Source organism: Hyla sarda, chromosome 7 (genome assembly GCF_029499605.1).
Source record: "Hyla sarda isolate aHylSar1 chromosome 7, aHylSar1.hap1, whole genome shotgun sequence".
In the NCBI taxonomy this organism is placed as follows: Eukaryota; Metazoa; Chordata; class Amphibia; order Anura; family Hylidae; genus Hyla; species Hyla sarda.
In genome coordinates this window covers 24,979,110-25,051,009 of record NC_079195.1, presented here as the reverse complement: position 1 = coordinate 25,051,009, position 71,900 = coordinate 24,979,110, and the positions used below count along the sequence as shown (strand labels likewise).

General features: G+C 45.2%; 4 protein-coding genes and 1 pseudogene across 4 annotated transcripts; all 5 read left to right on the top strand.

Moving 5' to 3' along the window:
- Positions 1 to 217: 217 nt before the first annotated feature.
- Positions 218 to 5,543, top strand: LOC130283104 (trypsin-like). The gene is made up of 5 exons (XM_056532290.1): positions 218 to 329; positions 1,098 to 1,293; positions 2,985 to 3,238; positions 4,451 to 4,587; positions 5,306 to 5,543. Exons 1-5 carry the CDS (start codon positions 218 to 220, stop codon positions 5,453 to 5,455), a joined length of 849 nt encoding a protein of 282 aa, XP_056388265.1. The 3' UTR covers positions 5,456 to 5,543.
- Positions 5,544 to 11,711: 6,168 nt separating this feature from the next.
- Positions 11,712 to 14,785, top strand: LOC130282414 (protein spinster homolog 1-like). The gene is made up of 2 exons (XM_056530635.1): positions 11,712 to 11,807; positions 13,210 to 14,785. The coding sequence occupies exon 2, from the start codon at positions 13,235 to 13,237 to the stop codon at positions 14,747 to 14,749; it is 1,515 nt and encodes a 504-aa protein (XP_056386610.1). The 5' UTR covers positions 11,712 to 11,807; positions 13,210 to 13,234; the 3' UTR covers positions 14,750 to 14,785.
- Positions 14,786 to 21,381: 6,596 nt separating this feature from the next.
- Positions 21,382 to 29,962, top strand: LOC130283103 (trypsin-like). Its single transcript, XM_056532289.1, has 5 exons — positions 21,382 to 21,608; positions 22,471 to 22,480; positions 27,402 to 27,699; positions 28,906 to 29,042; positions 29,767 to 29,962. Exons 1-5 carry the CDS (start codon positions 21,382 to 21,384, stop codon positions 29,914 to 29,916), a joined length of 822 nt encoding a protein of 273 aa, XP_056388264.1. The 3' UTR covers positions 29,917 to 29,962.
- An 11,844-nt stretch (positions 29,963 to 41,806) lies between these two features.
- LOC130282413 (protein spinster homolog 1-like) lies at positions 41,807 to 45,045 on the top strand. The gene is made up of 2 exons (XM_056530634.1): positions 41,807 to 41,902; positions 43,481 to 45,045. The coding sequence occupies exon 2, from the start codon at positions 43,506 to 43,508 to the stop codon at positions 45,018 to 45,020; it is 1,515 nt and encodes a 504-aa protein (XP_056386609.1). The 5' UTR covers positions 41,807 to 41,902; positions 43,481 to 43,505; the 3' UTR covers positions 45,021 to 45,045.
- An 11,177-nt stretch (positions 45,046 to 56,222) lies between these two features.
- On the top strand, positions 56,223 to 70,797 carry LOC130283102 (trypsin-like; annotated as a pseudogene).
- Positions 70,798 to 71,900: the final 1,103 nt, after the last annotated feature.

Genomic DNA, 71,900 nt, shown 5'->3' with positions numbered 1-71,900 from the left:
ATTGGGGGGGGGGGGGGGGAACATCCAGCTGTTGCAAAACTACAACTCCCAGCATGTACGGTCTACCTGTGGGTGGTTTTTCACTATGGAACGACTTCTTATGTGTTATCTTAAACTGGCCATGTCAGATTCTCGGGATTTGCCAAATTCTATAGTAAATGTATACCCATTTTTTCCCTGACTGCTCCGATATCTGCCTTGACCAAAAAAGTGGTGGATGACAAGAACTAAACCCGAGGCTGACTTTGCCTTCTTACAATTTGCTGCTCCTGTTCTACATCCCCCTGATACATCTAAGAGGTTCTTCATTGAAGTCGATGCCTCCTCTGGTGAAGCTGGAGAGGTTCTGTTACAGAACTCCAGGGGAAAATTTGTCACTAGTGTTTTTTTCTTCCATCTCTTCTCTTGTGCGAAGAGGAACTAAAACATAAATCATTGGTGGTGGGGAGTTGGCTCTTGTGGAATCAAGATACCTGCAGGAAGGCACTCTGCTTCCTGTGGTCATCTACATGGACCATTAAAGGAGTACTCCACTGAAAAAAATTTTTTTTTAATTAACTAGTGCCAGAATGTTAAACAGATTTAACCCTTCCAGTACTTATTAGCTGCTGTATGATCCACAGAAAGTTCTTTTCTTTTTGAATTTCATTTCTGTCTGACCACAGTGCTCTCATCTGACACCACTGTTCAATTCAGGAACTGTCCAGAGCAGGATAGGTTATGGGTTTTGCTCCTACTCTGGACAGTTCCTAAAATGGACAGAGGTGTCAGCAGAGAGCAGTGTGGTCAGGCAGAAAGGAAATTCAAAAAGAAAATAACTTTCTGTGGATCATAAAGCAGCTGATGAGTACTGGAAGGGTTAAGATTTTTAAATAGAAGTAATTTACAAATCTGTTTAACTGTCTGGCACCTGTTGATTTAAAAAAAAAATGTTTTCCAGTGGAGTACCCCTTTAACACTGGACCTTCCTACAACTTGCTCAGAAGTTGAATCTTCAACAAGCCAGGTGGGAGCTCTTCATCATAAAGTTCAGCTTCATTTTCGTCTTGCAATAAAGAACGATAAGATCAATGTTCTCTCTCGTTCTTCTGACACAGCTGACCAGACTGAAGAACCTCAGGAAATCATTGACAAAAACATTGACCCAAATTGTCTGATTTCTGTTGCTCTTGTTCTGATGAAAGATATTCTCCCAGGGAAGACCCGTGTCCCCTCAGCGAAGATAAGGAAAATGCCCACATGTGGACATAGTCCTAAGTGTGCTGAGATCCGTAAAAATTCAAACAACGAGGGGTATTGGTGGAAGGGTACTGTTGGCATTCACCTGTGTGATGAGGGTAGCGGCACTCACTGCTGCCAGGCTGCCATCACTGCATTACCTGCACTTTGGCTGGTCATGGCTTCCTCCTCTGGCCTATCTCCTGCCTCCACCTTCATGGCTGCAGTTCCTAGTCTGCCCCACAGGAATCATACTCATGCACTAGCTGAAATTTAAAGGGCCAGTGTGCACTTCTCCAATTTGTCCTAGACTTTGCCCTACATGAAATTGTCTATTTAAAGGGATACTCCGCCCCTAGACATCTTATCCCCTATCCAAAAGATAGGGGATAAGATGTCTGATCATGGGGGTCCAGCTGCTGGGGACCCACGTGATCTCCCGGCTGCACCCTGGCATTTGATTAGAGCAATGGGTGCAGTGCCAGAGGCTTGTGACGTCACGATCATGCCCTGCTCATGATGTCATGCCAGGAAGGTAGGGAAGCCGTAAGATGGTGAAGAAAACATGTAATCTCACCCTGTGTGTCTGAGGTGTCTCGAAGGCCCTTTGTGGTATTAGAACTGCATTAAATGGATCATTGTAGGTTAGGGTCTCGTCACAGAATTCATCTGTCTATAAAATGCTTTACTACCCCGAAGGGTAAAAGTGTCAGTGTAGCAAACTAAAAAGTTAAAGGGGTACTCCGGTGAAAAACTATTATTTTTTTAATCAACTGGTGCCAGAAAGTTAAACAGATTTGTAAATTACTTCTACTTACAAATCTTAATCCTTCCAGTACTTATCAGCTGCTGTATACTACAGAGGAAGTTCTTTTCTTTTTTAATTTATTTTCTGTCTGACCACAGTGCTCTCTGCTGAACCCTCTGTCCATGTCAGGCACTGTCCAGAGCAGGAGAAAATCCCAATAGCAAACCTCTCCTGCTCTTGACAGTTCCTGAGACAGACAGAGGTGTCAGTAGAGAGCACTGTGGACAGAAAGGAAAGGAATTTAAAAAGAAACAAACTTCCTGTAGAGCATACAGCAGCTGATAAGTACTGGAAGGGTGAATATTTTTCAATAGAAGTCATTTACATCTGTTAAATGTTCTGGCACCAGTTGATTTTACAAAAATAGTTTTTCACTGGAGTACACTTTAATACTGAACTTTATGGTCCATCGTTACTCAAAAATGACCTGAGGTAATTCGACTGCTGTTTCTAGTATAGGCGCCAACCAAGGGAACAGTAGTAGTAACTTTAAAGTGCAGTAGCTGAGGTGGTCTTCAGTGTTGAAGGAACCACATAGAATAGAATTGAAAGATTTGAAGAGGCAATGACTATTGATTATAAAAACCCAAACAAAAGGACAATTTTGCTAAATATAGTCATGGAAAAATGACAAGTTTTCTTAAGGAGTTCTTTGGTTGTTTGTTACCCGAAAGATACCAGCTCTGTATTTAGTGCAGACAGATGAGAAGACAAGCTAATATATTTTTTGTGACATTATATATTATATTAGAAATTATTGTGTCCAAATGTGAGTCTTCCCCCTTGTGACGCCACGCCCCCTCCCATAGACTTACATTGAGGGGGCATGGCCACGATTTCACGACCCCGCAATCCGCACCCAGATTTCGGAACTAAATGTTCAGAACGCTGGGGCAGTGGAGTATCTCTTTAAGAGCTATAGTCTTCAGTCTTCTTACTGTTCTCTATTTTCATTTAGGAGCTTTCAGGTCAGACTGGGAGAACACAACATCGCTACCAGTGAAGGCACCGAGCAGTTCATTAACTCCGCCAAGGTCATCAGACATGGAAGCTACAACTCCAGAACCCTGGACAAAGACATCCTGTTCATCAAGCTGGCCTCTGCCGCCACCCTCAACTCCTACGTCAAGGCTGTTGGTCTGCCCACTGGCTGCGCTTCTGCCGGAACCAGTTGTCTGATCTCCGGATGGGGCAACACCCTCAGCAGTGGAAGTAAGTCATCCGCCAAAAGATTCTCAATAAAAACAAGTGGCATTATTTTGGAACAGGGTTATGCTTCTTGTTTCTTTAATTCTCTCACTAATAAAAACCTTGTCAGAAACTTTAACCATCACCAAATGTTACATTGATGAGACCCCATGTAGAACACCAACAATGATCAGGATGGGAAGGTGCTACATTTTACCACATTCCAATAAGGCATCATGTAAACTAAAATGTTGTCATGTTTTTCCATCTTATGAAAAGCTTAGATGGAGAATTATCTGCATTTGTGCAAGAATTAGCATTGTCTGGAAAAGTCTAGGTGTCCACATAGTGTTTTTTCTGTTTTTTTTTTGTTTGTTTTTTTGTAAAACTGCCCCTGCAGTTTGTGAGCCAAAGTCAGAAAAGTGGATTTAGTAGGAAGGAGAAGAATAAGTCCTTCCTTTATATTTCCTATTCCTTTTGTATCAGATAATGGCTTTGGCTCAAAAACGACAGTGACAGGTTTCCAACAATGGCAGAAAAAAACCCGTGTGAAAATTTAACCAATAAGTTTTGTCATGGAGTTATAGTATAGTGTAGTGATTAGTGGCAGGGGCCATATTCAAATTTGCGATATTTAGCGAATATATGGATGAATATTCGTCCTATGGTCGCAAAATTCATATATTCGCTATGTTCGTTCTCTTTTTTTTTTCATGTGAAAATCGTAATGAAATTTTTGTGCGCATGTGCGATTGTATCTTTCAACTAACACTTAACCCTAGAACCTATATGTTAAACTAACCTACCCTATCTAAAGGTCAAAGAAAAGAGGGATCAGTGTCCTCTTGAAGAGCCAATATTCGCAAATATTTGCATATACGAAATATTCGCGCTCCACACCGACTCACACAGTAAATATAATTGTAGCCTTCTTAGGACCCCAAGCTGGAAGCAGGGAGGGATGATCACTATTTTTTATACACATCATTGTAGTGAAGAAGAAAACAAATATTCGTCATTACGAATATATAGCGCTATATTATAAATATTCACGAAATCGCAAATTGCCAATATACGCGGTAAAAATTCACATTTTGAATATTCGCGCTCAACGCTATTATAGTGTAGTGTATGAGAGTGATCATGTACAAGAACTTGGTATCTGTTTAAAAAGCAAAGATCCCAGTGATCAGGAAACATATAATACACTAATATTTTATATTCTTTTACTTGCAGCAAGCATGCCCAACCTCCTGCAGTGCCTGAACGCCCCCATCCTGACCGCCTCCCAGTGTAGCAACGCCTACCCCGGAGAGATCACCGGCAACATGATCTGTGTTGGATATCTGGAAGGAGGCAAGGATTCCTGCCAGGTAATGTTTCTTCTTAGTCGTATTCATTTCATTTCAATTTTAAGATATAAACGTATTACCAGGAAAGATTCATTCAAAACTTATTTTATTTTATTTTTTTAAATTAAGTAACTCTTAATGTGTTGTTAATTTATTCATTTTTCAATGAATTTACATTAGTAATGATTAAAGATGCACAAAACTGCGAATACCTCAGAAAAATATGTACAGGAGCAGGGACTTCTGTCAAAGACTGGAGTCCCTACTCATGTACAGATTATTAGGTGACCGAGCCAGGTGCAAGAACCCCAATTTAGCAAAAATATTTAGCAGAAGCTGAGATGCATACAGCATCACTGAACTAACAAAACAAATCTGAAAAAGTTTGGTTTCTGACAAGTTAACATTTTTATTGTAAAATTGAGACTGAAACGAAATTTTGCTGAATTGATTCGGTCATCTACAATAATGACCATTGAAAGGATATGGTAAATAAATAAATAAATAAACATACATAGTTTATAAAGACCAGATGATATACTGTATGGTATATCCATAAATAAAATAAAAATATGAGGCACTCACCTATCAGGAGAACAGGGGACACCTCTCCCATAGGTGAGGCGATTACTGCTGCATCTACAGTAGGTGGTTTAGAAGTAGACATTCAGTCTCACAGTTGGATATAGAATAGTTGTTTTATCAATATCTAATGCAAAATCTCTCTGTATCTCCTCAGGGTGACTCCGGTGGACCCGTGGTCTGCAATGGACAGCTCCAGGGTGTTGTCTCCTGGGGATATGGCTGTGCCCTCAGGAACTATCCTGGTGTCTACACCAAGGTCTGCAACTACAACTCCTGGATCTCCAGCACCGTTGCCGCCAACTAAACATCTACGTTATTATAGTTGTTTGTGTCTTTCTTTTGCTACTTTATTGTCATTCACCTCGTTGTAGTAAATACAATTTTTATTAAAATGTGAACCAAATTTGAATTTAATTATACAAAATATCACCTGTCAACTAAGCAAGAAGTGCAGAATTAGACAAAGCACCAGGTCCAAGTAGCATTCACCCTATGTTCTAAGGGAGTTAAAGGGGTACTCCGCCCCTAGACATCTTATCCTCTATCCAAAGGATAAGGGATAAGATATCTTATTGCCGGGGTCCCGCAGCTGGAGACCGCCCCAATCTTCCCGCTGCACCCGCCGTTCGTTTAAAGTGTCGAAGGATTGTGACGTCACGGCCAAGCCCCCTCAATGCAAGCATATGGGAAGGGGTGAGACGGCCCTCATGCCCCCTCCCATAGACTTGATTGAGGGGTTTGACAGCGACATCACGAGCCTCCGCCCCACATTGCCAGTCATCTGCCACGGAGTGAAGTTCGCTCCCTGCACCGGATGAGTGGGTGCCGCAGGCAAGATCGCAGGGGTCCCCAGTGGCGGGACCCCTGCGATCAGACATCTTATACCCTATCCTTTGTATATGGGATAAAACGTCTAGGGGCGAGTACCCCTTTAAGGCTACGTTCACATCAGCTTTCGAAGCTCCGTGAATGGGACCTGTCAGATTTTGTTAGTTTTTGGTGTCCCAACCTCCGTCCCAGCCCTGTTATCAGCCATTGAGGTTGATACCAATGAAAATACTTGGGCTGATAGAAAATGTGTTTAAATGGTGTGTTCAGGTAAAGTGATTGAGTCACTGTTAGTAGTAGGGTATCACAGAAGCAATATTTGAGGGGTCTCTCTTATTAGTGAGGTACCACAGTTTTTGGCCCTGTTCTCTTTAGTACATACAACAATGACCTAATAGGGGGAATGCAAAGTAAAATATACTTTCTTTGCAGATGATACCAAACTGTGTAAAAGCAATAGAGGACAGTGTACTGTGTATAGTAGATAAAACAATAGAGAACAATGCATTGTATATAGCAGATAATACAATAGAGGACAGTGCACTGTGTATATTAGATAACACATAAGAGGTTATTGAACAGTGTATAGTAGATGACACAATAGAGGACAGCTCACTGTGTATAGTAGATAACACAATAGAGGACAATGCATTGTATATAGCAGATAAGACAATAGAGGACAGTGTGTTTTGTATATTAGATAACACAATAGAGGACAGTGCACTGTGTATAGTAGATATCACAAAAGAGGAGAATACATTGTATATAGCAGATAATACAATAGTGGATAGTGCACTCCGTATAGTAGATAACAAAATAGAGGACAATGTACTGTGTATAGTAGATAACACAATAGAGGACAGTTCCCTGTGTATATTAGATAACACAATAGGGGAAAGTGCAGTATGTATAGTTGATAACACAATAGAGGGCAGTTAACTAGATAGGTTGGAGGCTTTGGCTATAAAGAGGCAGATGAGGTTTAACACTGGATATTCAAACAGGGAAATCAAGGGCAAGAATACTTACTAAATGGAAAATATTAGGGTAAAACTGGCAATGAAAAGGACTTAAATGCATAGATGCACACAATAAGGAATATATTCTACCACTGTACAAATCACTAGTGAGACCTCACATAGAATACTGTGTACAGTACTGGGCACAGTACTGGGCACCAGTGTACAAGAAAGACAGGAAACTAAAGCAATTATGGGAATGGGTGAACTTCTGTTATCACAAAACATTATGAAAATTAGCTTTTTAAATTCAGAAATAAGACGGCTGTGGGAGAGAAAGAATAAAAACAGCAAAATCCAGAAAAATGCATTTCAATTAATAAATTGAATACATTGATTTTGCTTAAAAAAACAAACAATCTTTTTAACCAAATTAGTATGTTTAAAATCCTTCTATTTTGACTACCTATAACTTTTTCATTTTTCCGTATAAGCGGCGGTATGAGGACTCATTGTTTGCACCACTATCTTTACTTTTTATTGATACCACATTTGTGGTTATCAAACTTTTATTATTTTTTTATTTTTATTAAAATTTGACAAAAAAGTAGCAAATGTGCGTTTATTTTTTTATTTTTACGTTCACGCCATTCACAATACGGGATCAATAACATTACATTTTAATAGTTCTGACATTTACGCACGCGACGATGCCAAATATGTTTATTAATTTTTATTTTTTTACACTTTATGGGGGTAAAATGGGAAAAAAGGACATTTTACATTTTTATTAGGGGGGGGGGGAATTTTTCAAATTTTTCAAACTTTTTTTAAAACTTTTTTTTACTTTCATATTTACACGTTAATAGTCCCCATAGGGGACTATCTATAGCAATTATTTGATTACTAATACTGTTGAGTGCTATGCATAGGGCATAGCACTGATCAGTATTATTTGTGATCTTCTGCTCTGGTCTGCTCGATCTCAGACCAGAGCAGAAGACCCCGGGAGACGGCCGGAGTAATGTGAGGGGACCTCCGGCCGCCATGCTGGATGACCGTATCGTCGTGGTAGCACTGCTGGCGATCCGATCATCCATTGAAAGTACCGCATTGCCATGATCTGTATTGATCACAGCATCTGAGGGGTTAATGGTGGACATCCGCGCGATCACGGATGTCCGCCATTACCGGCGGGTCCCTGGCTGCTGATAGCTGCTGGGACCTGCCGCGCATGATACGTGCACCGGTCTGGTGCTCGCAGTCATAGTGGCGCATAAATGTACGTCATGGTGCGTTAAGTACAAGGGCACCATGACGTACATTTATGTCCATTGTCGTTAAGGGGTTAAAAGACTAAAATTCCTGATGTGAAAGACTATGTTGAGAGATGCGAAACCCTTAGAAGTCATTTTGCACTATTTACAGCGTCTTCATATGACAACACCAGTGGCCTCTCCTTTATTCAATGCCCTTTCCATCCAGTATATTATCAGTCCACTAAGACCATATTGTTCTCCATCTAGTAATAAAGTTAATATGGTTAACTACAGTTGGTTCCTTTAGTACAGTGCAGTGGTTCCCAACCTTTTTCCTCTTAGCAGGTCATTTCCAAGAATTGTACCCCCAATATTAGCGACATGTTTATAGAGAAACCCCACTTCCCCGCAGCTTGCCTTGTGGTGACTTATTCCCTGCTGTCACTTCTGAGCCAGAGCCTCCGAGTGACCACCGGAACGGAAGTCCGTGACGTCACGACTCCGCCCCCGTGTGACTTCATGCCCCGTCCCCTCAATGCAAGTCTATGGGAGGGGGCGTGACGGACGCCATGCCTCCCATAGACTTGCATTGAGGGGACGGGGCGTGAAGTCACACGGGGGCGGAGTCGTGATGTCACAGACTTCCGTTACGGTGGTGGGGACCCAGACCCTCCGGCGTTTCCGGAGCAGAAACAGGTGGGTGCCGCATGCTATATTGCGGGGGTCCCTTTGGATAGGGGATAAAATGTTTAGGGGTGGAGTACCCCTTTAAGTGCTCTGCTACATCACATTACTTACCTTTTAGACTCTGTGCCGTAGTTTTGGAGTACTCTACATGGCTTTTATGAAAATGCTGGTTTATATGCGTTCATGTGCGTTTGTGTGCGTTGTGAACATATCATGATACTTACTCATTACGTTATCACTTACAATTGTTTTCCATGATTGGTTGAAGCATTGTGCTTCTCAATATCCATTTCTATTTATATTGTAATATTTACCTGTACGACTCTCTTGATATAGCTTCACCGTAATATTTACTTTTTTCCATGTTTTTTTAGATTTTTTTGGACCACTTTATATGGTTTATTTGGAGCATCTCTTAACTGTATGTGAATTGGTACTGTGCGTTTTAAATACATTGTGCACATGCGCATGGGGTACATTCTTGAAATTTAGTTTGGGCGCATGCGCGATGCATGGCAGTCACGTGATGTGTGTTGCGGTCATGTGACTCCGCTCGTGTCACAAGGATTGAGCAAAACATAGATGTCTATGCGATGCACGGTGGTTACGTAGTGCGTAATGTAGGTCACGTGACTCTGCGCGTGACGTACCAGGCTGTCATGCGCACAAAGCCTCTCCATATATGGAGTGGTTGTTCCGGCACAATACAGGCGCCGGATATGATGCAATTACTTACAGACTGGAAGATAAAATAGCGCATTAGATTCAAGAGGTCGCCGAACATGGCGCGGTGCCCATCTGCAAGGTATTAGTCAATTAACTAATTAAAATATGTACAGTGGTCCCTCAACATACGATGGTAATTCGTTCCAAACGAGCCATCGTTTGTCGAATCCATCTTATGTTGAGAGATTCGTGCAATGTAAAGTATAGGAAGCTGTACTCACCTGTCCCCGCCGCTCCGGACCGTGTCCCGCTGCTCCCGATGGTGTCCCCGCCGCTCCCGATGGTGTCTCTGCCGCTCCCGATGGTGACCCCTGGCCTCCGTTGGGCTCTCCTGGTCTTTTCTGGCCCTCTGCTGTCTTCCGCAAGGCCTTACTGGGCCTGCGTAGCGACGTCATTACGCCGCTGCGTACGCCGTTCCTATTGGATGACGTGATGGCGTGCGCAACAGCGTATTGACGTCACCAGAGAGGGCCGAGAAGACACCGCAGGACCAGCGCTGGACCTGAAAGGCACCCCAGAGCATCATGGAGGGGTAAGTAATACTCACTGCACCACACGGGGAACATTAAGCTGCTATCCGGCAGCAGCTTAAGCATTTTGACCAATATCTAGGTGAGGGGGTTCATGGCCCCTCCTCAGAGTTGTGCTTGGGCTTTATTTTGTAAGCCAAATTTTTTAATTGGTTTTATCTTTTTGTCCTTTTCATCACTTATGTGTTGTTTACTGGGATATATATATATACCGTATTTTTCACCGTATAAGACGCACTTTTTGTTCCCCAAAACTGGGGGGAAAAGTTGGTGCGTCTTATACGGCAAATACACATTAAAATCGGTGGTCCCTGCGGCCATCAACGGCCGGAGCCCGGGGCTAGTACAGGACATCACCGATCGCAGTGATGCCCTGTTTTAACCCTTCAGACGTGGCGATCAAAGCTGACCGCCGTGTCTGAAGCGAAAGTGACACTAACCTTGCTGCTCAGTCGGGCTGTTCGGGACCGACGCTAAGAAATCGTAGCGTCCCAAACAGCTTACAGGACACCGGGAGGGACCTTACCTGCCTCCTCGGTGTCTGCTCCGTGTCGGGATCCCCTGCATGACCGGCGCTCTCCTTCGTCGTCAACACGTTATCGCGCACGCCGTCCCGTCATCCACGGCGTGCACGATGACGTGACCCACGGCTAGTACAGGACATCAATGATCGCGGTGATGCCCTGTATTAACCCTTCAGACGTGGCGATCAAAGTTGACCACCGCGTCTGAAGCGAAAGTGACACTAACCCGGTTGCTCAATAGGGCTGTTCGTGGACCTCTGCAGTGAAATTGCGGCGTCCCGAACAGCTTACAGGACACCGAGAGGGACCTTACCTGCCTCCTCGGTGTCTTCTCCGTGCTGGGATCTCCTGCATGGCCGGCGCTCTCCTTCGTCCTCATCACGTTGTCACGCACGCCGTCCCGTCATCCAATAGGAGCAGTGTGCAAAGCGACATGATGATGGTGACGGAGAGCGAGGATACCGGGCAGCAGAAACGTTCCGGAGCGACGGGGACACCCTGGGAATGCAGCAACAGCGATGGAAGGCGACATCCTGGGCAGCGGTGACGAGCGGTGACGGGTCCGGAGCGGCAGAGACACGTGAGTATTACCTCCTATACCAGTGGTCTTCAACCTGCGGACCTCCAGATGTTGCAAAACTACAACTCCCAGCATGCTTGAGAAAGACCAGGATAGCTGGTTGAAACGTTGCTGTAACTTTCAACTGGATATGGAATAAATTAAATTTTTTTGCACCTTTATTGATCTGTGTGCTGCGGATTTCTTCAAATTTTTATCTACATATGGACCATTGACCGGGGTCCGGTTCTGCATGCACCATAACATTGATTTCTCTTGGGGTGCTGCTTCCCTTGGATTGCTATATATATATATATATATATATATATATATATATATATATATATAAATAAATATGAAAGAATTTATATATGGATACCTGAAGATGGTTTAGAACCCTGTGATGTCACACATACTTGTGATGATGTCACCGTAAGCTGAACAAAGAACTGCGCGCCGGCCGCAGTCTCTTCAGTGTGTTTTGCATTCACAACCTGTGGTGTAAAGTGTTTCTTAGAGAGTTTCTATTTGCGATAGAGAATTCAAGATTTTGACCGTTTCTTGTCTGAAGAGAGAACCACAAGGTAAGTCTCAGCCTCTTCTATTCATACATACACAGGGCATTTTGTTTGTTTGTCAGGTTTTTATTTTTTTTTTTTTTTTTTGAATTGCAATGAATTTCCAAAAGAAGAAACAAAAGTTATATTCCTCATAGCATTGTGATAATACTTGGCTTAGGCATTAAACATAATAAAACGCACAGATAGTATCATGACCAGAGCTTTTTTTTTGCAAAACTGCTAAAATGGAATTATGCCCAAAAAAGCCCCCAAGAAAATTAGTCCTTATTCATGATGTTCTAAAAGATATAAGTCTATGAGAAAGATTTGGTGGTGTAGTAAAAGAATGACAGAAAGATTAGGGCAGAAATATAATAGTATATAATAGTATTCTGTGTACTAACAATAGAAATACTCCGGGTACTCCGAAAGGGAAAATGTTCAAATCAACTAGTGGCAGAAAGTCATATAGGGGACGGATAGATCCCAAAGAGGTGGGGTAGGTTCATTAATAGTAAATGTATATAGCGGGATAGCCCAATTGTATCTACAGTATGAACTTCCTATTGGCCAGTGACCTTACAGCCAAGCCCTTATAATCCGCCATTACTAGGACCGGACAGGTTCAGCGTTATCAGATATTACTAGGACCGGACAGGTTCAGGGTTATCAGATATTACTAGAACCGGACAGGTTCATGGTTATCAGATATTACTAGGACCGGAGAGGTTCAGGGTTATCAGATATTACTAGGACCGGACAGGTTCAGGGTTATCAGATATTACAAGGACCGGACAGGTTCAGGGTTATCAGATATTACAAGGACCGGACAGGTTCAGGGTTATCAGATATTACTAAGACCGGACAGGTTCAGCGTTATCAGATATCACTAGGACCGGACAGGTTCAGGGTTATCAGATATTACTAGGACCGGACAGGTTCATGGTTATCAGATATTACTAGGACCGGACAGGTACAGGGTTATCAGATATTACTAGGACCGGACAGGTTCATGGTTATTAGATATTACGAGGACCGGACAGGTGCAGGGTTATCAGATTTTATTAGGACCGGACAGGTTCAAGGTTATCAGATATTATTAGGACCGGACAGGTTCAGGGTTATCAGATATTACTAGGACCGGACAGGTTCAGGTTATCAGATATTACTAGGACTGGACAGGTTCAGGGTTATCAGATATTACTAGGACCGGACAGGTTCAGGGTTATCAGACATTGGAAACCTCAGGGAAGACGTCTCCATATAAAACACTTATAGAGAAGCGTCTTCTTCTGAGGCTGCGATGGTCTTCGTGTTATCTTGTGGTTCTGTGCTGGACATTTCTGCTCTGTATGAAGGATCTATTGTATAATGACAGGAATGATGACATGTTGTCTAATGTCTTCACTTATCTCTCTCTCTCTAGTGTTTTCAGGCTCTGACCTGTGACCATGGCCTCTCCACAAGACCCATTGCTGAAGGAGGAGGAAGAAGCAATGGAGGACCATAGTGATATGGATGTAGAAAAGGGCGATATCCCTGAGAGGCAGAACCTGCCATCTCTAAGCGTGATGTCCACCGCACGTTCCATCATCACCGTAGTGATCCTCGCCTTTGTTAATTTGCTCATCTATGCAAATCGCTCCAGCGTGGCGGGGGTGCTGCCTTATATACAGAAAGCATATGACACCAATGCTAGTCTGTCCGGCTTATTGAATACATTGTTCATTGGAAGCTACGTGCTGGTCGCACCAATTGCCGGATATTTGGGCGACCACTGCAATAAGAAATATACTGTCTGCGCAGGAGTCATCGTTTGGCTGAGCATGACACTTACCCTGTCATTCATCCCTGACGGGTATTTCCTGCTCTTCCTGCTGACGAGTGGGCTGGTTGGAGCCGGAGAGGCAACTTTCTGCACCATCGCCCCCTCCATCATTGCAGACCTTTTTACAAGTGACCAGCGGACCCGCATGCTGAACGTGTTTTACTCCGTCATACCTGTAGGCTGCGGACTAGGATACATCATCGGGCCCAAAGTGACTGATGCAGCAAGGGGCGATTGGCACTGGGCGTTTCGGGTCACCCCTGGCCTGGGCCTCATAGCTGTGGCTTTGATGCTTTTGGTCACAAAGGAGCTTCCAAGAACGACTACAAACGGGAAGAAGAACAACAAATCCCAGAAGTTTGCCAAATGGACGACAGATCTGAAAAAACTATTTAAAAATCGAAGCTTCATGTTAACCACCATGGGATCGTTGGCTGTATCCTTCATAGTGGGAGCCATAGGTGTATGGGGTCCATCATACCTGACCCACGCACGAACACTCCTACAAGAGAAGGACCCTTGCCACGCTGAACCGTGTGACTATCACGACATCCTAATATTTGGTGTGGTTACAGTAGTTTCCGGCATTCTGGGAGTTGTAGCAGGGTCGGAGATAAGTAAAAGATATCGCAAATCCAACCCACGGGCGGACCCGCTTGTGTGTGGCTGCGCGATGATGCTCTCCTCCCCGTTTCTTCTGTTGGCATTGACTTTTGGCAACATCAGCCTTGTTGCCACCAACATCTTTATCTTCATCGGAGAGACGCTTCTGTCAGTAAATTTCACCCTCATATCTGACATTATACTAAAAGTAGTAACTCCGTGGAGGAGATCTTCAGCTCTGGCCGTGCAGATGACAATCTATCACCTCCTAGGTGACGCCGGCAGCCCGTACCTCATCGGCCTGATATCTGACACCTACGAACGAGGATATGCCAAATCCCCTCTTCTGAAATACCGCAGCCTGGAGTATGCCCTCATGACCTCCACCATAATGGCAGTCATCGGAGGGGCCTTCTTCATGGCCACGGCCCTATTTATAGAGAGGGACGAAAAAGAAGCAGAGATGGAATCTGAACCTCCGTCATCCTCCTCCTCCTCACTGCTTCCTGCCGATGAGGACCGCGCTTCAGACTGAGGAAAAGTCATTGCTTATCTTTATCTCGTTTACTTCATTAAAAAAAAAAAAAATTGCTGCAATTGTTCTCTGTTCCACTTTACCCGTTAAAACATTATTCTCTACCTACCCAACTGTGTCCAAACCCCAAATAGAACAATGTAAATCTCCTCCAAAGACATAAAAAAGACTATGAAGAAGAAGAGGGATATATATGAGTGTGTATGTGTTTGTGTGTATATGTGTGTATATGAGTGTGTGCATGTGTTTGTGTGTATATGAGTGTGTGTATGTGTTTGTGTGTATATGTGTGTGTGTATGTGTTTGTATATGTGTGTTTTTGTGTGTGTATTAGGGCTGCATGATATGGGGAAATTGTGCGATTGCGTTAATGGAGGTAAATATTGTGATTTCGATTTAACGCCTTAACGACATCGGAAGTAAATGTACATCATGGTGTGGTGGTACTTAACACACCACGACATACATCTATTTCATGAACCTGAGCGCAAGCACCAGACGATTTCCACCATTAACCCCTCAGATGCCGTGATCAATAGAGATCACAGCATCTGCGGCAGAAGAGCACTTAATATGGATGAACGGATCGCCCGTAGCGCTGCCGCGGGGATCTGATCATCCTTAATGGCGGCAGGAGGTTCCCTCACTTGCCTCCGGCCGTCTTCTCTGGTCAGAGATTGAGCAGACCAGAGCTGAAGATGACCGATAATACTGGTTAGTGCTATGCCCTATGCCAACCTTTATCGGCTCGGGGCACCAGGGGCGAAAAAATCGCGGGGAACCCCTACCGAAGTTGACGAGCAAAAAAAAAAAAAAGGCAGCAATGTACAATATCCAATGTCTGTTTATCAGTGGGTATGTAGTTTAACCCCTTAAGGACTCAGCCCATTTTGGCCTTAAGGACTCAGACAATTTAATTTTTACGTTTTCATTTTTTCCTCCTCGCCTTCTAAAAATCATAACTCTTTCATATTTTCATCCACAGACTAGCATGAGGGCTTATTTTTTGCGTGACCAGTTGTCCTTTGTAATGACATAACTCATTATATCATAAAATGTATGGCGCAACCAAAAAACACTATGTTTGTGGGGAAATTAAAACGAAAAACGCAATTTTGCTAATTTTGTAAGGTTTTGTTTTCACGCCGTACAATTTATGGTAAAATTGACGTGTGTTCTTTATTCTGAGGGTCAATACGATTAAAATGATACCCATTATTATATACTTTTATATTATTGTTGCGCTTAAAAAAAATCACAAACTTTTTAACCAAATTAGTACGTTTATAATCCCTTTATTTTGATGACCTCTAACTTTTTTATTTTTCCGTATAAGTGGCGGTATGGGGTATCATTTTTTGCGCCATGATCTGTACTTTTTTTTGATACCACATTTGCATATAAAAAACTTTTAATACACTTTTTATAATTTTTTTTTAATAAAATGTATTAAAAAAGTAGGAATTTTGGACTTTTTAAAATTTTTTTCGTTCACGCCGTTCACCGTACGGGATCATTAACATTTTTTTTTAATAGTTTGGACATTTACGCACGCGGCAATACCAAATTTGTCTATAAAAAATGTTTTTTACGCTTTTTGGGGGTAAAATAGGAAAACGGACGTTTTACTTTTTTATTGGGGGAGGGGATTTTTCACTTTTTTTTTACTTTTACTTATACATTTTTTTACAATTTTTTTCACACTTGAATAGTCCCCATAGGGCACTATTCATAGCAATACCATGATTGCTAATACTGATCTGTTCTATGTATAGGACATAGAACAGATCAGTATTATCGGTCATCTCCTGCTCTGGTCTGCTCGATCACAGACCAGAGCAGGAGACGCCGGGAGCCGCACGGAGGAAGGAGAGGCACGGAGGCAGCAGCGCTGCGGGCGATCCGATCGTTCATTTAAATCGCGAACTGCCGCAGATGCCGGGATCTGTATTGATCCCGGCACCTGAGGGGTTAATGGCGGACGCCCGCGAGATCGCGGGCGTCGGCCATTGCCGGCGGGTCCCTGGCTGCGATCAGCAGCCGGGATCAGCCGCGCATGACACGGGCATCGCTCCGATGCCCGCGGTTATGCTAAGAACGTAAATGTACGTCCTGGTGCGTTAAGTACCACCTCACCAGGACGTACATTTACGTCCTGCGTCCTTAAGGGGTTAAGGACACAGCCCATTTTCACCTCTAGGGCGCAGCCCTTTTTTGCACATCTCACCACTGTCACTTTAAACATTAATAACTCTGGAATGCTTTTACTTATCATTCTGATTCCGAGATTGTTTTTTCGTGACATATTCTACTTTAACATAGTGGTAAATTTTTGTGGTAACTTGCATCCTTTCTTGGTGAAAAATCCCCAAATTTGATTAAAAAAATTGAAAATTTTGCATTTTTCTAACTTTGAAGCTCTCTGCTTGTAAGGAAAATGGATATTCCAAATATTTTTTTTTGGATTCACATATACAATATGTCTACTTTATGTTTGCATCATAACATTTATGAGTTTTTACTATTGGAAGACACCAGAGGGCTTCAAAGTTCAGCAGCAATTTTACATATTTTCACAAAATTTTCAAACTCACTATTTTTCATGGACCAGTTCAGGTTTGAAGTGGATTTGAAGGGTCTTCATATTAGAAATACCCCATAAATGACCCCATTACAAAAAATGCACCCCCCAAAGTATTCAAAATGACATTTAGTAAGTGTTTTAACCCTTTAGGTGTTTCACAGGAAAAGCAGCAAAGTGAAGGAGAAAATTCAAAATCTTCATTTTTTACACTTGCATGTTCTTGTAGACCCAATTTTTGAATTTTTACAAGCGGTAAAATGATAACATTTATATTTGTATTTGTAGCCCAATTTCTCTCGAGTAAGCACATACCTCCTATGTCTATGTAAATTGTTTGGCGGGCGCAGTAGAGGGCTCAGAAGCGAAGGAGCAACAAGGGGATTTTGGAGAGTACGTTTTTCTGAAATGGTTTTTGGGGGGCATGTTGCATTTAGGAAGCCCCTATGGTGCCAGGACAGAAAAAAAAAAAAACACATGGAATACCATTTTGGAAACTAGACCCCTTGGGGAACGTAACAATGGGTAAAGTGAACCTTAATACCCCACAAGTGTTTCACGACTTTTGCATATGTAAAAAAAAAATTTTTTTTTTACACTAAAATGCTTGTTTTCCCCCAAATTTTACATTTTTACAAGGGATAATAGCAGAAAATACCCCCCCAAAATTTGTAACCCCATCTCTTCTGAGTATGGAAATACCCCATAAGTGGACGTGAAGTGCACTGGGGACGAACTACAATGCTCAGAAGAGAAGGAGCATCATTGAGCTTTTGGAGAGAGAATTTGGCCATGTGCATTTCCAAAGCCCCCCCCCCCCCCCCGTGGTGCCAGAACAGTGGACCCCCCCACATGTGACCCCATTTTTAAAACTAAACCCCTCACGGAAGGTAATAAGGGGTGCAGGGAGAATTTACACCCCACTGGCATTTGACGGATCTTTGGAACAGTGGGCTGTGCAAATTAAAAATTTTATTTTTCATTTTCACAGACCCCTTTTTCAAAGATTTGTCAGGCACCTGTGGGGTGTAAATGCTCACTGTACCCCTTATTACATTCCGTGAGGGGTTTAGTTTCCAAAATGGGGTCACATGTGGGTATTTATTGTTTTGCACTTATGTCAGAACCGCTGTAAAATCAGCCACCCCTGTGCAAATCACCAATTTAGACCTCAAATTTACATGGTGCACTCTCCCTTCTGAGCCTTTTTTGTGCATCCCCAGAACACTTTGCGCCCACATATGGGGTATCTCCGTACTCAGGAGAAATTGCGTTACAAATTTTGGAGGCTTTTTTTCTTTTACCACTTGTGAAATTTTAAAGTATGGGGCAACACCAGTATGTTAGTGTACAAAAATGTTTTTTTTTACAATAACATGCTGGTATAGACCCCAACTTTACCTTTTCATAAGGGGTAAAAGGAGAAAAAGCCCCCCAAAATTTGTTAGGCAATTTCTCCCGAGTACGGCGATACCCCACATGTGGCCCTATTCTGTTGCCTTGAAATACGACAGGGCTCCAAAGTGAGAGCGCCATGGGCATTTGAGGCCTAAATTAGGGATTTGCATAGGGGTGGACATAGGGGTATTCTATATCAGTGATTCCCAAACAGGGTGCATCCAGCTGTTTCTAAACTCCCAGCATGCTTGGACAGTCAATGGCTGTCCGGAAATGCTGGGAGTTTTTGTTTTGCAACAGCTGGAGGCTCCGTTTTGGAAACACTGCTGTAGGATACGTTTTTCATTTTTATTGGGGGGGAAGGGGGGGTCATAGGGGGGGGCAGTGTACGTGTGTATATGTAGTGTTTTATTCTTTATTTTATGTTAGTTTAGTGTAGTGTTTTTAGGTTACAATCACACTGACGGCGACCTCCTGCGCTGCCCGCGGCAGAGCAGGAGATCGCTTGGACGTATGCATACGTCCTTTTGCGCGAACGTGTAGTTCGCCTGGACGTATGCATACGTCCAATAGCGGAAAGGGGTTAAAATTGTCCTCTTCTGACCCCTTTGTTTTGATCGGACTTTTTAATCGCTTTTTTTTTTTATGGTATAAAAAGTAACCAAATAATACGTTATTTTGGACTTTGGAATTTTTTTTGCGCGAGTGCCATTGACCATGTGGTTTAACTCACAATATATTTTTATAGTTCAGACATTTACGCACGCGGCAATACCACATATGCTTATTTTTATTATGTTTATATATTTTTTATATGGAATTTGGGAAAAGAGGGGGTGTGAATGTGTGTGTTTTTAAACTTTTTTTTTACTTTTTTTTTTGCCACCCATGTACACTCCCCTACACCCCTCTGCCACCCATGTACACTCTTCTACACCTCTCTGCATGATGGGGCATTATATATGAGGGGCGCATGATGGGGGCATTATATGTTGGGGGCACATGATGGGGGCATTATATGTGAGGGGCGCATGATGGGGGCATTATATGTGAGGGGCGCATAATGGGGGCATTATATGTGAGGGGCACACGATGGGGACATTATATATGAGGGGCACATGATGGGGGCATTATATGTGAGGGGCGCATGATAGGGGCATTATATGTGAGGGGCAAAGAACGGGGGCATTATATGTGAAGGGCACAGCACTGGGGGCATTATATGTGAGGGGCACAGCACAAGGGGAATTATATGTGAGGGACGCATGATGGGGGCATTATATATGAGGGGCGCATGATGGGGGCATTATATGTGAGGGGTAAAGAGCAGGGGCATTATATGTGAAGGGCACAGCACAGAGGGCATTATATGTGAAGTGCACAGCACAAGGGGAATTATATGTGAGGGATGCATGATGTGGCATAATATATAAGGGGCGCATGATGGAGGCATTTTATGTTAGGGGCGCATGATGGGGGCATTATATGTGAGGGGCAAAGAACAGGGGCATTATATGTGAGGGGCAAAGAACGGGGGCATTATATGTTAGGGGCACAGCATTATTATTATGTGGGGGAACAGGGCGGGTCATAATTATTATATGTAGGGGTACAAAATGGGGCATTATTACTATATGTGAAGGCACAGAGTGTTTTGCATTTCAGAAGTATAGTGTATATTATGAGGAATTTCTGGGGCAGTACGATTTTTATGGGCCACAATACATTACGGTATTTTATTCAGAATGTGCACTACACAGCAAATTATATTCAGAGAGTGCAGTGTGTGGTAGTATTATATTCAGAGGGTGCAGTGTGTGATAGTATTATATTCAGAGGGCACAGTGTGTGGTAGTATTATATTCAGAGGGCACTGTGTGTGGTAGTATTATATTCAGAGGGTGCAATGTGTGATAGTATTATATTCAGAGGGTGCAGTGTGTGGTAGTATTATATTCAGAGGGTGCAGTGTGTGATAGTATTATATTCAGAGGGCACAGTGTGTGGTAGTATTATATTCAGAGGGCACTGTGTGTGGTAGTATTATATTCAGAGGGTGCAGTGTGTGATAGTATTATATTCAGAGGGTGCAGTGTGTGGTAGTATTATATTCAGAGGGTGCAGTGTGTGATAGTATTATATTCAGAGGGCACAGTGTGTGATAGTATTATATTCAGAGGGCACAGTGTGTGGTAGTATTATATTCAGAGGGTGCAGTGTGTGATAGTATTATATTTAGAGGAAAAAGAAGGATCATCCAGTGCTTGACTCAGGGAACTGGTATTTTATTAGGATATCATGGAGAACAGACAGGTACACGAAGACGGGGGGATTCTTTTCGCCCTCAGTAACCCCTACAGCGAACACCTGTTGTGGTATGGCCGCTATATCGACGATCTCCTGTTCATTTGGGGATCCGATGTGGCGGCCATACAGGGGTTCATGGAGTTTCTTAACTCCAATGACTGTAACCTCAGATTTACGGGCCGCCATCAACAGGTGGAAATAGATTTTCTTGACTTACACTTACAGGGTGACAAATCGATCGACAAAATTATATCCACTATGCATAGAAAGAAAACATCAGTAAATTCAATTTTACATGCCACATCGTGTCACCCGGTTCATGTAATTGAAAATCTACCTGGGGGAGATGATCCGAGCACGCCGTAATTGCTCCCTTGAGACTGATTTTTCTAGGGAAACAGTTGCTGTCGGCAACCGCTTGCGACAGCGTGGGTATCCCAATTGGTCCAGGGCAGAGAAGATTGCTGAGGAGAGGAACCGTACAGACCTTATTAAAATGAACTACATCAAACCCTTGCCTGGGGAAGTCAGCAAGCCCATCATCTTTTCAACTCAGTATAGTACTGAATTCAGGTCAGTCAAGAAAATTATTGACAAATATGTACCCATTTTGTACACTGACCCCGGAGTCAGGGAAGCTTTTGACTCAGGGTATATGTGTGTGTCACGAAGGGCTCCTACTCTGGGCCAACTATTATCGCTGAGTCTATTTTCTGATCGACCTGAGAAAAAAACCTACATGGCTTAATTACACAGGGTCCTACAAATGTGGGGCGACAAGATGTGTGTGCTGCATATATATGTGCAATTCTAACAGCTTTGCATCATGTAGCAATCATAACAAATTTAATAAGAAACAGTACATTAACTGCAGCACAACCGGAGTTATCTATCTATTCACGTGCCGTGACTGTAACCTTCAATATGTAGGATGCACTATAAACGCATTGAAAGTCAGGATACGCAAGCATCTGTCAGATGTAGGTCATTTTAAGTCACGTGACTATGTTATCTAAACATATTGCTGAAGTCCACGGTGGTAATACATCCTCCTTACAGTTGCAGCGTATCGAAAGAGTGAGATTGTCCTCAAGAGGTGCCAATCTCAGGCAAAAAATCCTGGACCGTGAGGTCTTCTGGATTCTAAAATTGAATACCAGATTTCCTCATGGTCTGAACAGTAGATTAGATATGATCCTGCATTACTAAGTTAATTTCTTATGTATAAAACGTTGTACTGCTAAAGATTTTTTATACACATACAGTACGATGTCTTTGGGGGTGGCCTCTTTAGGCATCTGCAGCCACACGCCTCCCAGTGTTCTTTGCCTTTTAGTTTTAGAACAATCGGCTTTCTTTGTAATTTATATGTCTTTGACTGTATTTGTTAGATATCGTGTATTTATATTGTTTATGCTGAAAACTTATATTTTAGCACTATGAAGGTATCTACTACAATCTATTGATTGTGTATTCTCTTCACTATAGAGAAGATGTCACCTGTAGTCACTGATATCATTGTGAATTCTCTTCACTATAGAGATGTCACCTATAGTCACTGATATCATTGTATATTCTCCTCACTATAGAGAAGACGTCACCTGTAATCACTGATATCATTGTCTATTTTCCTCACTATAGAGAATACATCACCTGTAATCACTGATATCATTGTGTATTCTCCTCACTATAGAGAAGTCATCACCTGTAGTCACTGATATCATTCTGTATCCTCCTCTCTATAGAGAAGATGTCACCTGTAATCACTGATATCATTGTGTATTCTCCTCACTATAGAGATGTCACCTGTAGTCACTGATATCATTGTATATTCTCCTCACTATAGAGAAGACGTCACCTGTAATCACTGATATCATACTGTATTCTCCTCACTATAGAGAAGTCATCACCTGTAGTCACTGATATCATTCTGTATCCTCCTCACTATAGAGAAGACGTCACCTGTAATCACTGATATCATTGTGTATTCTCCTCACTATAGAGAAGTCATCACCTGTAGTCACTGATATCATTCTGTATCCTCCTAATTATAGAGAAGACGTCACCTGTAGTCACTGATATCATGGTATATTCTCCTCACTATAGAGAAGACGTCACCTGTAATCACTGATATTATTGTGTATTTTCCTCACTATAGAGGAGACGTCACCTGTAGTCACTGATATCATTCTGTATTCTCCTCACTATGTCCTATCAGAGCTGGAGTCACTTGTAAGTTCTGCAGTTATGATGGGTGAAACAAAAACTTCCAGCATCCCCTTACCACTGCTTAGGTCATACTGGGAGCTGTAGTTTTAAATGGTAAAAACTTCTTTAGCACTTTCCCAGTCTGTGGCAATTGGTATATTTGATTATTATTCTGACATGTGAGCCCGGCCTAAGAGTCTTAAACAAGGTTAGGACTGTATGATACATTTAATAATATTGTAAGTCCCATAAGCAACATCTTATTTTCTGTCCGCCAACACAAAATACTCTAATAGTGCCCCTGCCGAGAGTAGACTCTGGATCCTCCCCTGTGTAGAGGGGTGTACATGGTTGGCAGAGGGGTGTACATGGGTGGCAGAGGGGTGTAAAGGGGTGTACATGGGTGGAAGAGGGGTGCAGGAGTGTACATGGGTGGAGGAGGGGTGGAGGAGTGTACATGGGTGGCAGAGGGATGTAGAAGGGGTGTACATGGGTGGAAGAGGGGTGCAGGAGTGTACATGGGTGGCAGAGGGGTGTAGAGGGGGTGTATATGGGTGACAGAGAGGTTTACATGGGTGGCAGAGGGGTGTAGAGTGGTGTACATGGGTGGAAGAGGGGTGTAGGAGTGTACATGGGTGGCACAGGGGTGTAGAGGGGTGTACCTGGGTTGCAGAGTGGTGTAAAGGAGTGACAGATGGTTCAAAGTTCCATTCATATGCCTGATGAAGCCGCACGTTGCTTGGTTTTAGATGAAATCCTTCGTTCTTACCCGTGGTCGTTCCAGCCAGCGATGATTTGTTACCCTGCAGCTCCCGTTAGAAGTCTTCTATTTGTCTGTTACTGTTCAGCAGGAGGGCCACGGACGGAACTTTTATCTTCACTCACCCAACCCATTGTTCTGTGTGTCCACACAACCACCTCCGGTAAGCACAATTTCCCCTCATTTGGGGCTACCCGCTGGTGGTTTTTCACTATGGAACGACTTCTTATGTTTTATCTTAAACTGGCCATGTCAGATTCTTGGGATTTCGCCAAATTCTATAGTAAATGTATACCCATTTTATCCCTGACTGCTCCGATATCTGCCTTGACCAAAAAAGTGGTGGATGACAAGAACTAAACCCGCGGCTGACTTTGCCTTCTTAGTTTGCTGCTCCTGTTCTACATCCCCCTGATACATCTAAGAGGTTCTTCATTGAAGTCGATGCCTCCTCTGGTGAAGCTGGAGAGGTTCTGTTACAGAACTCCAGGGGAAAATGTGTCATTAGTGTTTTTTTCTTCCATCTCTTCTCTTGTGCGAAGAGGAACTAAAACATAAATCATTGGTGGTGGGGAGTTGGCTCTTGTGGAATCAAGATACCTGCAGGAAGGCACTCTGCTTCCTGTGGTCATCTACATGGACCATTAAAGGAGTACTCCACTGAAAATGTTTTTTTTTTAATTAACTAGTGCCAGAATGTTAAACAGATTTAACCCTTCCAGTACTTATTAGCTGCTGTATGATCCACAGGAAGTTCTTTTCTTTTTGAATTTCATTTCTGGCTGACCACAGTGCTCTCATCTGACACCACTGTTCAATTCAGGAACTGTCCAGAGCAGGATAGGTTATGGGTTTTGCTCCTACTCTGGACAGTTCCTAAAATGGACAGAGGTGTCAGCAGAGAGCAGTGTGGTCAGGCAGAAAGGAAATTCAAAAAGAAAATAACTTTCTGTGAATCATAAAGCAGCTGATAAGTACTGGAAGGGTTAAGATTTTTAAATAGAAGTAATTTACAAATCTGTTTAACTTTCTGGCACCTGTTGATTTAAAAAAAAAAAATGTTTTCCAGTGGAGTACCTCTTTAACACTGGACCTTCCTACAACTTGCTCATAATTTTAATCTTCAACAAGCCAGGTGGGCGCTCTTCTTCATAAGGTTCAGCTTCATTTTGCACTTTCGTCTTGCAATAAAAAATGATAAGATCAATGTTCTCTCTCATTCTTCTGACACAGCTGACCAGACTGAAGAACCTCAGGAAATCATTGACAAAAACATTGACCCAAATTGTCTGATTTCTGTTGCTCTTGTTCTGATGAAAGATATTCTCCCAGGGAAGACCCATGTCCCCTAAGCGAAGATAAAGAAAATGCCCACATGTGGACATAGTCCTAAGTGTGCTGAGATCCGTAAAAACTCAAACAACGAGGGGTATTGGTGGAAGGGTACTGTTGGCATTCACCTGTGTGATGAGGGTAGCGGCACTCACTGCTGCCAGGCTGCCATCACTGCTTTACCTGCACTTTGGCTGGTCATGGCTTCCTCCTCTGGCCTATCTCCTGCCTCCACCTTCATGGCTGCAGTTCCTGGTCTACCCCACAGGAATCATACTCATGCACTAGCTGAAATTTAGAGGGCCAGTGTGCACATCTCCAATGTGTCCTAGACTTTGCCCTACATGAAATTGTCTATTTACAGGGGGACTCCGCCCCTAGACATCTTATCCCCTATCCAAAAGATAGGGGATAAGATGTCTGATCATGGGGGTCCCGCTGCTGGGGACCCCTGTGATCTCCCGGCTGCACCCTGGCTTTCGTTTAGAGCGATGGGTGCAGTGCCAGAGGCTTGTGACGTCACGATCATGCCCTGCTCATGATATCATGCAACGCCCCCTCCATGCAAGTCTATAGGAGGGGGCGTGATAGCCGTCATGCCCCCTCCCATAGACTTGCATTGAGGGGGCATGGCCGTGACCTCATGAGACTCCACCATGCATCACCAGTCATCCCGCACAGAGCAAAGTTCGCTCCCGATGTCTGGGGTGCCGCACAAGGTGTAAGTCACTTCTATTCAACCTAAGACTAAACCTTTCAGTTGAAGTCGCCTATTAGCTAAGTGGAACCACAGAACAATGTTGCATGTTTTATTGTGTTGGAGCCATTGATGCCTCTATGATCTGTAGGGAAGCCGTAAGATGGTGAAGAAAACATGTAATCTCACCCTTCATGTCTGAGGTGTCTCGAAGGCCCTTTGTGGTATTAGAACTGCATTAAATGGCTCATTGTAGGTTAGGGTCTCGTCACAGAATTAATCTGTTTATAAAATGCTTTACTACCCCGAAGGGTAAAAGTGTCAGTGTAGCAAACTAAAAAGTTAAAGGGGTACTCTGGTGAAAAACTATTTTTTTTTTCATCAACTGGTGCCAGAAAGTTAAACATATTTGTAAATTACTTCTACTTAGAAATCTTAATCCTTCCAGTACTTATCAGCTGCTGTATACTACAGAGGAAGTTCTTTTCTTTTTTAATTTATTTTCTGTCTGACCACAGTGCTCTCTGCTGACCCCTCTGTCCATGTCAGGCACTGTCCGGAGCAGGAGAAAATCCCAATAGCAAACATATGCTGCTCTTGACAGTTCCTGAGACAGACAGAGGTGTCAGTAGAGAGTACTGTGGTCAGAAAGGAAAGGAATGTAAAAAGAAACAAACTTCCTGTAGAGCATACAGCAGCTGATAAGTACTGGAAATGTGAATATTTTTCAATAGAAGTCATTTACATATGTTAAATATTCTGGCACCAGTTGATTTTACAAAAATAGTTTTTCACCGGAGTACAATTTAATACTGAACTTTATGGTCCATCGTTACTCAAAAATGACCTGAGGTAAACCGACTGCTGTTTCAAGTATATGCGCCAACCAAGGGAACAGTAGTAGTAACTTTAAAGTGCAGTAGCTGAGGTGGTCTTCAGTGTTGAAGGAACCACATAGAATAGAATTGAAAGATTTGAAGAGGCAATGACTATTGGTTATAAAAACCCAAACAAAAGGACAATTTTGCTAAATATAGTCATGGAAAAATGACAAGTTTTCTTAAGGAGTTCTTCGGTTGCTTGTTACCCGAAAGATAGCAGCTCTGTATTTAGTGCAGATAGATGAGAAGACAAGCTAATATATTTTTTGTGACATTATATATTATATTAGAAATTAATGTGTCCAAATATGAGTCTTCCCCCTTGTGACGCCACGCCCCCTCAATGCAAGTCTATTGGAGGGGGCGTACGCCCCCTCCCATAGACTTACATTGAGGGGGCATGGCCATGATTTCACGACCCCGCAATCCGCACCCAGATTTCGGAACTAAATGTTCAGAACACTGGGGCAGTGGAGTACCCCTTTAAGAGCTATAGTCTTCAGTCTTCTTACTGTTCTCTATTTTCTTGTAGGATCCTTCAGGTCAGACTGGGAGAACACAACATCGCTACCAGTGAAGGCACCGAGCAGTTCATCAACTCCGCCAAGGTCATCAGACATGGAAGCTACAACTCCAGAACCCTGGACAATGACATCCTGTTGATCAAGCTGGCCTCTGCCGCCACCCTCAACTCCTACGTCAAGGCTGTTGGTCTGCCCACTGGCTGCGCTTCTGCCGGAACCAGCTGTCTGATCTCCGGATGGGGGAACACCCTCAGCAGTGGAAGTAAGTCATCCGCCAAAAGATTCTCAATGGAAACAAGTGGTATTATTTTGGAACAGGGTTATGCTTCTTGTTTCTTTAATTCTCTCACTAATAAAAAACCTCTTCAGAACCTTTAACCATCACCAAATGTTACATTGATGAGACCCCATGTAGAACACCAACAATGATCAGGATGGGAAGGTGCTACATTTTAGCACATTCTAATAAAGCATCATGTAAACTAAAATGTTGTCATGTTTTTCCATCTCATGAAAAGCTTAGATGGAGAATTATCTGCACTTGTGCAAGTATTAGCATTGTCTGGAAAAGTCTAGGTGTCCACATAGTGTTTTTTCTTTTTTTTTTTTTTTTGTAAAACTGCCCCTGCAGTTTTTGAGCCAAAGTCAGAAAAGTGGATCCAGTAGGTAGGAGAAGAATAAGTCCTTCCTTTATATTTCCTATTCCTTTTGTATCAGATAATGGCTTCAGCTCAAAAACGACAGTGACAGGTTTCCAAAAATGGCAGAAAAAAACCAGTGTAAAAATGTAACCAATAAGTTTTGTCATGGAGTTATAGTATAGTGTAGTGATTAGTGGCAGGGGCCATATTCGAATTTGCGATATTTAGCGAATATATGGATGAATATTCGTCCTATGGTCGCAAAATTCATATATTCGCTATGTTCGTTCTCTTTTTTTTTTTCATGTGAAAATCGTAATGACATTTTTGTGCGCATGTGCGATTATATCTTTCAACTAACACTAAACCCTAGAACCTATCTGCTAAACTAACCTACCCTATCTAAAGGTCAAAGAAAGGAGGCATCAGTGTCCTCTTGAAGAGCCAATATTCGCAAATATTTGCATATACGAAATATTCGTGCTCCACACAAACTCACACAGTAAATATAATTGGAGCCTTCTTAGGACCCCAAGCTGGAAGCAGGGAGGGATGATCACTTTTTTTTATACACATCATTGTAGTTAAGAAGAAAACAAATATTCGCCATTACGAATATATAGCGCTATATTATAAATATTCACAAAATCGCAAAGTGCCAATATACGCGGTAAAAATTCACATTTTGAATATTTGCGCTCAACGCTATTATAGTGTAGTGTATGAGAGTGATCATGTACAGGAACTTGGTATCTGTTTAAAAAGCAAAGATCCCAGTGATCAGTAAACATATAATATACAAATATTTTATATTCTTTTACTTGCAGCAAGCATGCCCAACCTCCTGCAGTGCCTGAACGCCCCCATCCTGACCGCCTCCCAGTGTAGCAACGCCTACCCCGGAGAGATCACCGGCAACATGATCTGTGTTGGATATCTGGAAGGAGGCAAGGATTCCTGCCAGGTAATTTTTCTTCTTAGTCGTATTCGTTTCATTTCAATTTTAAGAAATAAACGTATTACCGGGAAAGATTCATTCAAAACATATTTTTTTAATTTATTTTTTATTTAAGTAACTCTTAATGTGTTGTTACTTTATTCATTTTTCAATGAATTTACATTAGTAATGATTAAAGATGCACAAAACTGCGAATACCTCAGAAAAATATGTACAGGAGCAGGGACTTCTGACAAAGACTGGAGTTCCTGCTCATGTACAGTATATTACGTGACCGAGCCAGGTGCAAGGACCCCAATTTAGCAAATATATTTAGCAGAAGCTGAGATGCATACAGCAGCACCGAACTAACAAAACAAATCTGAAAAAGTTTGGTTTCTAACAAGATAACATTTTTATTGTAAAATTCAGACTGAATCTGAATTTTGCTGAATAGATTCGGTCATCTACAATAATGACCATTGAAAGAATATATTAAATAAATAAATAAATAAATAAAAATACATAGTTTATAAAGATCAGATTATATACTGTATGATATATCCATAAAATAAAATAAAAATATGAGGCACTCACCTATCAGGAGAACAGAGGACGCCTCTCCCATAGGTGAGGCAATTACTGCTGCATCTACAGTAGGTGATTTAGAAGTAGATATTCAGTCTCACAGTTAGATCTAGAATAGTAATATTATCAATATCTAATACAAAATCTCTCTGTGTCTCCTCAGGGTGACTCCGGTGGACCCGTGGTCTGCAATGGACAGCTCCAGGGTGTTGTCTCCTGGGGATATGGCTGTGCCCTCAGGAACTATCCTGGTGTCTACACCAAGGTCTGTAACTACAACTCCTGGATCTCCAGCACCGTTGCCACCAACTAAACATCTACTTTATTATAGTTGTTTGTGTCTTTCTTTTGCTACTTTATTGTCATTCACCTCGTTGTAGTAAATACAATTTTTATTAAAATGTGAACCAAATTTGAATTTAATTATACAAAATATCACCTGTCAACTAAGCAAGAAGTGCAGAATTAGACAAAGCACCAAGTCCAAGTAGTATTCACCCTATGTTCTAAGGGAGTTAAAGGGGTACTCCGCCCCTAGACATCTCATCCCCTATCCAAAGGATAAGGGATAAGATATCTTATCGCTGGGGTCCCGCAGCTGGAGACCGCCCCAATCTTCCCGTTGCACCCGGCGTTTGTTTAAAGCGTCGAAAGCTTGTGACGTCACGGCCAAGCCCCCTCAATGCAAGCTTATGGAAGGGGGCGAGACGGCCCTCATGCCCCCTCCCATAGACTTGATTGAGGGATGTGACCGTGACATCACGAGCCTCCGCCCCACATTGCCAGTCATCTGGCATGGAGTGAAGTCCGCCCCCTGCACCGGATGACTGGGTGCCGCAGGCAAGATCGCAGGGGTCCCCAGCGGCGGGACCCCTGCGATCAGACATCTTATACCCTATCCTTTGTATATGGGATAAAACGTCTAGGGGCGAGTACCCCTTTAAGGCTACGTTCACATCAGCTTTCGAAGCTCCGTGAATGGGACCTGTCAGATTTTGTTAGTTTTTGGTGTCCCAACCTCCGTCCCAGCCCTGTTATCAGCCATTGAGGTTGATACCAATGAAAATACTTGGGCTGATAGAAAATGTGTTTAAATGGTGTGTTCAGGTAAAGTGATTGAGTCACTGTTAGTAGTAGGGTATCACAGAAGCAATATTTGAGGGGTCTCTCTTATTAGTGAGGTGCCACAGTTTTTGTCCCTGTTCTCTTTAGTACATACCACAATTACCTAATAGGGGGAATGCAAAGTAAAATATACTTTCTTTGCAGATGATACCAAACTGTGTAAAAGCAATAGAGGACAGTGTACTTTGTATAGTAGATAAAACAATAGAGAACAATGCATTGTATATAGCAGATAATACAATAGAGGACAGTGCACTGTGTATATTAGATAACACATAAGAGGTTATTGAACAGTGTATAGTAGATGACACAATAGAGGACAGCTCACTGTGTATAGTAGATAACACAATAGAGGACAATGCATTGTATATAGCAGATAAGACAATAGAGGACAGTGTGTTTTGTATATTAGATAACACAATAGAGGACAGTGCACTGTTGTTACGCCGAGCGCTCCGGGTCCCCGCTCCTCCCCGGAGCGCTCGCTACACTCTCCCCACTGCAGCGCTCCGGTCAGATCCACTGACCCGGGGCACTGCGATTCCGCTTCCAGCCGGGATGCGATTCGCGATGCGGGTAGCGCCCGCTCGCGATGCGCACCCCGGCTCCCGTACCTGACTCGCTCTCCCTCGGTCCTGTCCCGGCGCGCGCGGCCCCGCTCCCTAGGGCGCGCGCGCGCCGGGTCTTTGCGATTTAAAGGGCCACTGCGCCGCTGATTGGCGCAGTGATTCCAATTAGTGTGTTCACCTGTGCACTTCCCTATATCACCTCACTTCCCCTGCACTCCCTTGCCGGATCTTGTTGCCATCGTGCCAGTGAAAGTGTTTCCTTGTGTGTTTCTAGCCTGTGTTCCAGACCTCCTGCCGTTGCCCCTGACTACGATCCTTGCTGCCTGCCCCGACCTTCTGCTACGTCCGACCTTGCTTCTGTCTACTCCCTTGTACCGCGCCTATCTTCAGCAGTCAGAGAGGTTGAGCCGTTGCTAGTGGATACGACCTGGTCACTACCGCCGCAGCAAGTCCATCCCGCTTTGCGGCGGGCTCTGGTGAAAACCAGTAGTGACTTAGAACCGATCCACTAGCACGGTCCACGCCAATCCCTCTCTGGCACAGAGGATCCACTACCTGCCAGCCGGCATCGTGACAGTAGATCCGGCCATGGATCCCGCTGAAGTTCCTCTGCCAGTTGTCGCTGACCTCACCACGGTGGTCGCCCAGCAGTCACAACAGATAGCGCAACAAGGCCAACAGCTGTCTCAACTGACCGTTATGCTACAGCAGTTACTACCACAGCTTCAGCAATCATCTCCTCCGCCAGCTCCTGCACCTCCTCCGCAGCGAGTGGCCGCCTCTGGTCTACGCCTATCCTTGCCGGATAAATTTGATGGGGACTCTAAGTTTTGCCGTGGCTTTCTTTCCCAATGTTCCCTGCACCTGGAGATGATGTCGGACCAGTTTCCCACTGAAAGGTCTAAGGTGGCTTTCGTAGTCAGCCTTCTGTCTGGAAAAGCCCTGTCTTGGGCCACACCGCTCTGGGACCGCAATGACCCCGTCACTGCCTCTGTACACTCCTTCTTCTCGGAAATCCGAAGTGTCTTTGAGGAACCTGCCCGAGCCTCTTCTGCTGAGACTGCCCTGTTGAACCTGGTCCAGGGTAATTCTTCCGTTGGCGAGTATGCCGTACAATTCCGTACTCTTGCTTCAGAATTATCCTGGAATAATGAGGCCCTCTGCGCGACCTTTAAAAAAGGCCTATCCAGCAACATTAAAGATGTTCTGGCCGCACGAGAAATCCCTGCTAATCTACATGAACTCATTCACCTAGCCACTCGCATTGACATGCGTTTTTCCGAAAGGCGTCAGGAGCTCCGCCAAGATATGGACTCTGTTCGCACGAGGCGTTTCTTCTCCTCGGCTCCTCTCTCCTCTGGTCCCCTGCAATCCGTTCCTGTGCCTCCCGCCGTGGAGGCTATGCAGGTCGACCGGTCTCGCCTGACACCTCAAGAGAGGACACGACGCCGCATGGAGAATCTCTGCCTGTACTGTGCTAGTACCGAACACTTCCTGAGGGATTGTCCTATCCGTCCTCCCCGCCTGGAAAAACGTACGCTGACTCCGCACAAAGGTGAGACAGTCCTTGATGTCTACTCTGCTTCTCCACGTCTTACTGTGCCTGTGCGGATGTCTGCCTCTGCCTTCTCCTTCTCTACTATGGCCTTCTTGGACTCTGGATCTGCAGGAAATTTTATTTTGGCCTCTCTCGTCAACAGGTTCAACATCCCAGTGACCAGTCTCGCCAGACCCCTTTACATCAATTGTGTAAACAATGAAAGATTGGACTGTACCATACGTTTCCGCACGGAGCCCCTTCTAATGTGCATCGGATCTCATCACGAGAGGATTGAACTTTTGGTCCTCCCCAATTGCACTTCTGAAATTCTCCTTGGACTTCCCTGGCTTCAACTTCATTCCCCAACCCTGGATTGGTCCACTGGGGAGATCAAGAGTTGGGGGCCCTCTTGTTCCAAGGACTGTCTAAAACCGGTTCCCAGTAACCCTTGCCGTGACTCTGTGGTTCCTCCAGTAACCGGTCTCCCTAAGGCCTATATGGACTTTGCGGATGTTTTCTGCAAAAAACAAGCTGAGACTCTACCTCCTCACAGGCCTTATGATTGTCCTATCGACCTCCTCCCGGGCACTACTCCACCCCGGGGCAGAATTTATCCTCTGTCCGCCCCTGAGACTCTTGCCATGTCTGAATACGTCCAGGAAAATTTAAAAAAGGGCTTTATCCGTAAATCCTCCTCTCCTGCCGGAGCCGGATTTTTCTTTGTGTCCAAAAAAGATGGCTCCCTACGTCCTTGCATTGACTACCGCGGTCTTAATAAAATCACGGTTAAGAACCGCTACCCCCTACCCCTCATCTCTGAACTCTTTGATCGCCTCCAAGGTGCCCACATCTTTACTAAACTGGACTTAAGAGGTGCTTATAATCTCATCCGCATCAGAGAGGGGGATGAATGGAAAACGGCATTTAACACCAGAGATGGACACTTTGAGTATCTGGTCATGCCCTTTGGCCTGTGCAACGCCCCTGCCGTCTTCCAAGACTTTGTTAATGAAATTTTTCGTGATCTTTTATACTCCTGTGTTGTTGTATATCTGGACGATATCCTAATTTTTTCTGCCAATCTAGAAGAACACCGCCAGCATGTCCGTATGGTTCTTCAGAGACTTCGTGACAATCAACTCTATGCCAAAATTGAGAAATGTCTGTTTGAATGCCAATCTCTTCCTTTTCTAGGATACTTGGTCTCTGGCCAGGGACTACAAATGGATCCAGACAAACTCTCTGCCGTCTTAGATTGGCCACGCCCCTCCGGACTCCGTGCTATCCAACGCTTTTTGGGGTTCGCCAATTATTACAGGCAATTTATTCCACATTTTTCTACCGTTGTGGCTCCTATCGTGGCTTTAACCAAAAAAAATGCCGATCCCAAGTCTTGGCCTCCTCAAGCGGAAGACGCCTTTAAACGACTCAAGTCTGCCTTTTCTTCGGCTCCCGTGCTCTCCAGACCTGACCCTTCCAAACCCTTCCTATTGGAGGTTGATGCCTCCTCAGTGGGAGCTGGAGCTGTTCTTCTACAAAAAAATTCTTCCGGGCATGCTGTCACTTGTGGTTTTTTTTCTAGGACCTTCTCTCCGGCGGAGAGGAACTACTCCATCGGGGATCGAGAGCTTCTAGCCATCAAATTAGCACTTGAGGAATGGAGGCATCTGCTGGAGGGATCAAGATTTCCAGTTATTATTTACACCGATCACAAGAACCTCTCCTACCTCCAGTCTGCCCAACGGCTGAATCCTCGCCAGGCCCGGTGGTCTCTGTTCTTTGCCCGATTTAATTTTGAAATTCACTTTCGGCCTGCCGATAAGAACATTAGGGCCGATGCTCTCTCTCGTTCCTCGGATGCCTCGGAAGTTGAACTCTCTCCGCAACACATCATTCCTCCTGACTGCCTGATTTCCACTTCTCCAGCCTCCATCAGGCAAACTCCTCCAGGAAAGACCTTTGTTTCTCCACGCCAACGCCTCGGAATCCTCAAATGGGGTCACTCCTCCCATCTCGCAGGTCATGTGGGCATCAAGAAATCTGTGCAACTCATCTCCCGCTTCTATTGGTGGCCGACTCTGGAGACGGATGTTGTGGACTTTGTGCGAGCCTGCACTATCTGTGCCCGGGATAAGACTCCTCGCCAGAAGCCCGCTGGTTTTCTTCATCCCCTGCCTGTCCCCGAACAGCCTTGGTCTCTGATTGGTATGGATTTTATTACTGATTTACCCCCTTCCCGTGGCAACACTGTTATTTGGGTGGTCGTTGATCGATTCTCCAAAATGGCACATTTCATCCCTCTTCCTGGTCTTCCTTCAGCGCCTCAGTTGGCTAAACAATTTTTTGTACACATTTTTCGTCTTCACGGGTTGCCTACGCAGATCGTCTCGGATAGAGGCGTCCAATTTGTGTCTAAATTCTGGAGGGCTCTCTGTAAACAACTCAAGATTAAATTAAATTTTTCTTCTGCATATCATCCCCAATCCAATGGACAAGTAGAAAGAATTAACCAGGTCTTGGGTGATTATTTACGACATTTTGTTTCCTCCCGCCAGGATGACTGGGCAGATCTCCTTCCATGGGCCGAATTCTCGTATAACTTCAGAGTCTCTGAATCTTCCTCCAAATCCCCATTTTTCGTGGTGTACGGCCGTCACCCTCTTCCCCCCCTCCCTACTCCCTTGCCCTCTGGTCTGCCCGCTGTGGATGAAATTTCTCGTGACCTTTCCATCATATGGAGAGAGACCCAAAATTCTCTCTTACAGGCTTCATCACGCATGAAGAAGTTCGCGGATAAGAAAAGAAGAGCTCCTCCCATTTTTTCCCCTGGAGACAAGGTATGGCTCTCCGCTAAATATGTCCGCTTCCGTGTCCCTAGCTACAAGTTGGGACCACGCTATCTTGGTCCTTTCAAAATTTTGTGTCAGATTAATCCTGTCTCTTACAAACTTCTTCTTCCTCCTTCTCTTCGTATTCCTAATGCCTTTCACGTTTCTCTTCTTAAACCACTCATCATCAACCGTTTCTCTCCCAAATCTGTTCCTCCCACTCCTGTTTCCGGCTCCTCGGACATCTTCTCCGTCAAAGAGATTCTAGCATCTAAAAAGGTCAGAGGGAAAACCTTTTTTTTAGTGGATTGGGAGGGTTGTGGTCCAGAAGAGAGATCCTGGGAACCTGAGGACAACATCCTAGACAAAAGTCTGCTCCTCAGGTTCTCAGGCTCTAAGAAGAGGGGGAGACCCAAGGGGGGGGGTACTGTTACGCCGAGCGCTCCGGGTCCCCGCTCCTCCCCGGAGCGCTCGCTACACTCTCCCCACTGCAGCGCTCCGGTCAGATCCACTGACCCGGGGCGCTGCGATTCCGCTTCCAGCCGGGATGCGATTCGCGATGCGGGTAGCGCCCGCTCGCGATGCGCACCCCGGCTCCCGTACCTGACTCGCTCTCCCTCGGTCCTGTCCCGGCGCGCGCGGCCCCGCTCCCTAGGGCGCACGCGCGCCGGGTCTTTGCGATTTAAAGGGCCACTGCGCCGCTGATTGGCGCAGTGATTCCAATTAGTGTGTTCACCTGTGCACTTCCCTATATCACCTCACTTCCCCTGCACTCCCTTGCCGGATCTTGTTGCCATCGTGCCAGTGAAAGCGTTTCCTTGTGTGTTCCTAGCCTGTGTTCCAGACCTCCTGCCGTTGCCCCTGACTACGATCCTTGCTGCCTGCCCCGACCTTCTGCTACGTCCGACCTTGCTTCTGTCTACTCCCTTGTACCGCGCCTATCTTCAGCAGTCAGAGAGGTTGAGCCGTTGCTAGTGGATACGACCTGGTCACTACCGCCGCAGCAAGTCCATCCCGCTTTGCGGCGGGCTCTGGTGAAAACCAGTAGTGACTTAGAACCGATCCACTAGCACGGTCCACGCCAATCCCTCTCTGGCACAGAGGATCCACTACCTGCCAGCCGGCATCGTGACAACTGTGTATAGTAGATATCACAATAGAGGAGAATACATTGTATATAGCAGATAATACAATAGTGGATAGTGCACTCCGTATAGTAGATAACAAAATAGAGGACAATGTACTGTGTATAGTAGATAACACAATAGAGGACAGTTCCCTGTGTATATTAGATAACACAATAGGGGACAGTGCAGGATGTATAGTTGATAACACAATAGAGGGCAGTTAACTAGATAGGTTGGAGGCTTTGGCTATAAAGAGGCAGATGAGGTTTAACACTGGATATTCAAACAGGGAAATCAAGGGCAAGAATACTTACTAAATGGAAAATATTAGGGAAAAACTGGCAATGAAAATGACTTAAATGCATAGATGTACACAATAATGAATATATTCTACCACTGTACAAATCACTAGTGAGACCTCACATAGAATACTGTGTACAGTACTGGGCACCAGTGTACAAGAAAGACAGGAAACTAAAGCAATTATGGGAATGGGTGAACTTCTGTTATCACAAAACATTATGAAAATTAGCTTTTTAAGTTCAGAAATAAGACGGCTGTGGGAGAGAAAGAATAAAAACAACAAAATCCAGAAAAATGCATTTCAATTAATAAATTGAATAAATTGATTTTGCTTAAAAAAACAAACAATCTTTTTAACCAAATTAGTATGTTTAAAATCCTTCTATTTTGACTACCTATAACTTTTTCATTTTTCCGTATAAGCGGCGGTATGAGGACTCATTGTTTGCACCACTATCTTTACTTTTTATTGATACCACATTTGTGGTTATCAAACTTTTATAATTTTTTTATTTTTATAAAAATTTGCCAAAAAAGTAGCAAATGTGGGTTTATTTTTTTATTTTTACGTTCACACCATTCACAATACGGGATCAATAACATTACATTTTAATAGTTCTGACATTTACGCACGCGGCGATGCCAAATATGTTTATAAAAATTTTTTTTTTACACTTTATGGTTGTAAAATGGGAAAAAAGGACATTTTACATTTTTATTGGGGGGGGGGATTTTTCAAATTTTTAAAACTTTTTTTAAAACTTTTTTTACTTTCATTTTTACACGTTAATAGTCCCCATAGGGGACTATCTATAGCAATCATTTGATTACTAATACTGTTGAGTGCTATGCATAGTGCACAGCACTGATCAGTATTATTTGTGATCTTCTGCTCTGGTCTGCTCGATCTCAGATCAGAGCAGAAGACCCCGGGAGCAATGTGAGGGGACCTCCGGCCGCCATGCTGGATGACCGGATCGTCGTGGTAGCACTGCTGGCGATCCGATCATCCATTGAAAGTACCGCATTGCCATGATCTGTATTGATCACAGCATCTGAGGGGTTAATGGTGGACATCCGCGCGATCACGGATGTCCGCTATTACCGGCGGGTCCCTGGCTGCTGATAGCTGCTGGGACCTGCCGCGCATGATACGTGAACCGGTCTGGTGCTCGCAGTCATAGTGGCGCATAAATGTACGTCATGGTGCGTTAAGTACAAGGGCACCATGACGTACATTTATGTCCATTGTCGTTAAGGGGTTAAAAGACTAAAATTCCTGATGTGAAAGACTATGTTGAGAGATGCGAAACCCTTAGAAGTCATTTTGCACTATTTACAGCGTCTTCATATGACAACACCAGTGGCCTCTCCTTTATTCAATGCCCTTTTCATCCAGTATATTATCAGTCCACTAAGACCATATTGTTCTCCATCTAGTAATAAAGTTAATATGGTTAAATACAGTTAGTTCCTTTAGTACAGTGCAGGGGTTCCCAACCTTTTTCCTCTTAGCAGGTCATTTCCAAGAATTGTACCCCCAATATTAGCGACATGTTTATAGAGAAACCCCACTTCCCCGCAGCTTGCCTTGTGGTGACTTATTCCCTGCTGTCACTTCTGAGCCAGAGCCTCCGAGTGACCACCGGAACGGAAGTCCGTGACGTCACGACTCCGCCCCCGTGTGACTTCATGCCCCGTCCCCTCAATACAAGTCTATGGGAGGGGGCGTGACGGCCGTCACGCCCCCTCCCATAGACTTGCATTGAGGGGACGGGGCGTGACGTCACACGGGGGCGGAGTCGTGATGTCACAGACTTCCGTTCCGGTGGTGGGGACCCAGACCCTCCGGCGCTTCCGGAGCAGAAACAGGTGGGTGCCGCATGCTACATTGCGGGGGTCCCTTTGGATAGGGGATAAAATGTCTAGGGGTGGAGTACCCCTTTAAGTGCGCTGCTACATCACATTACTTACCTTTTAGACTCTGTGCCGTAGTTTTGGAGTACTCTACATGGCTTTTCTGAAAATGCTGGTTTATATGCGTTCATGTGCGTTTGTGTGCGTTGTGAACATATCATGATACTTACCCATTACGTTATCACTTACAATTGTTTTCCATGATTGGTTGAAGCATTGTGCTTCTCAATATCCATTTCTATTTATATTGTAATATTTACCTGTACGACTCTCTTGATATAGCTTCACCGTAATATTTACTTTTTTCCATGTTTTTTAGATTTTTTTGGACCACTTTATATGGTTTATTTGGAGCATCTCTTAACTGTATGTGAATTGGTACTGTGCGTTTTAAATACATTGTGCACATGCGCATGGGGTACATTCTTGAAATTTAGTTTGGGCGCATGCGCGATGCACGGCAGTCACGTGATGTGTGTTGCGTTCATGTGACTCCGCTCGTGTCACAAGGATTGAGCAAAACATAGATGTCTATGCGATGCACGGTGGTTACGTAGTGCGTAATGTAGGTCACGTGACTCTGCGCGTGATGTACCAGGCTGTCGTGCGCACAAAGCCTCTCCATATATGGAGTGGTTGTTCCGGCACAATACAGGCGCCGGATATGATGCAATTACTTACAGACTGGAAGATAAAATAGCGCATTAGATTCAAGAGGTCGCCGAACATGGCGCGGTGCCCATCTGTAAGGTATTAGTCAATTAACTAATTAAAATATGTACAGTGGTCCCTCAACATACGATGGTAATTCGTTCCAAACGAGCCATCGTTTGTCGAATCCATCTTATGTTGAGAGATTCGTGCAATGTAAAGTATAGGAAGCTGTACTCACCTGTCCCCGCCGCTCCGGACCGCGTCCCGCTGCTCCCGATGGTGTCCCCGCCGCTCCCGATGGTGTCTCTGCCGCTCCCGATGGTGACCCCTGGCCTCCGTTGGGCTCTCCTGGTCTTTTCTGGCCCTCTGCTGTCTTCCGCAAGGCCTTACTGGGCCTGCGTAGCGACGTCATTACGCCGCTGCGTACGCCGTTCCTATTGGATGACGTGATGGCGTGCGCAACAGCGTATTGACGTCACCAGAGAGGGCCGAGAAGACACCGCAGGACCAGCGCTGGACCTGAAAGGCACCCCAGAGCATCATGGAGGGGTAAGTAATACTCACCGCACCACACGGGGAACATTAAGCTGCTATCCGGCAGCAGCTTAAGCATTTTGACCAATATCTAGGTGAGGGGGTTCATGGCCCCTCCTCAGAGTTGTGCTTGGGCTTTATTTTGTAAGCCAAATTTTTTAATTGGTTTTATCTTTTTGTCCTTTTCATCACTTATGTGTTGTTTACTGGGATATATATATACCGTATTTTTCACCGTATAAGACGCACTTTTTGTTCCCCAAAACTGGGGGGAAAAGTTGGTGCGTCGTATACGGCAAATACACATTAAAATCGGTGGTCCCTGCGGCCATCAACGGCCGGAGCCCGGGGCTAGTACAGGACATCACCGATCGCAGTGATGCCCTGTTTTAACCCTTCAGACGTGGCGATCAAAGCTGACCGCCGTGTCTGAAGCGAAAGTGACACTAACCTGGCTGCTCAGTCGGGCTGTTCGGGACCGACGCTAAGAAATCGTAGCGTCCCAAACAGCTTACAGGACACCGGGAGGGACCTTACCTGCCTCCTCGGTGTCTGCTCCGTGTCGGGATCCCCTGCATGACCGGCGCTCTCCTTCGTCGTCAACACGTCATCGCGCACGCCGTCCCGTCATCCACGGCGTGCGCGATGACGTGACCCACGGCTAGTACAGGACATCAATGATCGCGGTGATGCCCTGTATTAACCCTTCAGACGTGGCGATCAAAGTTGACCACCGCGTCTGAAGCGAAAGTGACACTAACCCGGCTGCTCAGTAGGGCTGTTCGTGGACCTCTGCAGTGAAATTGCGGCGTCCCGAACAGCTTACAGGACACCGAGAGGGACCTTACCTGCCTCCTCGGTGTCTTCTCCGTGCTGGGATCTCCTGCATGGCCGGCGCTCTCCTTCGTCCTCATCACGTTGTCACGCACGCCGTCCCGTCATCCAATAGGAGCAGTGTGCAAAGCGACATGATGATGGTGACGGAGAGCGAGGATACCGGGCAGCAGAGACGTTCCGGAGCGACGGGGACACCCTGGGAACGCAGCAACAGCGATGGAAGGCGACATCCTGGGCAGCGGTGACGAGCGGTGACGGGTCCGGAGCGGCAGAGACACGTGAGTATTACCTCCTATACCAGTGGTCTTCAACCTGCGGACCTCCAGATGTTGCAAAACTACAACTCCCAGCATGCTTGAGAAAGACCAGGATAGCTGGTTGAAACGTTGCTGTAACTTTCAACTGGATATGGAATAAATTAAATTTTTTTGCACCTTTATTGATCTGTGTGCTGCGGATTTCTTCAAATTTTTATCTACATATGGACCATTGACCGGGGTCCGGTTCTGCATGCACCATAACATTGATTTCTCTTGGGGTGCTGCTTCCCTTGGATTGCTATATATATATATATATATATATATATATATATATATATATATATATATATTTATATATATATATATATAAATAAATATGAAAGAATTTATATATGGATACCTGAAGATGGTTTAGAACCCTGTGATGTCACACATGCTTGTGATGATGTCACCGTAAGCTGAACAAAGAACTGCGCGCCGGCCGCAGTTTCTTCAGTGTGTTTTGCATTCACAACCTGTGGTGTAAAGTGTTTCTTAGAGAGTTTCTATTTGCGATAGAGAATTCAAGATTTTGACCGTTTCTTGTCTGAAGAGAGAACCACAAGGTAAGTCTCAGCCTCTTCTATTCATACATACACAGGGCATTTTGTTTGTTTGTCAGGTTTTTTTTTTGTTTTTTTTTTTTATATTTTGCAATGAATTTCCAAAAGAAGAAACAAAAGTTATATTCCTCATAGCATTGTGATAATACTTGGCTTAGGCATTAAACATAATAAAACGCACAGATAGTATCATGACCAGAGCTTTTTTTTTGCAAAACTGCTAAAATGGAATTATGCCCAAAAAAGCCCCCAAGAAAATTAGTCCTTATTCATGAAGTTCTAAAAGATATAAGTCTATGAGAAAGATTTGGTGGTGTAGTAAAAGAATGACAGAAAGATTAGGGCAGAAATATAATAGTATATAATAGTATTCTGTGTACTAACAATAGAAATACTCCGGGTACTCCAAAAGGGAAAATGTTCAAATCAACTAGTGGCAGAAAGTCATATAGGGTACAGATAGATCCCAATGAGGTGGGGTAGGTTCATTAATAGTAAATGTATATAGCGGGATAGCCCAATTGTATCTACAGTATGAACTTCCTATTGGCCAGTGACCTTACAGCCAAGCCCTTATAATCCGCCATTACTAGGACCGGACAGGTTCAGCGTTATCAGATATTACTAGGACCGGACAGGTTCAGGCTTATCAGATATTACTAGAACCGGACAGGTTCATGGTTATCAGATATTACTAGGACTGGACAGGTTCAGGGTTATCAGATATTAATAGGACCGGACAGGTTCAGGGTTATCAGATATTACTAGAACCGGACAGGTTCAGGGTTATCAGATATTACTAGGACTGGACAGGTTCAGGGTTATCAGATATTACTAGGACCGGAGAGGTTCAGGGTTATCAGATATTACTAGGACCGGACAGATTCAGGGTTATCAGATATTACTAGGACCGGACAGGTTCAGGGTTATCAGATATTACAAGGACCGGACAGGTTCAGGGTTATCAGATATTACTAGGACCGGACAGGTTCAGCGTTATCAGATATTACTAGGACCGGACAGGTTCAGGGTTATCAGATATTACTAGGACCGGACAGGTTCATGGTTATCAGATATTACTAGGACCGGACAGGTTCAGGGTTATCAGATATTACTAGGACCGGACAGGTTCATGGTTATCAGATATTACGAGGACCGGACAGGTGCAGGGTTATCAGATTTTATTAGGACCGGACAGGTTCAAGGTTATCAGATATTATTAGGACCGGACAGGTTCAGGGTTATCAGATATTACTAGGACCGGACAGGTTCAGGGTTATCAGATATTTCTAGGACCGGACAGGTTCAGGTTATCAGATATTACTAGGACTGGACAGGTTCAGGGTTATCAGATATTACTAGGACCGGACAGGTTCAGGGTTATCAGACATTGGAAACCTCAGGGAAGACGTCTCCATATAAAACACTTATAGAGAAGCGTCTTCTTCTGAGGCTGCGATGGTCTTCGTGTTATCTTGTGGTTCTGTGCTGGACATTTCTGCTCTGTATGAAGGATCTATTGTATAATGACAGGAATGATGACATGTTGTCTAATGTCTTCACTTATCTCTCTCTCTCTAGTGTTTTCAGGCTCTGACCTGTGACCATGGCCTCTCCACAAGACCCATTGCTGAAGGAGGAGGAAGAAGCAATGGAGGACCATAGTGATATGGATGTAGAAAAGGGCGATATCCCTGAGAGGCAGAACCTGCCATCTCTAAGCGTGATGTCCACCGCACGTTCCATCATCACCGTAGTGATCCTCGCCTTTGTTAATTTGCTCATTTACGCAAATCGCTCCAGCGTGGCGGGGGTGCTGCCTTATATACAGAAAGCATATGACACCAATGCTAGTCTGTCCGGCTTATTGAATACATTGTTCATTGGAAGCTACGTGCTGGTCGCACCAATTGCCGGATATTTGGGCGACCACTGCAATAAGAAATATACTGTCTGCGCAGGAGTCATCGTTTGGCTGAGCATGACACTTACCCTGTCATTCATCCCTGACGGGTATTTCCTGCTCTTCCTGCTGACGAGTGGGCTGGTTGGAGCCGGAGAGGCAACTTTCTGCACCATCGCCCCCTCCATCATTGCAGACCTTTTTACAAGTGACCAGCGGACCCGCATGCTGAACGTGTTTTACTCCGTCATACCTGTAGGCTGCGGACTAGGATACATCATCGGGCCCAAAGTGACTGATGCAGCAAGGGGCGATTGGCACTGGGTGTTTCGGGTCACCCCTGGCCTGGGCCTCATAGCTGTGGCTTTGATGCTTTTGGTCACAAAGGAGCTTCCAAGAACGACTACAAACGGGAAGAAGAACAACAAATCCCAGAAGTTTGCCAAATGGACGACAGATCTGAAAAAACTATTTAAAAATCGAAGCTTCATGTTAACCACCATGGGATCGACGGCGGTATCCTTCATAGTGGGAGCCATAGGTGTATGGGGTCCATCATACCTGACCCACGCACGAACACTCCTACAAGAGAAGGACCCTTGCCACGCTGAACCGTGTGACTATCACGACATCCTAATATTTGGTGTGGTTACAGTAGTTTCCGGCATTCTGGGAGTTGTAGCAGGGTCGGAGATAAGTAAAAGATATCGCAAATCCAACCCACGGGCGGACCCGCTTGTGTGTGGCTGCGCGATGATGCTCTCCGCCCCTTTTCTTCTGTTGGCATTGACTTTCGGCAACATCAGCCTCGTTGCCACCAACATCTTCATCTTCATCGGAGAGACGCTTCTGTCAGTAAATTTCACCCTCATATCTGACATTATACTAAAAGTAGTAACTCCGTGGAGGAGATCTTCAGCTCTGGCCATGCAGATGACAATCTATCACCTCCTAGGTGACGCCGGCAGCCCGTACCTCATCGGCCTGATATCTGACACCTATGAACGAGGATATGCCAAATCCCCTCTTCTGAAATACCGCAGCCTGGAGTATGCCCTCATGACCTGCACCATAATGGCAGTCATCGGAGGGGCCTTCTTCATGGCCACGGCCCTATTTATAGAGAGGGACGAAAAAGAAGCAGAGATGGAATCAGAACCTCCGTCATCCTCCTCCTCCTCACTGCTTCCTGCCGATGAGGACCGCGCTTCAGACTGAGGAAAAGTCATTGCCTACCTTTATCTCGTTTACTTCATTAAAAAGAAAAAAAAAAAATTGCTGCAATTGTTCTCTGTTCCACTTTACCCGTTAAAACATTATTCTCTACCTACCCAACTGTGTCCAAACCCCAAATAGAACAATGTAAATCTCCTCCAAAGACATAAAAAAGACTATGAAGAAGAAGAGGGATATATATGAGTGTATGTGTTTGTGTGTATATGTGTGTATATGAGTGTGTGTATGTGTTTGTGTGTATATGTGTGTGTGTATGTGTTTGTATATGTGTGTATATGTGTGTATATGAGTGTGTGCATGTGTTTGTGTATGTATATGTGTGTGTGTGTTTGTGTATGTATATGTGTTTTTGTATGTATATGTGTGTTTATGTGTGTGTATTAGGGCTGCATGATATGGGGAAATTGTGCGATTGCGTTAATGGAGGTAAATATTGTGATTTCGATTTAACGCCTTAACGACATCGGAAGTAAATGTACATCATGGTGTGGTGGTACTTAACACACCACGACATACATCTATTTCATGAACCTGAGCGCAAGCACCAGACGATTTCCACCATTAACCCCTCAGATGCCGTGATCAATAGAGATCACAGCATCTGCGGCAGAAGAGCACTTAATATGGATGAACGGATCGCCCGTAGCGCTGCCGCGGGGATCTGATCATCCTTAATGGCGGCAGGAGGTTCCCTCACTTGCCTCCGGCCGTCTGCTCTGGTCAGAGATTGAGCAGACCAGAGCTGAAGATGACCGATAATACTGGTTAGTGCTATGCCCTATGCCAACCTTTATCGGCTCGGGACACCAGGGGCGAAAAACTCGCGGGGAACCCCTACCGAAGTTGACGAGCAAAAAAAAAAAAAAAAAGGCAGCAATGTACAATATCCAATGTCTGTTTATCAGTGGGTATGTAGTTTAACCCCTTAAGGACTCAGCCCATTTTGGCCTTAAGGACTCAGACAATTTAATTTTTACGTTTTCATTTTTTCCTCCTCGCCTTCTAAAAATCATAACTCTTTTATATTTTCATCCACAGACTAGTATGAGGGCTTGTTTTTTGCGGGACCAGTTGTCCTTTGTAATGACATCACTCATTATATCATAAAATGTATGGCGCAACCAAAAAACACTATGTTTTGGGGGAAATTAAAACAAAAAACGCAATTTTGCTAATTTTGGAAGGTTTTGTTTTCACGCCGTACAATTTATGGTAAAAATGACGTGTGTTCTTTATTCTGAGGGTCAATACGATTAAAATAATACCCATTATTATATACTTTTATATTATTGTTGCGCTTAAAAAAAAATCACAAACTTTTTAACCAAATTAGTACGTTTATAATCCCTTTATTTTGATGACCTCTAACTTTTTTATTTTTCCGTATAAGTGGCGGTATGGGGTATCATTGTTTGCGCCATGATCTTTACTTTTTTTTGATACCACATTTGCATATAAAAAACTTTTAATACACTTTTTATAATTTTTTTTTAATAAAATGTATTAAAAAAGTAGGAATTTTGGACTTTTTAAATTTTTTTTCGTTCACGCCGTTCACCGTACGGGATCATTAACATTTTTTTTTAATAGTTCGGACATTTACGCACGCGGCGATACCAAATTTGTCTATAAAAAATGTTTTTTACGCTTTTTGGGGCTAAAATAGGAAAACGGACGTTTTACTTTTTTATTGGGGGAGGGGATTTTTCACTTTTTTTTTTACTTTTACTTTTACATTTTTTTACATTTTTTTTTACACTTGAATAGTCCCCATAGGGGACTATTCATAGCAATACCATGATTGCTAATACTGATCTGTTCTATATATAGGACATAGAACAGATCAGTATTATCGGTCATCTCCTGCTCTGGTCTGCTCGATCACAGACCAGAGCAGGAGACGCCGGGAGCCGCACGGAGGAAGGAGAGGGGACCTCCGTGCGGCGTTATGAATGATCGGGACCTCCGATCGTTCATTTAAATCGCGAACTGCCGCAGATGCCGGGATCTGTATTGATCCCGGCACCTGAGGGGTTAATGGCGGACGCCCGCGAGATCGCGGGCGTCGGCCATTGCCGGCGGGTCCCTGGCTGCGATCAGCAGCCGGGATCAGCCGCGCATGACACGGGCATCGCTCCGATGCCCGCGGTTATGCTTAGGACGTAAATGTACGTCCTGGTGCGTTAAGTACCACCTCACCAGGACGTACATTTACGTCCTGCGTCCTTAAGGGGTTACGGACACAGCCCATTTTCACCTCTAGGGCGCAGCCCTTTTTTGCACATCTCACCACTGTCACTTTAAACATTAATAACTCTGGAATGCTTTTACTTATCAATCTGATTCCGAGATTGTTTTTTCGTGACATATTCTACTTTAACATAGTGGTAAATTTTTGTGGTAACTTGCATCCTTTCTTGGTGAAAAATCCCCAAATTTGATTTAAAAAATTGAAAATTTTGCATTTTTCTAACTTTGAAGCTCTCTGCTTGTAAAGAAAATGGATATTCCAAATATTTTTTTTTGGATTCACATATACAATATGTCTACTTTATGTTTGCATCATAAAATTTATGAGTTTTTACTATTGGAGGACACCAGAGGGCTTCAAAATTCAGCAGCAATTTTACATATTTTCACAAAATTTTCAAACTCACTATTTTTCATGGACCAGTTCAGGTTTGAAGTGGATTTGAAGGGTCTTCATATTAGAAATAAACCATAAATGACCCCATTACAAAAACTGCACCCCCCAAAGTATTCAAAATGACATTTAGTAAGTGTTTTAACCCTTTAGGTGTTTCACAGGAAAAGCAGCAAAGTGAAGGAGAAAATTCAAAATCTTCATTTTTTACACTTGCATGTTCTTGTAGACCCAATTTTTGAATTTTTACAAGCGGTAAAATGATAACATTTATATTTGTATTTGTAGCCCAATTTCTCTCGAGTAAGCACATACCTCCTATGTCTATGTAAATTGTTCGGCGGGCGCAGTAGAGGGCTCAGAAGCGAAGGAGCAACAAGGGGATTTTGGAGAGTACGTTTTTCTGAAATGGTTTTTGGGGGGCATGTTGCATTTAGGAAGCCCCTATGGTGCCAGGACAGCAAAAGAAAACACATGGCATACCATTTTGGAAACTAGACCCCTTGAGGAACGTAACAAGGGATAAAGTGAACCTTAATACCCCACAGGTGTTTCAAGACTTTTGCATATGTAAAAAAAAAAAAACATTTTTACCAAAAATGCTTGGTTTAGCAAAAATTTTACATTTTTAAAAAAGGTAATAGCAGAAAATACCCCCCAAAATGTGAAGCCCAATTTCTCCCGTTTCAGAAAACACCCAATATGGGGATGAAAAGTGCTCTGCTGGCGCACTACAGGTCTCAGAAGAGAAGGAGTCACATTTGGCTTTTTGGAAGCAAATTTTGCTCTGGGGGCATGCCGCATTTAGGAAGCCCCTATGGTGCCAGGACAGAAAAAAAAAAACCACATGGCATACCATTTTGGAAACTAGACCCCTTGGGGAACGTAACAAGGGGTAAAGTGAACCTTAATACCCCACAAGTGTTTCACGACTTTGCATATGTAAAAAAAAAATTTTTTTTTTACACTAAAATGCTTGTTTTCCCCCAAATTTTACATTTTTACAAGGGATAATAGCAAAAAATCCCCCCCCCAAAATTTGTAACCCCATCTCTTCTGAGTATGGAAATACCCCATAAGTGGACGTGAAGTGCACTGGGGACGAACTACAATGCTCAGAAGAGAAGGAGCATCATTGAGCTTTTGGAGAGAGAATTTGGCCATGTGCATTTCCAAAGCCCCCCCCCCCCCCCGTGGTGCCAGAACAGTGGACCCCCCCACATGTGACCCCATTTTTAAAACTAAACCCCTCACGGAAGGTAATAAGGGGTGCAGGGAGAATTTACACCCCACTGGCATTTGACGGATCTTTGGAACAGTGGGCTGTGCAAATTAAAAATTTTATTTTTCATTTTCACAGACCCCTTTTTCAAAGATTTGTCAGGCACCTGTGGGGTGTAAATGCTCACTGTACCCCTTATTACATTCCGTGAGGGGTTTAGTTTCCAAAATGGGGTCACATGTGGGTATTTATTGTTTTGCACTAGTGTCAGAACCGCTGTAAAATCAGCCACCCCTGTGCAAATCACCAATTTAGACCTCAAATTTACATGGTGCACTCTCCCTTCTGAGCCTTTTTTGTGCGTCCCCAGAACACTTTGCGCCAACATATGGGGTATCTCCGTACTCAGGAGAAATTGCGTTACAAATTTTGGAGGCTTTTTTTCTTTTACCACTTGTGAAATTTTAAAGTATGGGGCAACACCAGTATGTTAGTGTACAAAAATGGTTTTTTTTACACTGACATGCTGGTGTAGACCCCAACTTTACCTTTTCATAAGGGGTAAAAGGAGAAAAAGCCCCCCAAAATTTGTTAGGCAATTTCTCCCGAGTACGGCGATACCCCACATGTGGCCCTATTCTGTTGCCTTGAAATACGACAGGGCTCCAAAGTGAGAGCGCCATGGGCATTTGAGGCCTAAATTAGGGATTTGCATAGGGGTGGACATAGGGGTATTCTATATCAGTGATTCCCAAACAGGGTGCCTCCAGCTGTTGCTAAACTCCCAGCATGCTTGGACAGTCAATGGCTGTCCGGAAATGCTGGAAGTTTTTGTTTTGCAACAGCTGGAGGCTCCGTTTTGGAAACACTGCTGTAGGATACATTTTTCATTTTTATTGGGGGGGAAGGGGGGGTCGTAGGGGGGGGGGCAGTGTACGTGTGTATATGTAGTGTTTTATTCTTTATTTTATGTTAGTTTAGTGTAGTGTTTTTAGGTTACAATCACACTGACGGCGGATTACACTGAGTCTCTCGCTAGGAGTCTGAGCTGCGGCTGCAGCTCAAACTTGAAGCGGGGAACTCACTGTAATCCGCCGCCAGTGTGAATGTAACCTGTACATTCACATGGGAGAGGGGGGGCAAAACTACAACTCCCAGCATGCACTCACAGAACGTGCATGCTGGGAGTTGTAGTTTTGCAACAGCTGGAGGCACACTGGTTGGAAAATACATATTACCTAACTCGGTATTTAGAACCTATTACTTAACTCAGTATTTCCCAACCAGTGTGCCTCCAGCTGTTTCAGAACTACAACTCTCAGCATGTACTGATTGCCAAAGGGAATGCTGGGGGATGTAATTATGCAACAGCTTGAGGCACGCAAGTAAAACTCCCAGCATGTCGAGACAGCCATTTGCTGTTCCTGAATGCTGGAAGTTGTAGTTTTGCAAGATTTAGAGGGGTTCAGGCTAGAGATCACTGACAGTGGTCTCTAAACTGTGGCCCTCCAGATGTTGCAAAACTACAAATCTCAGCATGCTAAGACAGCAAACTGCTGTCTGGGCATGCTGGGAGTTGTAGTTTTGTAACATCTGGAGGGCTACAGTTTAGAGACCACTGTCAGTGATCTCTAGCCTGAACCCCTCTAAATCTTGCAAAACTACAACTCCCAGCATGCCAACACAGCAAACAGCTGTCAAGGCATGGTGGGAGTTGTAGTTTTGCAACATCTGGAGGGCCACAGTTTAGAGAACACTCTCTAAACTGTCGCCCTGCAGATGTTGCTAAGCAACAGACTTCCGGACACGCGGCGCCATACTCACCGCCGCCATGATCACAGCCGCCGCCGGGTAAGTGACCGCCGCTGCCGCCGCTACTACACGGTTCCCCCCGCTGTGCCCGGACACCGATGGGTGGGCATAGCGGGGGGGAACCGAACTTTAACCCCCCCGCCCCCAGTCTGCTATTGGTTGGTCGCTCCGCCGATCAATAGCAGAGATAGGGGGGGTGGCAGCCCTGCCACCTCACTCCAATCTCTTCAAGGGGGATCGAGGGTGTCTTGGACACCCTCGATCCCCCTTATTTTATCGCGGCGCCGCCGTTGATGGGCAGGGGGAGAGCGCTCCCCCTGCTAACACCATAGATGCCGTGATCAGAACTGATCACGGCATCTATGGGGTTAATGCTGCCGGGACCGGCGCAATCGCGGCCCCGGCAGCTGCGGTGGGACTCCGGCTGTGATTGACAGCTGAGTCCCACCCGCGACCTCCTGCGCTGCCCGCGGCAGAGCAGGAGATCGCTTGGACGTATGCATACGTCCTTTTGCGCGAACGTGTAGTTCGCCTGGACGTATGCATACGTCCAATAGCGGAAAGGGGTTAAAATTGTCCTCTTCTGACCCCTTTGTTTTGATCGGACTTTTTAATCGCTTTTTTTTTTATGGTATAAAAAGTAACCAAATAATACGTTATTTTGGACTTTGGAATTTTTTTTGCGCGAGTGCCATTGACCATGTGGTTTAACTCACAATATATTTTTATAGTTCAGACATTTACGCACGCGGCAATACCACATATGCTTATTTTTATTATGTTTATATATTTTTTATATGGAATTTGGGAAAAGAGTGTGTTAATGTGTGTGTTTTTAAACTTTTTTTTTACTTTTTTTTTTGCCACCCATGTACACTCCCCTACACCCCTCTGCCACCCATGTACACTCTTCTACACCTCTCTGCATGATGGGGCATTATATATGAGGGGCGCATGATGGGGGCATTATATGTTGGGGGCACATGATGGGGGCATTATATGTGAGGGGCGCATGATGGGGACATTATATGTGAGGGGCGCATAATGGGGGCATTATATGTGAGGGGCACACGATGGGGACATTATATATGAGGGGCACATGATGGGGGCATTATATGTGAGGGGCGCATGATAGGGGCATTATATGTGAGGGGCAAAGAACGGGGGCATTATATGTGAAGGGCACAGCACAGGGGGCATTATATGTGAGGGGCACAGCACAAGGGGAATTATATGTGAGGGACGCATGATGGGGGCATTATATATGAGGGGCGCATGATGGGGGCATTATATGTGAGGGGTAAAGAGCAGGGGCATTATATGTGAAGGGCACAGCACAGAGGGCATTATATGTGAAGTGCACAGCACAAGGGGAATTATATGTGAGGGATGCATGATGTGGCATAATATATAAGGGGCGCATGATGGAGGCATTTTATGTTAGGGGCGCATGATGGGGGCATTATATGTGAGGGGCAAAGAACAGGGGCATTATATGTGAGGGGCAAAGAACGGGGGCATTATATGTGAAGTGCACAGCACAAGGGAAATTATATGTGAGGGATGCATGATGTGGCATAATATATAAGGGGCGCATGATGGAGGCATTTTATGTTAGGGGCGCATGATGGGGGCATTATATGTGAGGGGCAAAGAACAGGGGCATTATATGTGAGGGGCAAAGAACGGGGGCATTATATGTTAGGGGCACAGCATTATTATTATGTGGGGGAACAGGGCGGGTCATAATTATTATATGTAGGGGTACAAAATGGGGCATTATTACTATATGTGAAGGCACAGAGTGTTTTGCATTTCAGAAGTATAGTGTATATTATGAGTAATTTCTGGGGCAGTACGATTTTTATGGGCCACAATACATTACGGTATTTTATTCAGAATGTGCACTACACAGCAAATTATATTCAGAGAGTGCAGTGTGTGGTAGTATTATATTCAGAGGGTGCAGTGTGTGATAGTATTATATTCAGAGGGCACAGTGTGTGGTAGTATTATATTCAGAGGGCACTGTGTGTGGTAGTATTATATTCAGAGGGTGCAGTGTGTGATAGTATTATATTCAGAGGGTGCAGTGTGTGGTAGTATTATATTCAGAGGGTGCAGTGTGTGATAGTATTATATTCAGAGGGCTCAGTGTGTGGTAGTATTATATTCAGAGGGCACTGTGTGTGGTAGTATTATATTCAGAGGGTGCAGTTGTCACGATGCCGGCTGGCAGGAGGTGGATCCTCTGTGCCAGAGAGGGATTGGCGAGGACCGCGCTAGTGGACCGGTTCTAAGCCACTACAGGTTTTCACCAGAGCCCGCCGCAAAGCGGGATGGTCTTGCTGCGGCGGTAGTGACCAGGTCGTATCCACTAGCAACGGCTCACCTCTCTGACTGCTGAAGATAGGCGAGGTACAAGGGAGTAGGCAGAAGCAAGGTCGGACGTAGCAGAAGGTCGAGGGCAGGCGGCAAGGATCGTAGTCAGGGGCAACGGCAGGAGGTCAGGAACACGGGCTAGGAACAGACAAGGGAACGCTTTCACTAGGCACTAATGCAACAAGATCCGGCCAGGGAGTGCAGGGGAAGTGAGGTAATATAGGGAAGTGCACAGGTGATCACACTAATTGGTAATTGGGAAGATTGGGCCAGGCACCAACATTGGTGCACTGGCCCTTTAAATCGCAGAGACCCGACGCGCGCGCGCCCTAGGGAGCGGAGCCGCGCGCGCCGGGACAGGACCGACGGAGAGCGAGTCAGGTACGGGGACCGGGGTGCGCATCGCGAGCGGGCGCCACCCGCATCGCGAATCGCATCCCGGCTGGAGGCGGTACCGCAGCGCACCCGGTCAGTGGATCTGACCGGGGCGCTGCAGCAACGAGAATGAGGCGAGCGCTCCGGGGAAGAACGGGGACCCGGAGCGCACGGCGTAACAGTACCCCCCCCCTTGGGTCTCCCCCTCTTCTTGGGGCCAAAGAACCTGAGGAAAAAAAACTTAATTTTTCCGAGATGAGGTCCGATGCACATTAGGAGGGGTTCTGTGCGGAAACGCACGAGACAGTCCAATCTTTTATTGTTAAAACAATAGATGTAGAGGGGTCTGGCGAGACTGGTCACAGGGACGTAGAACCTGTTGATAAGAGAGGCCAAAAAAAAATTTTCCTGCAGATCCGGAATCCAAGAAGACCATGGTAGAGAAGGAGAAGGTAGAGGCAGATATCCGCACAGGCACAGTAAGGCGTGGAGAAGCAGAGTTGACATCAAGAACTGTGTCACCTTTGTGCGGAGTCAGCGTACGTCTTTCCAGGCGGGGAGGACGGGTAGGACAATCCTTCAGGAAGTGTTCGGTACCGGCATAGTACAGGCAAAGATTCTCCATGCGGCGTCGTGTCCTCTCTTGAGGTGTCAAGCGAGACCGGTCAACTTGCATAGCCTCCGCGGCGGGAAGCACAGGAACGGATTGCAGAGGACCAGAGGAGAGAGGAGCCGGGGAGAAAAAACGCTTCGTGCGAACAAAGTCCATATCCAGGCGGAGCTCCAGACGCCATCCGGAAGAACGCATGTCAATGCGAGTGGCAAGATGAATGAGTTCATGTAGGTCAGCAGGAGTCTCTCGTGCGGCCAGAACATCTTTAATGTTGCTGGATAGGCCTTTTTTAAAGGTCGCGCAGAGAACCTCACTATTCCAGGACAACTCGTAAGCAAGAGCACGGAACTGAATGGCGTACTCGCCAACGGAAGAAACACCCTGGGCCAGGTTCAGCAGGGCAATCTCGGCAGAAGAAGCTCGGGCAGGCTCCTCGAAGACACCACGGACCTCAGCGAAGAAGGACTGGACTGTGGCTGTGGCAGAATCATTGCGGTCCCCATCAAATTTGTCCGGCAGGGACAAGCAGGGGTTAAGAACGGCCGGTTGCTGCGGAGGAGTTGCAGGAGCCGGCGGAGGAGATAGTTGTTGCAGCTGTAGCTGTGACTGAAGTTGCTGTATCTGCGGCAGCAGCTGCTGTATCTGTGACTGATGACGCTGTGTCTCGGAGATCAAGTATGCCAGCTGTTGATCTCGTTGGGCGATCTTTACGCCAAATTTGTCCGGCAGGGACAAGCAGGGGTTAGGAACGGCCGGTTGCTGCGGAGGAGTTGCAGGAGCCGGCGGAGGAGATGGTAGTTGCAGCTGTAGCTGTGATTGAAGTTGCTGTATCTGCGGCTGCAGCTGCTGTATCTGTGACTGAAGACGCAGTGCCTCGGAGGTCAAGTATGCCAGCTGTTGATCTCGTTGGGCGATCTTTAGGGCTAGCTGGGCGACCAGTGTAGGATCTTCAGCGGGATCCATGGCCGGATCTACTGTCACGATGCCGGCTGGCAGGAGGTGGATCCTCTGTGCCAGAGAGGGATTGGCGAGGACCGCGCTAGTGGACCGGTTCTAAGCCACTACAGGTTTTCACCAGAGCCCGCCGCAAAGCGGGATGGTCTTGCTGCGGCGGTAGTGACCAGGTCGTATCCACTAGCAACGGCTCACCTCTCTGACTGCTGAAGATAGGCGAGGTACAAGGGAGTAGGCAGAAGCAAGGTCGGACGTAGCAGAAGGTCGAGGGCAGGCGGCAAGGATCGTAGTCAGGGGCAACGGCAGGAGGTCAGGAACACGGGCTAGGAACAGACAAGGGAACGCTTTCACTAGGCACTAATGCAACAAGATCCGGCCAGGGAGTGCAGGGGAAGTGAGGTAATATAGGGAAGTGCACAGGTGATCACACTAATTGGTAATTGGGAAGATTGGGCCAGGCACCAACATTGGTGCACTGGCCCTTTAAATCGCAGAGACCCGACGCGCGCGCGCCCTAGGGAGCGGAGCCGCGCGCGCCGGGACAGGACCGACGGAGAGCGAGTCAGGTACGGGGACCGGGGTGCGCATCGCGAGCGGGCGCCACCCGCATCGCGAATCGCATCCCGGCTGGAGGCGGTACCGCAGCGCACCCGGTCAGTGGATCTGACCGGGGCGCTGCAGCAACGAGAATGAGGCGAGCGCTCCGGGGAAGAACGGGGACCCGGAGCGCACGGCGTAACAGCAGTGTGTGATAGTATTATATTTAGAGGAAAAAGAAGGATCATCCAGTGCTTGACTCAGGGAACTGGTATTTTATTAGGATATCATGGAGAACAGACAGGTACACGAAGACAGGGGGGATTCTTTTCGCCCTCAGTAACCCCTACAGCGAACACCTGTTGTGGTATGGCCGCTATATCGACGATCTCCTGTTCATTTGGGGATCCGATGTGGCGGCCATACAGGGGTTCATGGAGTTTCTTAACTCCAATGACTGTAACCTCAGATTTACGGGCAGCCATCAACAGGTGGAAATAGATTTTCTTGACTTACACTTACAGGGTGACAAATCGATCGACAAAATTATATCCACTATGCATAGAAAGAAAACATCAGTAAATTAAATTTTACATGCCACATCGTGTCACCCGGTTCATGTAATTGAAAATCTACCTGGGGGAGATGATCCGGGCACGCCGTAATTGCTCCCTTGAGACTGATTTTTCTAGGGAAACAGTTGCTGTCGGCAACCGCTTGCGACAGCGTGGGTATCCCAATTGGTCCATCTCCAGGGCAGAGAAGATTGCTGAGGAGAGGAACCGTACAGACCTTATTAAAATGAACTACATCAAACCCTTGCCTGGGGAAGTCAGCAAGCCCATCATCTTTTCAACTCAGTATAGTACTGAATTCAGGTCAGTCAAGAAAATTATTGACAAATATGTACCCATTTTGTACACTGACCCCGGAGTCAGGGAAGCTTTTGACTCAGGGTATATGTGTGTGTCACGAAGGGCTCCTACTCTGGGCCAACTATTATCGCTGAGTCTATTTTCTGATCGACCTGAGAAAAAAACCTACATGGCTTAATTACACAGGGTCCTACAAATGTGGGGCGACAAGATGTGTGTGCTGCAGATATATGTGCCATTCTAACAGCTTTGCATCATGTAGCAATCATAGCAAATTTAATAAGAAACAGTACATTAACTGCAGCACAACTGGAGTTATCTATCTATTCACGTGCCGTGACTGTAACCTTCAATATGTAGGATGCACTATAAACGCATTGAAAGTCAGGATACGCAAGCATCTGTCAGATGTAGGTCATTTTAAGTCACGTGACTATGTTATCTAAACATATTGCTGAAGTTCACGGTGGTAATACATCCTCCTTACAGTTGCAGCGTATCGAAAGAGTGAGATTGTCCTCAAGAGGTGCCAATCTCAGGCAAAAAATCCTGGACCGTGAGGTCTTCTGGATTCTAAAATTGAATACCAGATTTCCTCATGGTCTGAACAGTAGATTAGATATGATCCTGCATTACTTAATTTCTTATGTATAAAACGTTGTACTGCTAAAGATTTTTTATACACATACAGTACGGTGTCTTTGGGGGTGGCCTCTTTAGGCATCTGCAGCCACACGCCTCCCAGTGTTCTTTGCCTTTTAGTTTTAGAACAATCGGCTTTCTTTGTAATTTTTATGTCTTCGACTGTATTTGTTAGATATCGTGTATTTATATTGTTTATGCTGAAAACTTATATTTTAGCACTATGAAGGTATCTACTGTCACGATGCCGGCTGGCAGGTAGTGGACCCTCTGTGCCAGAGAGGGATTGGCGTGGACCGTGCTAGTGGACCGGTTCTAAGCCACTACTGGTTTTCACCAGAGCCCGCCGCAAAGCGGGATGGTCTTGCTGCGGCGGTAGTGACCAGGTCGTATCCACTAGCAACGGCTCACCTCTCTGGCTGCTGAAGATAGGCGCGGTACAAGGGAGTAGGCAGAAGCAAGGTCGGACGTAGCAGAAGGTCGGGGCAGGCAGCAAGGATCGTAGTCAGGGGCAACGGCAGAAGGTCTGGAAACACAGGCAAGGAACACACAAGGAACGCTTTCACTGGCACTAAGGCAACAAGATCCGGCAAGGGAGTGCAAGGGAAGTGAGGTAATATAGGGAAGTGCACAGGTGATTACCCTAATTGGAACCACTGCGCCAATCAGCGGCGCAGTGGCCCTTTAAATCGCAGAGACCCGGCGCGCGCGCGCCCTAGGGAGCGGGGCCGCGCGCGCCGGGACAGAACAGACGGGGAGCGAGTCAGGTAGGGGAGCCGGGGTGCGCATCGCGAGCGGGCGCTACCCGCATCGCGAATCGCATCCCGGCTGGCAGCGGGATCGCAGCGCCCCGGGTCAGAGGACGTGACCGGAGCGCTGCAGCGGAGAGAGTGAAGCGAGCGCTCCGGGGAGGAGCGGGGACCCGGAGCGCTCGGCGTAACAGTACCCCCCCCCTTGGGTCTCCCCCTCTTCTTGGAGCCTGAGAACCTGAGGAGCAGACTTTTGTCAAGGATGTTGTCCTCAGGTTCCCAGGATCTCTCTTCAGGACCACAACCCTCCCAGTCTACTAAAAAAAAATTTTTCCCTCTGACCTTTTTGGCAGCCAAAATTTCCTTGACCGAGAAGACGTCCGAGGAGCCGGAAACAGGAGTGGGAGGAACAGATTTGGGAGAAAAACGGTTGAGGATGAGTGGTTTGAGAAGAGAGACGTGAAAGGCATTAGGGATACGAAGAGAAGGAGGAAGAAGAAGTTTATAAGAGACAGGATTAATTTGACACAAAATTTTGAAAGGACCAAGATAGCGTGGTCCCAACTTGTAGCTAGGGACACGGAAGCGGACATATTTAGCGGAGAGCCATACCTTGTCTCCAGGGGAAAAAACGGGGGGAGCTCTTCTTTTCTTATCCGCGAACCTCTTCATGCGTGAAGAAGCCTGTAAGAGAGAATTTTGGGTCTCTCTCCATATAATGGAAAGGTCACGAGAAATTTCATCCACAGCGGGCAGACCAGAGGGCAAGGGGGTAGGGAGGGGGGGAAGAGGGTGACGGCCGTACACCACGAAAAATGGGGATTTGGAGGAAGACTCAGAGACCCTGAAGTTATACGAGAATTCGGCCCATGGAAGGAGATCTGCCCAGTCATCCTGGCGGGAGGAAACAAAATGTCGCAAATAATCACCCAAGATCTGGTTAATTCTTTCTACTTGTCCATTGGACTGGGGATGATATGCAGAGGAAAAATTTAATTTAATCTTGAGTTGTTTACAGAGAGCCCTCCAGAATTTAGACACGAATTGGACACCTCTATCCGAGACAATCTGCGTAGGCAACCCGTGAAGACGAAAAATGTGTACAAAAAATTGTTTAGCCAACTGAGGCGCAGAAGGAAGACCAGGAAGAGGGATGAAATGTGCCATTTTGGAGAATCGATCAACGACCACCCAAATAACAGTGTTGCCACGGGAAGGGGGTAAATCAGTAATAAAATCCATACCAATCAGAGACCAAGGCTGTTCGGGGACAGGCAGAGGATGAAGAAAACCAGCGGGCTTCTGGCGAGGAGTCTTATCCCGGGCACAGATAGTGCAGGCTCGCACAAAGTCCACAACATCCGTCTCCAGAGTCGGCCACCAATAGAAGCGGGAGATGAGTTGCACAGATTTCTTGATGCCCGCATGACCTGCGAGATGGGAGGAGTGACCCCATTTGAGGATTCCGAGGCGTTGGCGTGGAGAAACAAAGGTCTTTCCTGGAGGAGTCTGCCTGATGGAGGCAGGAGAAGTGGAGATCAGGCAGTCAGGTGGAATGATGTGTTGCGGAGGGAGATCAACTTCTGAGGCATCCGAGGAACGAGAGAGAGCATCGGCCCTAATGTTCTTATCGGCAGGACGAAAGTGAATCTCAAAATTAAATCGGGCAAAGAACAGAGACCACCGGGCCTGGCGAGGATTCAGCCGTTGGGCAGACTGGAGGTAGGAGAGGTTCTTGTGGTCGGTGTAGATAATAACAGGAAATCTTGATCCCTCCAGCAGATGCCTCCATTCCTCAAGTGCTAATTTAATGGCTAGAAGCTCTCGATCCCCGATGGAGTAGTTCCTCTCCGCTGGAGAGAAGGTCCTAGAGAAAAAACCACAAGTGACAGCATGCCCGGAAGAATTTTTTTGTAGAAGAACAGCTCCAGCTCCCACTGAGGAGGCATCAACCTCCAATAGGAAGGGTTTGGAAGGGTCAGGTCTGGAGAGCACGGGAGCCGAAGAAAAGGCAGACTTGAGTCGTTTAAAGGCGTCTTCTGCTTGAGGAGGCCAGGACTTGGGATCAGCATTTTTTTTGGTTAAAGCCACGATAGGAGCCACAATGGTAGAAAAATGTGGAATAAATTGCCTGTAATAATTGGCGAACCCCAAAAAGCGTTGGATAGCACGGAGTCCGGAGGGGCGTGGCCAATCTAAGACGGCAGAGAGTTTGTCTGGATCCATCTGTAGTCCCTGGCCAGAGACCAAATATCCTAGAAAAGGAAGAGATTGGCATTCAAACAGACATTTCTCAATTTTGGCATAGAGTTGGTTGTCACGAAGTCTCTGAAGAACCATACGGACATGCTGGCGGTGTTCTTCTAGATTGGCAGAAAAAATTAGGATATCGTCCAGATATACAACAACACAGGAGTATAACAGATCACGAAAAATTTCATTGACAAAGTCTTGGAAGACGGCAGGGGCATTGCACAGTCCAAAGGGCATGACCAGATACTCAAAGTGTCCATCTCTGGTGTTAAATGCCGTTTTCCACTCGTCCCCCTCTCTGATGCGGATGAGGTTATAGGCGCCTCTTAAGTCCAATTTAGTGAAGATGTGGGCACCTTGGAGGCGATCAAAGAGTTCAGAGATGAGGGGTAAGGGGTAGCGGTTCTTAACCGTGATTTTATTAAGACCGCGGTAGTCAATGCAAGGACGTAGGGAGCCATCTTTTTTGGACACAAAGAAAAATCCGGCTCCGGCAGGAGAGGAGGATTTACGGATAAAGCCCTTTTTTAGATTCTCCTGGACGTATTCGGACATGGCAAGAGTCTCTGGGGCAGAGAGAGGATAAATTCTGCCCCGGGGTGGAGTAGTGCCCGGGAGGAGGTCGATAGGGCAATCATAAGGCCTGTGAGGAGGTAGAGTCTCAGCTTGTTTTTTGCAGAAAACATCCGCGAAGTCCATATAGGCCTTAGGGAGACCGGTTACTGGAGGAACCACAGAGTTACGGCAAGGGTTACTGGGAACCGGTTTTAGACAGTTCTTGGAACAAGAGGACCCCCAACTCTTGATCTCCCCAGTGGACCAATCCAGGGTTGGGGAATGAAGTTGAAGCCAGGGAAGTCCAAGGAGAATTTCTGAGGTGCAATTGGGGAGGACCAAAAGTTCAATCCTCTCATGATGAGATCCGATGCTCATAAGAAGGGGCTCCGTGCGGAAACGTATGGTACAGTCCAATCTTTCATTATTTACACAATTGATGTAGAGGGGTCTGGCGAGACTGGTCACCGGGATGTTGAACCTGTAGACGAGAGAGGCCAAAATAAAATTTCCTGCAGATCCAGAGTCCAAGAAGGCCACCGTAGAGAAGGAGAAGGCAGAGGCAGACATCCGCACAGGCACAGTAAGACGTGGAGAAGCAGAGAAGACATCAAGGACTGTCTCACCTTTGTGCGGAGTCAGCGTACGTCTTTCCAGGCGGGGAGGACGGATAGGACAATCCCTCAGGAAGTGTTCGGTACTAGCACAGTACAGGCAGAGGTTCTCCATACGGCGTCGTGTCCTCTCTTGAGGTGTCAGGCGAGACCGGTCGACCTGCATAGCCTCCACGGCGGGAGGCACAGGAACAGATTGCAGGGGACCAGAGGAGAGAGGAGCCGAGGAGACGAAACGCCTCGTGCGAACAGAGTCCATATCTTGGCGGAGTTCCTGACGCCTTTCAGAAAAACGCATGTCAATGCGAGTGGCTAGGTGAATAAGTTCATGTAGATTAGCAGGAATTTCTCGTGCGGCCAGAACATCTTTAATGTTGCTGGATAGGCCTTTTTTGAAGGTCGCGCAGAGGGCCTCATTATTCCAGGACAATTCTGAAGCAAGTGTACGGAACTGTACGGCATACTCGCCAACGGAAGAATTACCCTGGACCAGGTTCAACAGGGCAGTCTCAGCAGAAGAGGCTCGGGCAGGTTCCTCAAAGACACTTCGGATTTCCGAGAAGAAGGAGTGTACAGAGGCAGTGACGGGGTCATTGCGGTCCCAGAGCGGTGTGGCCCATGACAGGGCTTTTCCGGACAGAAGACTGACTACGAAAGCCACCTTAGACCTTTCAGTGGGAAACAGGTCCGACATCATCTCCAGATGCAGGGAACATTGGGAAAGAAAGCCACGGCAAAACTTAGAGTCCCCATCAAATTTATCCGGCAAGGATAAGCGTATCCCAGGAGCGGCCACTCGCTGCGGAGGAGGTGCAGGAGCTGGCGGAGGAGATGACTGCTGAAGCTGTGGTAGTAACTGTTGTAGCATAACGGTCAGTTGAGACAGCTGTTGGCCTTGTTGCGCTATCTGTTGTGACTGCTGGGCGACCACCGTGGTGAGGTCAGCGACAACTGGCAGAGGAACTTCAGCGGGATCCATGGCCGGATCTACTGTCACGATGCCGGCTGGCAGGTAGTGGACCCTCTGTGCCAGAGAGGGATTGGCGTGGACCGTGCTAGTGGACCGGTTCTAAGCCACTACTGGTTTTCACCAGAGCCCGCCGCAAAGCGGGATGGTCTTGCTGCGGCGGTAGTGACCAGGTCGTATCCACTAGCAACGGCTCACCTCTCTGGCTGCTGAAGATAGGCGCGGTACAAGGGAGTAGGCAGAAGCAAGGTCGGACGTAGCAGAAGGTCGGGGCAGGCAGCAAGGATCGTAGTCAGGGGCAACGGCAGAAGGTCTGGAAACACAGGCAAGGAACACACAAGGAACGCTTTCACTGGCACTAAGGCAACAAGATCCGGCAAGGGAGTGCAAGGGAAGTGAGGTAATATAGGGAAGTGCACAGGTGATTACCCTAATTGGAACCACTGCGCCAATCAGCGGCGCAGTGGCCCTTTAAATCGCAGAGACCCGGCGCGCGCGCGCCCTAGGGAGCGGGGCCGCGCGCGCCGGGACAGAACAGACGGGGAGCGAGTCAGGTAGGGGAGCCGGGGTGCGCATCGCGAGCGGGCGCTACCCGCATCGCGAATCGCATCCCGGCTGGCAGCGGGATCGCAGCGCCCCGGGTCAGAGGACGTGACCGGAGCGCTGCAGCGGAGAGAGTGAAGCGAGCGCTCCGGGGAGGAGCGGGGACCCGGAGCGCTCGGCGTAACATCTACATGCATAGACAATCTATTGATTGTGTATTCTCTTCACTATAGAGAAGACGTCACCTGTAATCACTGATATTATTGTGTATCCTCCTCACTATAGAGAAGACGTCACCTGTAATCACTGATATTATTGTGTATTCTCCTCACTATAGAGAAGACGTCACCTGTAGTCACTGATATCATTGTGTATTCTCCTCACTATAGAGAAGTCATTACCTGTAGTCACTGATATAATTCTGTATCCTCCTCACTATAGAGAAGATGTCACCTGTAATCACTGATATCATTGTGTATTCTCCTCACTATAGAGAAGTCATCACCTGTAGTCACTGATATCATTCTGTATCCTCCTCACTATAGAGAAGACGTCACCTGTAATCACTGATATCATTGTCTATTCTCCTCATTATAGAGAAGTCATCACCTGTAGTCACTGATATCATTGTGTATTTTCCTCACTATAGAGAAGTCATCACCTGTAGTCACTGACATCATTCTGTATCCTCCTCACTATAGAGAAGACGTCACCTGTAATCACTGATATCATTGTGTATTCTCCTCACTATAGAGAAGTCATCACCTGTAGTCACTGATGTCATTCTGTATCCTCCTCACTATAGAGACTCCTCACTGTAGTCAATGATATCATGGTATATTCTCCTCACTATAGAGAAGACATCACCTGTAGTCACTGATATCATTCTGTATTCTCCTCACTATGTCCTATCAGAGCTGGAGTCACTTGTAAGTTCTGCAGTTCTGATGGGTGAAACAACAACTCCCAGCATCCCCTTACCACTGCTTAGGTCATACTGGGAGCTGTAGTTTTAAATGGTAAAAACTTCTTTAGCACTTTCCCATTCTGTGGCAATTGGTATATTTGATTATTATTCTGACATGCGAGCCCGGCCTAAGAGTCTTAAACAAGGTTAGGACTGTATGATACATTTAATAATATTGTAAGTCCCGTAAGCAACATCTTATTTTCTGTCCGCCAACACAAAATACTCTAATAGTGCCCCTGCCGAGAGTAGACTCTGGATCCTCCCCTGTGTAGAGGGGTGTACATGGGTGGCAGAGGGGTGTACATGGGTGGAAGAGGGGTGTAAAGGGGTGTACATGGGTGGAGGAGGGGTGGAGGAGTGTACATGGGTGGCAGAGGGATGTAGAAGGGGTGTACATGGGTGGAAGAGGGGTGCAGGAGTGTACATGGGTGGCAGAGGGGTGTAGAGGGGATGTATATGGGTGGCAGAGAGGTTTACATGGGTGGCAGAGGGGTGTAGAGGGGTGTACATGGGTGAAAGAGGGGTGTAGGAGTGTACATGGGTGGCACAGGGGTGTAGAGGGGTGTACCTGGGTGGCAGAGTGGTGTAGAGGAGTGTACATGGGTGGCAGAGGGGTGTAGAGTGGGTGTATATGGGTGGAAGAGGGGTGTACATGAGTGGCAGAGGGGTGTACATGGGTGGAAGAGGGGTGTAGGAGTGTACATGGGTGGCACAGGGGTGTAGAGGGGTGACAGATGGTTCAAAGTTCCATTCATATGCCTGATGAAGCCGCACGTTGCTTGGTGTTAGATTAAATCCTCCGTTCTTACCTGTGGTCATTCCAGCCAGCGATGATTTTTTACCCTGCAGCTCCCGTTAGAAGTCTTCTATTTGTCTGTTACTGTTCAGCAGGAGGGCCACGGACGGAACTTTTATCTTCACTCACCCAACCCATTGTTCTGTGTGTCCACACAACCACCTCCGGTAAGCACAATTTCCCCTCATTTGGGGCTACCTGCTGGTGGTTTTTCACTATGGAACGACTTCTTATGTTTTATTTTAAACTGGCCATGTCAGATTCTCAGGATTTCTCCAAATTCTATAGTAAATGTATACCCATTTTTTCCCTGACTGCTCCGATATCTGCCTTGACCAAAAAAGTGGTGGATGACAAGAACTAAACCCGCGGCCTACTTTGCCTTCTTACAATTTGCTGCTCCTGTTCTACATCCCCCTGATACATCTAAGAGGTTCTTCATTGAAGTCGATGCCTCTTCTGGTGAAGCTGGAGAGGTTCTGTTACAGAACTCCAGGGGAAAATGTGTCACTAGTGTTTTTTTCTTCCATCTCTTCTCTTGTGCGAAGAGAAACTAAAACATAAATCATATGTGGTAGGGAGTTGCCTGCCATGAAGTTAGCTCTTGTGGAATCAAGATACTTGCAGGAAGACACTCTGCTTCCTGTGGTCATCTACATGGACCATTAAAGGAGCACTCCACTGGAAAACATTTTTTTTAAATTAACTAGTGCCCGGTCATGGCTTCCTCCTCTGACCTATCTCCTGCGTCCACCTTCATGGCTGCAGTTCCTGGTCTGCCCACAGGAATCATACTCATGCACTAGCTGAAATTTAGAGGGCACTGCCCCTATACATCTTATCCCCTATCCAAAAGATAGGGGATAAGATGTCTGATCATGGGGGTCCCGCTGCTGGGGACCCCTGTGATCTTCCGGCTGCACCCTGGCTTTCGTTTAGAGCGATGGGTGCAGTGCCAGAGGCTTGTGACGTCACGATCATGCCCTGCTCATGATGTCATGCAATGCCCCCTCCATGCAAGTCTATAGGAGGGGGCGTGATAGCCATCATGCCCCCTCCCATAGACTTGCATTGAGGGGGCATGGCCGTGATCTCATGAGACTCCACCATGCATCCCCAGTCATCCGGCACAGAGCAAAGTTCGCTCCCGATGTCTGGGGTGCCGCACAAAGCGTAAGTTGCTTCTATTCAACCTAAGACTAAACCTTTCAGTTGAAGTCACCTATTAGCTAAGTGGAAGCACAGAACAATGTTGCATGTTTTATTGTGTTGGAGCCATTGATGCCTCTATGATCTGGAGGGAAGCCGTAAGATGGTGAAGAAAACATGTAATCTCACCCTGTGTGTCTGAGGTGTCTCGAAGGCCCTTTGTGGTATTAGAAAAGCATTAAATGGCTCATTGTAGGTTAGGGTCTCGTCACAGCATTAATCTGTCTACCCCGAAGGGTAAAAGTGTCAGTGTAGCAAACTAATAAGTTAAAGGGATACTCCGGTGAAAAACTATTTTATTTTTTAAATTAACTGGTGCCAGAAAGTTAAACAGATTTGTAAATTACTTCTACTTACAAATCTTAATCCTTCCAGTACTTATCAGCTGCTGTATACTACAGAGGAAGTTCTTTTCTTTTTTAATTTATTTTCTGTCTGACCACAGTGCTCTCTGCTGACCCCTCTGTCCGTGTCAGGCACTGTCCAGAGCAGGAGAAAATCCCAATAGCAAACATATGCTGCTCTTGACAGTTCCTGGGACAGACAGAGGTGTCAGTAGAGAGCACTGTGGTCAGAAAGGAAAGGAATTTAAAAAGAAACAAACTTCCTTTAGAGCATACAACAGCTGATAAGTACTGGAAGGATGAGGATTTTTAAATAGAAGTCATTTACATCTGTTAAATATTCTGGCACCAGTTGATTTTACAAAAATAGTTTTTCACCGGAGTACAATTTAATACTGAACTTTAAGGTCCATCGTTGCTCAAAAATGACCTGAGATAATTCGACTGCTGTTTCTAGTATAGGCGCCAACCAAGGGAACAGTAGTAGAAGACTTTAATGTGCAGTTGCTGAGGTGATCTTCAGTGTTGACGGAACCACATAGAATTGAATTGAAAGAATTGAAGAGGCAATGACTATTAATTATAAAAACCCAAACAAAAGGACAATTTTGCTAAATATAGTCATGGAAAAATGACAAGTTTTCTTAACCCCTTAAGGACCGGAGGTTTTTCCGTTTTTGCATTTTCGTTTTTTGCTCCTTGCCTTTAAAAAATCATAACTCTGTCAAATTTACACCTAAAAATCCATATGATGGCTTATTTTTTGCGCCACCAATTCTACTTTGTAATGACGTCAGTCATTTTGCCCAAAAATCTATGGTGAAGCGGGAAAAAAAATCATTGTGCGACAAAATTGAAAAAAAAAACGCTGTTTTGTAACTTTTGGGGGCTTCCGTTTCTACGTAGTACATTTTTCGGTAAAAATGACACCTGATATGTATTCTGTAGGTCCATACGATTAAAATGATACCCTACTTATGTAGGTTTGATTTTGTCGGACTTTTGGAAAAAATCATAACTACATGCAGGAAAATTAATACGTTTAAAATTGTCATCTTCTGACCCCTATAACTTTTTTATTTTTCCGTGTATGGGGCGGTATGAGGGCTCATTATTTGCGCCGTGATCTGAAGTTTTTAACGGTACCATTTTTGCATTGATAGGACTTATTGATCACTTTTTATTCATTTTTAAATGACATAAAAAGTGACCAAAAATGCACTATTTTGGACTTTGGAATTTTTTTGCGCGCACGCCATTGACCGAGCGGTTTAATTAATGATATATTTTTATAATTCGGACATTTCCGCACGCGGTGATACCACATATGTTTATTTTTATTTTTATTTACACTGTGTTTTTTTTTTTATTGGAAAAGGGGGGTGATTCAAACTTTTAATAGGGGAGGAGTTAAATGATCTTTATTCACTTTTTTTTTTCACTTTTTTTTGCAGTGTTATAGGTCCCATAGGGACCTATAACACTGCACACACTGATCTTCTATGTTGATCACTGGTTTCTCATAAGAAACCAGTGATCAACGATTCTGCCGCATGACTGCTCATGCCTGGATCTCAGGCACTGAGCAGTCATTCGGCGATCGGACAGCGAGGAGGCAGGAAGGGGCCCTCCCGCTGTCCTGTCAGCTGTTCGGGATGCCGCGATTAGCCGCGGCTATCCCAAACAGCCCGACTGAGCTAGCCGGGAACTTTCACTTTCACTTTTAGCCGCGCGGCTCAGCTTTGAGCGCGCGGCTAAAGGGTTAATAGCGCGCGGCGCCGCGATCGGCGCTGCGCGCTATTAGAGGCGGGTCCCGGCTTCACTATGACGCCGGGCCCGCCATGATATGACGCGGGGTTACTGTGTAACCCCGCGTTATATCAGAAGAGAAGGACCAATGACGTACCGGTACGTCCTTGGTCCTTAAGGGGTTAAGGATTTCTTTGGTTGTTTGTTACCCGAAAATACCAGCTCTGTATTTAGTGCAGACAGATGAGAAGACAAGCTAATATATTTTTTGTGACATTATATATTATATTAGAAATTATTGTGTCCAAATGTGAGTCTTCCCCCTTGTGACGCCACGCCCCCTCCCATAGACTTACATTGAGGGGGCATGGCCATGATTTCACGACCCCGCAATCCGCACCCAGATTTTGGAACTAAATGTTCAGAACACTGGGGCAGTGGAGTATCCCTTTAAGAGCTATAGTCTTCAGTCTTCTTACTGTTCCATATTTTCTTGTAGGAGCTTTCAGGTCAGACTGGGAGAACACAACATCGCTACCAGTGAAGGCACCGAGCAGTTCATCAACTCCGCCAAGGTCATCAGACATGGAAGCTACAACTCCTGAACCCTGGACAATGACATCCTGTTGATCAAGCTGGCCTCTGCCGCCACCCTCAACTCCTACGTCAAGGCTGTTGGTCTGCCCACTGGCTGCGCTTCTGCCGGAACCAGCTGTCTGATCTCCGGATGGGGCAACACCCTGAGCAGTGGAAGTAAGTCATCCGCCAAAAGATTCTCAATAAAAACAAGTGGCATTATTTAGGAACAGGGTTATGCTTCTTGTTTCTTTAATTCTCTCACTAATAAAAACCTCGTCAGAACCTTTAACCATCACCAAATGTTACATTGATGAGACCCCATGTAGAACACCAACAATGATCAGGTTGGGAAGGGGCTACATTTTACCACATTCCAATAAGGCATCATGTAAACTAAAATGTTGTCATGTTTTTCCATCTCATGAAAAGCTTAGATGGAGAATTATCTGCACTTGTGCAAGTATTAGCATTGTCTGGAAAAGTCTAGGTGTCCACATAGTGTTTTTTCATTTATTTATTTTTTTTTTAAACTGCCCCTGCAGTTTTTGAGCCAAAGTCAGAAAAGTGGATTTAGTAGGAAGGAGAAGAATAAGTCCTTCCTTTATATTTCCTATTCCTTTTGTATCAGATAATGGCTTCGGCTCAAAAACGACAGTGACAGGTTTCCAACAATGGCAGAAAAAAACCCGTGTGAAAATGTAACCAATAAGTTTTGTCATGGAGTTATAGTATAGTGTAGTGATTAGTGGCAGGGGCCATATTCGAATTTGCGATATTTAGCGAATATATGGATGAGTATTCGTCCTATGGTCGCAAAATTGATATATTCGCTATGTTCGTTCTCTTTTTTTTTTTCATGTGAAAATCGTAATGAAATTTTTGTGCGCATGTGCGATTGTATCTTTCAACTAACACTAAACCCTAGAACCTATCTGCTAAACTAACCTACCCTATCTAAAGGTCAAAGAAAGGAGGGATCAGTGTCCTCTTGAAGAGCCAATATTCGCAAATATTTGCATATACGAAATATTCGCGCTCCACACCGACTCACACAGTAAATATAATTGGAGCCTTCTTAGGACCCCAAGCTGGAAGCAGGGAGGGATGATCACTTTTTTTTATACACATCATTGTAGTTAAGAAGAAAACAAATATTCGCCATAACGAATATATAGCGCTATATTATAAATATTCACAAAATCGCAAAGTGCCAATATACGCGGTAAAAATTCACATTTTGAATATTCGCGCTCAACGCTATTATAGTGTAGTGTATGAGAGAGATCATGTACAGGAACTTGGTATCTGTTTAAAAAGCAAAGATCCCAGTGATCAGGAAACATATAATACACTAATATTTTATATTCTTTTACTTGCAGCAAGCATGCCCAACCTCCTCCAGTGCCTGAACGCCCCCATCCTGACCGCCTCCCAGTGTAGCAACGCCTACCCCGGAGAGATCACCGGCAACATGATCTGTGTTGGATATCTGGAAGGAGGCAAGGATTCCTGCCAGGTAATGTTTCTTCTAAGTCGTATTCATTTCATTTCAATTTTAAGATATAAATGTATTACCAGGAAAGATTCATTCAAAACTTATTTTATTTTATTTAAGTTACTCTTAATGTGTTGTTACTTTATTCATTTTTCAATGAATTTACATTAGTAATGATTAAAGATGCACAAAACTGCGAATACCTCAGAAAAATATGTACAGGAGCAGGGACTTCTGTCAAAGACTGGAGTCCCTGCTCATGTACAGTATATTACGTGACCGGGCCAGGTGCAAGAACCCCAATTTAGCAAAAGTATTTAGCAGAAGCTGAGATGCATACAGCAGCACCGAACTAACAAAACAAATCTGAAAAAGTTTGGTTTCTGACAAGTTAACATTTTAATTGTAAAATTGAGACTGAAACTGAATTTTGCTGAATTGATTCGGTCATCTACATTAATGACCATTAAAAGGATATGGTAAATAAATAAATAAATAAACATACATAGTTTATAAAGACCAGATTATATACTGTATGGTATATCCATAAATAAAATAAAAATATGAGGCACTCACATATCAGGAGAACAGGGGATACCTCTCCCATAGGTGAGGCGATTACTGCTGCATCTACAGTAGGTGGTTTAGAAGTAGACATTCAGTCCCACAGTTGGATATAGAATAGTCATATTATCAATATCTAATGCAAAATCTCTCTGTATCTCCTCAGGGTGACTCCGGTGGACCCGTGGTCTGCAATGGACAGCTCCAGGGTGTTGTCTCCTGGGGATATGGCTGTGCCCTCAGGAACTATCCCGGTGTCTACTCCAATGTCTGCAACTACAACTCCTGGATCTCCAGCACCGTTGCCGCCAACTAAAAATCTACTTTATTATAGTTGTTTGTGTCTTTCTTTTGCTACTTTATTGTCATTCACCTCGTTGTAGTAAATACAATTTTTATTAAAATGTGAACCAAATTTGAATTTAATTATACAAAATATCACCTGTCAACTAAGCAAGAAGTGCAGAATTAGACAAAGCACCAGGTCCAAGTAGCATTCACTCTATGTTCTAAGGGAGTTAAAGGGGTACTCCGCCCCTAGACATCTTATCCTCTATCCAAAAATAAGGGATAAGATATCTTATTGCCGGGGTCCCGCAGCTGGAGACCGCCCCAATCTTCCCACTGCACCCGGCGTTTGTTTAAAGTGTCGAAGGATTGTGACGTCACAGCCAAGCCCCCTCAATGCAAGCATATGGGAGGGGGCGAGACGGCCCTCATGCCCCCTCCCATAGACTTGATTGAGGGGTTTGAGCGCGACATCACGAGCCTCCACCCCACATTGCCAGTCATCTGGTACGGAGTGAAGTTCGCTCCCTGCACCGGATGACTGGGTGCCGCAGGCAAGATCACAGTGGTCCCCAGCGCCGGGACCCCTGCGATTAGACATTTTATACCCTATCCTTTGTATATGGGATAAAACGTCTAGGGGCGAGTACCCCTTTAAGGCTACGTTCACATCAGCTTTCGAAGCTCCGTGAATGGGACCTGTCAGATTTTGTTAGTTTTTGGTGTCCCAACCTCTGTCCCAGCCCTGTTATCAGCCATTGAGGTTGATACCTAATATGAAAATACTTGGGCTGATAGAAAATGTGTATAAATGGTGTGTTCAGGTAAAGTGATTGAGTCTCTGTTAGTAGTAGGGTATCACAGAAGCAAAATTTGAGGGGTCTCTCTTATTAGTGAGGTACCACAGTTTTTGGCCCTGTTCTCTTTAGTACATACCACAATGACCTAATAGGGGGAATGTAAAGTAAAATATACTTTCTTTGCAGATGATACCAAACTGTGTAAAAGCAATAGAGGACAGTGCACTGTGTACAGTGCATTGTATATAGCAGATAATGCAATAGAGGACAGTGCACTGTGTATAGTAGATAAAACAATAGAGAACAATGCATTACGTTCAACCACTGTACA

Bases quoted from the DNA above. Each gene is read 5' to 3' on its own strand.
- LOC130282414 (XM_056530635.1), top strand. From the start codon at position 13,235: ATGGCCTCTCCACAAGACCCATTGCTGAAGGAGGAGGAAGAAGCAATG.
- LOC130283104 (XM_056532290.1), top strand. From the start codon at position 218: ATGACAAGAACTAAACCCGAGGCTGACTTTGCCTTCTTACAATTTGCT. The intron at 1,294-2,984 runs GTATTGGTGGAA...ATTTTCATTTAG, and splicing joins AAAAATTCAAACAACGAGGG to GAGCTTTCAGGTCAGACTGG. The intron at 3,239-4,450 runs GTAAGTCATCCG...TTTTACTTGCAG, and splicing joins CAACACCCTCAGCAGTGGAA to CAAGCATGCCCAACCTCCTG.
- LOC130282413 (XM_056530634.1), top strand. From the start codon at position 43,506: ATGGCCTCTCCACAAGACCCATTGCTGAAGGAGGAGGAAGAAGCAATG.
- LOC130283103 (XM_056532289.1), top strand. From the start codon at position 21,382: ATGATCCGAGCACGCCGTAATTGCTCCCTTGAGACTGATTTTTCTAGG. The intron at 27,700-28,905 runs GTAAGTCATCCG...TTTTACTTGCAG, and splicing joins GAACACCCTCAGCAGTGGAA to CAAGCATGCCCAACCTCCTG. The intron at 29,043-29,766 runs GTAATTTTTCTT...GTGTCTCCTCAG, and splicing joins GAGGCAAGGATTCCTGCCAG to GGTGACTCCGGTGGACCCGT.